Source organism: Balaenoptera ricei, chromosome 6 (genome assembly GCF_028023285.1).
Source record: "Balaenoptera ricei isolate mBalRic1 chromosome 6, mBalRic1.hap2, whole genome shotgun sequence".
Taxonomy (NCBI): Eukaryota; Metazoa; Chordata; class Mammalia; order Artiodactyla; family Balaenopteridae; genus Balaenoptera; species Balaenoptera ricei.
In genome coordinates this window covers 77,303,479-77,375,567 of record NC_082644.1, presented here as the reverse complement: position 1 = coordinate 77,375,567, position 72,089 = coordinate 77,303,479, and positions in this window count along the sequence as shown.

Genomic DNA, 72,089 nt, shown 5'->3' with positions numbered 1-72,089 from the left:
GCTTGCCCGCTGCTCATCTCCTGCTATGTGACCTGGTTCCTAACAGGCTTTGGACCGGTACCAGTCCGTGGCCTGGGATTTGGGGACCCCTGTTCTAAATTAGATTATAATGATGGTTGCACGACCCTATAAATGTGAAAAAAATTATACATTTTAAATGGGTGAATTGTATGGTATATGAATTATGTATCAATAAAGCTGTTAAAACAGACCCAAAACAAAATAAAACAAAGCCACCGATTGTTGAAGGCTTTAAGTCAAGAACTAACTGTACTATTTTGTAGAGAACTGCCTCTAGAGGAATGACAATTTTACACTTTTCTAGGGCCCATTAGAAAAAGTAGATGATCGCTCTTCACCCTTGTATAATGTTCTACATTTCTAAAATATGCTTGCTTGTATGCCATCTGAGTTAATTCTTGTAATAATATTGTAATGGAACATATCCATCATTATAGTCTGCCCTGGAAGGTGAGTAAACACGAGTCTAGAGAATTAAATGGTTTTCCTAAAGTCATATCTCTAGCAGAAGGAAAATCTAAGTCCAATGTTCTTCCACCATTTCTGGCTGACTTGGATTTCTCCCAAAATGATTGCCAGCCAAGACATTTCCTTGCTGTACCCACCAAGGTCAAAACCCCCAGTCTGAGCATGTTTGAAATCTTTACTTGGTTCAATTTTTTTTCTTTCTGTTGAGAGGAATGTCTTTCTTTTCTACACTCAGATTTGCTTATTGGGTATTTTGTTGTTGTTTCCTTTAATTTGACTTAATACCAGAAAAAATATCACAAACTAACTTAAAATACAAAGAAAAGATACTTGCATTCATCTCACTCTCAAAAAATTTAGAATAAAATATATAGATTCCTACTAATCAATGAGTGATAAACAATGATAATGAGCAACTATATGAGTAGGCAATTAACAAAAATAATGCATGAATAGAGAAAAATGTACGAAAAGATTCACAATAGGGCTTCCCTGGTGGCGCAGTGGTTAAGAATCTGCCTGCCAATGCAGGGGACACGGGTTCGAGCCCTGGTCTGGGAAGATCCCACATGCCGCCAAGCAACTAAGCCCGTGAGGCACAACTACTGAGCCTGCGCGTCTAGAGCCTGTCCTCCGCAACAAGAGAAGCCACGACAATGAGAAGCCCGCGCACCGCGATGAAGAGTAGCCCCTGCTCACTGCAACTAGAGAAAGCACACGCACAGAAACGAAAACCCAACACAGCCAAAAATAAATAAATTTATTAAAAAAAAAAAAAAAAGATTCACAATAATCACAGATATGTAGATTTTGGTAGTTTTAAAGTATGACTGCAATGTTTTGAACATTCTTTGAATCCAGAATTTGGTTCTGTGTTCCCTTAACTTGAATCTGGGTGGGCCTGTGATGGCGTCAACCAATAAAAAATATGACAGAGTTGACATTCTATTATATCTGAGCCTAGATCATAAAAAGCCATACATATTCACCTTTGATCACTTGAATTCTTGCTCTTGAAGCCCTGAGTTCCGGGTTTGACTCCTTGAGGCTGCTGTGTTGTTGGAACCTTGTATAGGTCACATGTAAGTGCTCTGGTCTTCAAGCCTCACTTGTTCATCTTCCCAAACTGTTTAAGTCTTCCTATTTGAAGTCATAGATGGTAAGGTGGAAACACAATCCATCCCTTTTGTTGCCGGTCTGAATTCCTCATCCATGGGAATAGTGAACATACTAAACTGGTTGTTTTCTTATTACCATTAAGTTTTGGGGTAGTTGGTTACACAGCAAAAAAAAAATTGGGAACATAGTTTTCATTGGATATTAAACCTATGTTTAGTGAACACGAATTTGATTCATGCAAGTAAAATGTAATAAGTAGAATTAGGTGAGTATAGAATCTAACATTCCATGGGAAATAAAATCTAGAAGAGGGTCTCAGAAAAGAGTCATTAGAAACCTAGGCATCAGGTACAAGCAAAAGAAGAATCTTTCTTGTGAACTCATATGAATCCCCAGCACAGGATCCCGTACTCTGTGAGGCTGGAAACCTGTCTCCGTGCTCAATAACGTGGCATATTTTGGCAGTGATGGGTGTGACCATCTGACTGAGTTGGAATGTGATAGGGCAGAAGGGTTAGCAGTTCCAAACATTTGTTTCTCTCAGGGGCTCCAATTTTTCAGTCTATGAAACTTGGCAAGGTTCCCATTTTTTGATTTTTTTCTTTTTTTAAAAAGCTCCCCTTCTCCCTTGCCAACTTGCATTGCATGGCAACTGGGAAAATGCCTGATCACATAAGGAAAATTCTGATTGAGGCCAAGCAGTGTACGAAGCCATAGTTCAACTTTGAGCTTTGCCTCTGACCCAGATACATACAACCTAGGGACTTAAAAACCACATGTGGCAGTTATATGTGGGAACAAGATGGAACTGACTTTCTGCCTCTGTGTAGAAAGAGAGGAGAGATGAAGGTGCCGACAAAGAAGAGTACACTTCTTAGGTTTCAGACTATTCAGCCAGCTGAACTCCATTAAAATTGGTGCCACAGCGTAAAGTAATGGCCACATATTGGCATTTCAGAGATCCCTTACGTATATGGCTTTGTGTACCACAGAAATCTTTTGAATTGTAGCAAAATCCAAATCCATCGAATAGTAAGGCTCATCATAAGAGCACTATATATGAACAACTCTCTTTGCATTCAGAATTTATTCTAAAATTACCAGGTTGTCATATGTGTGTTACTCTCGCTCATTTCATTTGACTCGAGGAAAAGAATTAAAAACAAACCATTATTCTGAAATTACCAGGTTGTCATATGTGTGTTACCCTAGCTCATGCCATTTGACTAGACGTAAAGAATTAAAAGCAAACCATGGAGATACTATTTTATTCCAACTCTAACTGCTGAACACTGTTCTCACAGAAAATAAAAAGCACAGGTAGCAAAACTTCATCTCCCCCAAATACACATCAATACGTTTTAAATGTAAAACCCTGATTTAAAATAATGTCAGCATCTTTGGGCTGTAGAATATGAGGCTCAGCATCTTTAAATTATTTAAGAGGTCCACAGAGAACCAGTTATGCTTATAATGTCAGATTTACTCAAAGAAAGGGGAGAGCAAAGCAAAGTGTTGAATAAGGGTTTCCTCTGCAGTTTCATTGAGTTATTTCTACATTCAGTAATTGCAATAGTAGTCCTACCAAATGTTAAAACAAAACAAGATATGCATGTACATAACGTTATGAGATCTATTTAGTGTATTAGTTTTGTGGTTTTAAAACAAATATTTGTGTTCTAGTGCTACTACTTCTCTTTTTGGCTTTTATTTACTAACAATAAGATCTTTCAAAAACACACTAAAAAAAAATAATGCTTCTGCCCCTATAAAACTTGTCATTATTTCCTTTAAATAAGAGACGGGTAATCTCTAAATATATATGGTATATAGCTAGCTGCTTTGGTTTCCTCTTTTCCAGTGGTCTGGTATGGAAAACACAAGCCTCTTTTTTCCTTAAGGCAAAGCATACTATATAAATAATTTTAGCAGCATATTAATCTATAAAAGTTTGTTTATCATACAAAAGAAAAATCAGTAAAATATATAGGGTAATGCTCAGAGGACTCTTTGGCTGTCTGGAGTGTTAAGAAAAGACACAGAATTTTTGAAACTAGACTCTCTATCCAAAATGAATATGGTAACATGGTGAGAGTTTATTGTCAATACATTAATTATTAGAGTTTTCCGTAAAGGCTTCATAGTATTTTAGAGTTCATTATCAGGAGTTCAGTAGATGTGAGCACTGCATATCTGTCATCTTCTAATGGTGACTCAATCTCTTTTGAGAAATACAGTTTACTAACACTAATTAATGGACACATTTCTATGTTAAGGCCAGAGGTACATATTTGCAGACAGACAGCCTTCACTGGGGTTGGTCAGAGAGATCTGCCAAATTCACAGAACTATTAGGCTAACCCAAAAGAATGGTCATATCAATACCTTTTGTAGTTTGCCTGATAATGATATAAATTTACAGTTATTCTAGGAGCTAAGAAAGAGCAGACAGGTCTCTGATAACACAGAAATGCATTTGCTTCTTTTCTATACATTTCTGAGTTCTTTAAACAGACTTTCACAAAGGTATTTTCTACCAGACTAATGGCTTGGTATTATTCAACAAAGAGGTAACTTGTATTTGAGTGGTCTGCATTCTAAGGTTGTAGGTGATATAGGACATGTTCCTTTTTATACTGGATAAACTTCCTTATCCTCCAGGGAGCTCTGCCTGGAACATGACAAGCTTCAGGGGAAAACCACACAGGCTTTGCTAAAATTATTTTTCTCTTTGGGAAAATTTCAGACTTCCTTTCTGAACTTACGATCCCCTTTCATTCTCTACTTTCATTCATTGTTTGTCAGGAATTATGGAGTTGCCTAGGTTGCTGTGTGAAAACTTATCCTGTAACTCTCACCTCTTATCTCCAGTGCTGACCTTCTCTCCTATTCCTCATCCTCATTGAAAAAAGAGGTCCAGTGCTCATCCCTGCCTCATTCCTTGAGTGACCCCTGATCCACTGTTGCCCTGATCTGAGCTCTGTTTTTTCCCCTTACTTCACTTATTTCACTGGGATTTTTCTGGGCCACAATTTTTCCTTTATTTTTATTTATAATTTATACTTCTTATACTTTAAAATTCTCTTTAAAATGCTGTAATAGTAATTAGCTAAATGAAAGTTAAAAGATTAAAAATTATGTAAAAGATTTAAGGGAAAACAAATATAGAGAGGAAAAGGAATATGAGACATTTCTGTAATTAAGCCTGAAATTTAATCTGTTTCCTGGAAGCCAAAGTAAAGAGGGAAAGATGACAGATTACCTAGTTATCAATGTCTGATAAATGGAAGAAGACTGACTCTTCAGTAGAGAGAAACTTCTTTGGCATTAAATTCTACGGGGAAAAATCTAACATTTGGACTTTTATAATAAAGGGCATTTAATAAAGTCATGGAAGTATATTTAGCAGTTTTATAGCAGATGCAGAAATATCCCTATATGGCTGTTTATTAGAGCAAACACTGATATAAAATGAAATCATAGTAGTAAAGACACTTCTACAGGGACTGAGATAATACTGTTCAATCATGTTTCTTTCTGATGACCTAATTTGATAGAATAATAAAATGTAGATAATCTACAGAGAGAAGTGATTCATAGTCTGGGTGGGTAGGGGGGATGAGGCATATATCAGTATTATCTTGTAATCATTTTAAAACTACACACACTGCCCTTAAGCCGAGAATTTGTTCTTAGTTTTTTTCTATATATAATCATAATTTATATAAGCCAGTGACACCCATGTTTTTATGTCTAACCCATACCTTTCTCCAAAAGTTATATATCCAACTACCAGTTCCGCATCTCTACTTGTATATTTAATCAACATTTCTCAATAGATGACAAGTCCATCCACCTAATTCTTCAGGGCAAAAACCTTGGAATAGCCAGACTCCTGTCTCTCATGACCCCCAACTTCTTTATATAATCCATCAGTAAATTCTATTGGTTTTACCTATCATCAAAATATATCTAGAATCTGAACCAACTACTGATGTGAAACTCCTGGTCAGATCCACCATTATCTCTTGCATAGATTAGTGTCATAGCCTTTTAACAAGTCCCCTGTTTCTATCCTCACCATAGTTTGTAACCAAGTAAGATGTAGATATTTGCTGCAAACAGAATTTTAGGAATCTTGGAAGAGTCCCCATATGTAATGTGATCAAAATGTATTCATTACTTTTCATGTGTTAGTTAAGAGAAGAAGCATTCTATATTATAGCTGAAATAAGCTTTTACTGTGTCTTCATTTCTATGGCTGGCCAAATAAAGCATAAATTTAAAAATTATGAAGGTAATTCAATTCTGCTTTATAAGACACTTTCAGATAAGTATTCAGTTAATTCAAAGTTCAAACTCTCCATAAGGAGTGTTTTTTTTTTCACACACTCTTTGAAGTCTGCATCTCCCTCCTCCTTGCAAAGAGCTTCTTTACTGTCAGGGTTACAAAAGGGGCTCCAGAACTTCATTTGCTTCTAGTGAGTTCCTCATAGTTCTTCCTTCCCACCAACACTCCCTGACTTGCTGCTATCTCCTGAAACCAAGATAGATGTCCTTGCTTGCACCAGTCAACATAAGACCATGTCACTGAAGACCATTCTTACATGCCAAACTGATGTCCATATAAGGCTCATATACTCTTTTCTGATAGCGTTTCTCACTCCTCTTCAATTTCTGAAACACTTCTGTGTCCCTAGAACTGATACCTCCTATCATCAAAATCCTTTAGATACTCAATCTCTTCTCTGCATTTTGCTTTGTTTATCTCTCTTTTCCTCTAAGTGAAATTAACTCTTGTTTAGAGGAGAGTGTTCTCTTGCAGTGTTCTCTACCATGCCTTGTTGCAGTTGTTGATACTCATGTTATTTCTTATCACTGTTGAACATATTGGTAGTTTCATGGTCAGTATTTCCAGTACTACTCTTGTTATAATTTTTGCTAATTTTAATGTCCATGTATACTCTCTCCATACCTTACTCTTTCAATTTGTTTACCCGTCCTTCAGCAATAGTCTTGTGCTATACCCCATCTCATTCACTAATCACTCCCACGACAGACTCTAGACCTTGTCATTACTAATAACAACAAATCTTCCATAATGTCAACTTCAAATATGCTACTGTGTAAGGGCTATACCCTATCTTTCTGGCTCACTCTCTCTATAGGTCTTCCACCTTATCAAGATATATAACCTAATGTATTATTTCATTTTCATTCTCCTTACTATCCCTTGTTTACTGCCCAGTTTTCAGTTACTTTCTTTCCACTTTTAATTCCATGATCTTTCATTTTAATCCCTTACGTGGATACACCCTTAAGTGTTTGCTCTATCATGGTTCGTGGTACTTATTTGGCAAAACATCAAACCCTATTTAATAAACCTTCTGACCACTCTATGTATACATCTGCACAGCCAAATTTTGCTAGGGAAAAACACACAACCATGCTGTCAAGGCTTTAATTCATGGCCACAAATCTCACTTAGCCTGTGAATTGCCCTGAAATCATGATGCATTGCCCTGGTTTGCTCATGTCTGCAAATGATGATGTCATACTGTTTTCTCTTCTTAAACCTTGAACACCTCCTCTTATTTCTCACTCTCAGCTAAAGACACTGCTGCTTATTTTTCTGAAAGAAAATAGAGGTATTCACAAGAAAGCCTCCACAAATGCTCACTACCACATTTGTCATCTACTTGCCTCTCTGCCCATCTATTCCACCTTTCTTCTGACTATCGTGTGTGAATTCACTGTGTTCCTCCCTAAGATTAATCCCTCTTCTTGTCCACTAGATATCATCTCCCTTCACCTACTCTAAATACATCACTTTTGAAATTCTCTCTGTCTTTCCTTCGTTATCATGTTTTTCACTTACTGGATCATTTTCATCAATACCAAATATATATTACTCCATTTTGAAAAGAAAATTTTTTTTTTGCCTCACATTAATCTCTGGCTAGCTCCTCATTTCTTTATTCTGCTTTGCATCAAATACCAAAAGAAAAGTCATCAATACTTTATTTTCAACTCCTCCCCATTCATTGTTTTTAATTCACATCAGTCGCAATATTTGCCCTACCTCACCTTAAAAAATGCTCTTAATGGTGGCTTCTTCTTTGCTAAATGTAGTAGTCACTTATTTGTCTTCATCTAACTCCATCTGACTCTCTTCTATTTGAAGCATTTTCTTTTATTGGATTTTAGGACATTCTCATGGTTTTTCTTGCCCTCCTTGACCATACCTTTGGATGTCTTTCACTCTTTTCTCATTTTCTCAAACTCTAAATAAAAGAATTTTCAGTTTTCATACTTCTGTTCTTTAAGTTCACTCATTTCCTTGGGGATGCTATTCAGTCTCATCACTTCCAAATTTATATCTTCTGTTGTGGCCTCAGACCTGAATTCTGGACTTGAGTATACTGTCCCCTTTGAGACAATTCACTTGGTTGTTTGGGAGATATCTCTAACATAGCATGTCCCTGTGACATTATGATATAATCCGAAATATAGATTTGGGGCTTTGTCCCTGGCTCCTGTCCAGAGCTCCTAAAGCCTTTGTAATTTCCTGAGCAATTAAGGTACTAGGAGCATCTTTTGTTCTAATATTTTGTCTTTGACCCTGGCCCTTGATACATAGCTCTTAAACTCCTTAGCATTTCTTGGGTGACAGGAGCATCTTTTGCTCTAATATGGTGACTCTTGGTGGGCTCCTGGATGGGGGCTGCTCACCAGAAAGACCAAGCCATGATTAGAAGCTTGGAACATACAGCCTTGCCCCCCAGTAACGAAATTGAATCAGTAATAAGAAAACTCCTAAAGAACAAAAGTTCAGGACCACATGATTTCACAGATGAATTCTGCCAAACATTTGGAGAAGAGTTAACACCTATTCTTCTCAATCTATTCCAAAAAATTGAAGAGGAAGGAATGCTTCCAAATTCGTTCTACAGGGCCAGCATCACCCTCATGCCAAAGCCAGACAAAGTATCACTGATCAACTTAGATGCAAAAATCCTCAACAAAATATTAGCAAAATGAATTCAACATGTTAAAAGTATCATACACCATGATCAAGTGGCATTTATCCCAGAGATGCAGGGAAGGTTTAATATCTGCAAATCAATCAGTGTGATATACCACATAAACATATTGAAGAATAAAAATCATATGATAGTCTTAATAGAAGCAGAAAAAGCTTTTGACAAAATTGGACATCCATTTATGATTAAAAAAAAACTCTCAAAAAAGTAGGTATAGAGGAGGTGCACTTCAACATAATAAAGACCATATATGACAAACCTACAGCCAACACTATACTCAGTGGTGAAAAGCTGAAAGCATTTCCTCTAAGATCAGGAACAAGACAAGGATGCTCACTCCCACCACTTTTATTCAACATAGTATTGGCAGGCCTAGCCACAGCAATCAAGACAATGAAAAGAAATAAAAGGAATCCAAATTGGAAAGGAAGAAGTAAAACTGTCACTGTTCACAGATGACATGATATTATATAAAGGAGATCCTAAACATGCTACTCCAAAACTCTTAGAACTAATAAATGAATTCAGTAAAGCTGCAGGATACAAAATTAATATATAGAAATCTGTTGCATTTCTATACAGTAACAATGAACTATCAGAAAGTGAAATTAAGAAAACAATCCCTTTTAAAATTGTATCAAAAAGGATAAAATACCTAGGACTAAATCTAACCAAGGAGGTAAAATACCTGTACTTGGGAAAGTCTAAGACACTGATGAAAGAAATTGAAGATGACACAAACAAATGGAAATATAGACTGTGCTTATGGATTGGAATAATTAATATTGTTAAAATGACCATACTCCCCAAAGTAGTCTACAGAGTTGATGCAATCTCTATCAAAATACCAATGGCATTTTTCACAGAATTGGAACAAATAATTCTAAAATTTGTATAGACAGACAAAAGGCCCCACATAGCCAAAACAATCTTGAGAAAGAAGAACAAAGCTGGTTGTATCACACTCCCTGATCCAACCATACTACAAAACTGCAGTAATAAAAGCAGTATGGTACTGGCACAAAAATAGACACATAGATCAATGGAACAGAATAGAGAGCCCAGAAATAAACTCACAGTTCTATGGTCAATAATCTATGACACAGGAGATAAGAATATACAATGGGGATGTCTCTTCAGGCAAGGGAAACGAAAGCAATAATAAACAAATGGGGCTACATCAAACTAAAATGTTTTTGCACAGTGAAGGAAACTATCAGCAAAATGAAAAGGCTGCCTACTAAATGTGAGAAGATATTTGGAAACGATGCATCTGACAAGAGGTTAATATCCAAAATATACAAAGAACTCATATAATTCACCACCCCCCCCCCAAAAAAAAAACAAACCATCAAACAACCCTCTTAAAAAACGGGCAGAGTATCTGCATAGACATTTTTCCAGAGAAGACATACAGATGGCCAATAGGCATATGAGAAGATGCTCAACATCACTAATCATCAGGGAAATGCAAATCAAAAACACAATGAGATATCCCCTCACACCTGCCAGAACGACTGTTATCAAAAAGACAACAACTAGTAAGTGTTGGTGAGGATGTGGAGAAAAGGGACCCCTTGTGCACTGTTGGTGGGAATGTAAATTGATATAGCCACTGTGGAAAACAGTATGGAGGTTCCTCAAAAAATTAAAAATAGAACTACCATATGATCCAGCAATTCTACTACTGGGTATTTTTCTGAAGAAAACAAAAACATTAAGTCGAAAAGATATATGCGCCCCTATGTTCATTGCAGCATTATTTACAATAGCTAAGATATGGAAGAAACCTAAGTGTCCATTGATAGATGAATGGATAAAGAAGATATGATATAAGTATGATGGAATATCAGCCATAAGTAAGAACGAAATCTTGCCATTTGTGACATGGATGGACCTAGAGGGTATTATGCTAAGTGAAATAAGTCAGAGGAAGACAAATACCATATGATTTCACCTGTATGTGCAACTTAAAAAACAAAACATACATAACAAAACAGAATCAGATTCATAGATACAGAGAATAAACTGGTAGTTGCCAGAGGGGAGGAGAGTGGGAGGATGAGTGAAATAGGTGAGGGAGATTAAGAGGTACAAACTTCCAGTTGTAAAATAAATAAGTCACGGGAAGTAATGTACGGTATAGGGAATATAGTCAATAATATTGTTATAATTTTATTTGGTGACAGATGGTAACTAGACTTATTGTGGTGATCATTTTGTGATGTATAAAACTATTGAATCACTATGTTGTGTACCTAAAACATATCATATTATAGGTCAATTATATTTCAATAGAAAAATTAAAAAGGGAAGAAAAGGAATTATTTTTTTATTACTGAGCATCATTCTTTTGTATTAAGTCATTCTCAATCCCTTTCTTTTGCACACTCCGTATTTAGTCCATCAGTAAATCCTCTTACTCTTACCTTCAAGTTATATGCTCATAAAAGAGCCCTCAATTTCCCTCAGAAGTAGATACTGTGGTGCACTGACCCATTTCTCGCTTGAGGACAGTGGCAAGCATTGCTTTACTGCTGGGAATTCTGGCTGCTGATGGTTTGTAAGAATTGCCCTTGATTGAAGGGAGTTACCTCATCCAAGTATACCAGCTTTTGGGGACAGCCAGCCTTCAGTGATTGGTTGATGTGGAAGGAGAGAGACAGACAGAGGGAAAGAGCGAGAGAGAAAGATAAAGAGAAAGAAAGGGGGATTGATTTATTATAAGGGGGATTGAGCTGAGGACGCTGGACTCAATTCAAGACAACTCTTAAGAACCATTCGTGGTCCCCGAGCTCCACATAATATTGAATAAGGTCACTATTGCTGCTGTGTCAGTTTTGGGCTTCTCCCTCTGTCCAGTTCTGCTTCCCTCAGTCCCTTACGCGTGATCCAGAGAGCACTGCTTGACATATCTCTGGCACACAAACCTGTACTTCAGAGTCTGTATTTCTAAGAACTCATGAGACAGAGGTGGACTTCTATGACATCCTAACCTACTAAAAAGTCTAACTTTTTTTTCTCAACCATTTCAAAGTAGGTTGCCAACCTGATGCTTATTATCCACAAAAACTTCATTGTTTATATCTGACAAACAAGGCTATTTTCCCACATAACCACAATATATAATCATAAAAATCAAGAAGTTCACATTAACTGTAATTTTTAGATGCCATTCAAGTTTCACAATTATCTCAATAATGTCCTGTGTAACAAAAGGGTTCTGTTCTTTTCACAAGCTGCACTTCGTAGTCCTGACTCTATATTCTCTTTTATCTGAGAATAGTTCCTCATGTCATTTCCTGATTTTTGTATTAGTTTACTATTGCTGCTGTAACAAATCATCACACACTGAGTAGCTTAAAGCAACATGAATTTACTCTCTTACAGTTCTGGAAGTCAGAATCCTGAAATCAAAATGTCAGCAGGGCTGGAGACTTCCAGGAGAGAATCTGTTTCCTTGACTTTTTCAGCCTCTCGTGGCTACCTGTATTCCTTGGCTTATGGCCCCTTCCTCTATCTTTAACATGCATCACCCCTATCTCTGCTGCTGTCATCATATCACCTTCTTCTCTGAGTCCAATTCCTCATAGTTCCTTCTTAGAAGGATTGTTGTGATTACACTGGGCCCATAGGATAATCCAGGACAATATTCCCATTTCAAGATCCTTAACTTAAATCACTTTTGCCGTGTAAGGTGACATCCACAGGATCCAGGGATTAGGATGTGGACATATTTGAGGGACATTATTCAGCCTACTACAGCTTTCTTATGTTGAGACTTTTAAAGGGTATAGGCCAGTTATTTTTGTAGAATGACCTCAATTTGGATTTGTTTGATATTTCCTCATTGCATCCTGTCAGGTATATACATTATTTTGATTTGTTCTAGTGATCTATTACGTTTAATCTCTAATTTAAGGTGGTGTCTGTCAGGCTTCTTCACTGTATAGTTGCATATTTTCCCTTTGTGATTAATATTTTTTTGGCAAGGCACTTTGAGACTATGTAAGTATCCTATTTTTCACCTAACTTTATTATATAGATAGGTAAATATAAATAGGGATATTGATCTATCTATCCATCTATCTAGATCTATCTTTCTCTCTATTTATATCAGCATGGACTCATAGATTCCTGTTTTATGAAATGTGTTATAAACTGTTATTATAATTATTTTAATTTCATGCTTTTCAAGTCATTTCCAAATTCTGGGAGCTGTTTCAAGCTGGCTTTTGCTTTTATTCATTTTGTTGATGAATTATTTTTATTATTTGATTACTTACTGTCTGGCACAATAAGATATTCCAGACTTATGTTATATTTTCCTGCTCTAGACCTAGAAGCAGCCACTTCCAAGGAGTCCTGTTTCCTTTCAATGGAGATTGGCATTTAGAACCTAAGACCGGGCACTAGCCATGCTCATGTGTTGGAATTTCACTCTTCCTACGCCTTCTCAGTAGATAAAGATAGGAAATATGTGTACACACACATTCACATTTATACTTATTTTGAATTTATCTATTTGTATTGAAATCAGTGGTTCACACAGACATTTCTATTTCAAGTCCAATTCTATAGAGTTCTATCTAGCTGCTTCTTTTCCATCTTTGTAACTTTTTTTCTGCAAGAAACCTGGCTGCCACTGTTCTCAATATATTTATTTATTTGTTCAGGTCCCCTATGATAGTGAATTTTTCTATTAACAGCTTGTGCACATTTTTCTGCTTTTTTAAAAATTGTTATACACAAATTCTTCATATGTTTGAGGTACTAATTTTCTGGATTATGTGCATGGCAAATATTTTCTCCGAATCTCTCTGGCTTTTCTTGGGTTTGGTGTCTTTTACTTATATATTTTTTTTTAATTCAGTGAAATAAAATTTACCAGTCCCTTTTTAAAACAAACAAAACAAAACTAGCACCTTTTTTCTTTTTCTTTTTTTTATTGGGATAAAATAGTACATAACATAAAATTTACCATTTTAATCATTTTAAGTGTACAGTTCAGTGGCATTCAGTATATTCACATTGTTATGTAACCATCACCGCTCTCCATCCACAGAACTTTTTCATCTTGCCAAATCTAAACCCATTAAACATTAACTCCCCATTCCCTCTTCTCCAATACTCTGGTCCTCACTATTCTACTTTCTGTCTTTATGAATTTGACTGCTCTAGGTACCTCCTCTAAGTGGACTAATGCAATGTTTGTCCTTTTGTGACTGGCTTATTTCACTTAACAAAATGTCTTTAAGTTTCATCCATTTTGTAGCATGTATCAAAATCTTATTCCTTTTTATTAAGGCTGAATAATATTCCATTGTATGTACAGTTGACTCTTGAAAAACATGGGTTTGAACTGCATGGTTCCACTTACAAGCAGATTTTTTTTTTCAGTAAATATAGTACCTGTATTTTCATTTTATAGATCTTTAAGTATGGGGAAAAGTTTATGTTTGATTAGAGATCACAATATATGATATCAAAAGAACTAGGGTTTGAGTCCTGAATCTATCCAAACTGATCCAGCTTCCTTCCCTTGGGTGAGTCGTTTATCAATTCCTTTGTTATTGGGGCAGAGATAGCAGTACACAGATTTTTGACTCCACAGGGGTCAGCGCCCCTATCCCCCACGTTGTTCAAGGGTTAACTGTATACATTACATTTTTAAAACCCATTTATCTGTCAATGGACATTTGGATTGTTTCCACCTTTTGGCTATTGTGGATAATTCTGCTATGAACATTGGTCATTGGTACACAAATGTTTGTTTGAGTCCCTGCTTTCAATTCTTTGAATTTATACCTAGAGGTGAAATTCACTGGATCATATGGTAATTTTATTTGAAATTTTTTGGGGAACCACCATACTGTTTTCCACACTGGCTGTATCGTTTTACCTTCTTACCAGCAATGCACAAGAGTTATAATTTCTCCATATCCTCCCCAGCACTTGTTATTTTCTGTTTTTAAAATAATAGCCCTCCTAATGGATGTAAAGTGGTATTTCATTGTGGTTTTGACTTGCATTTCCCTAATGATTAGTGATGTTGAGCATTTTTTCATGTGCTGATTGGCCATTTGTATATCTTTGAAGAAATTTCTGTTCAAATCCTTTGCCCATGAAAAAAATTGTGTTGTTTGCAAGATTAGCTTCTTAACATAGAATCACTGGGACTCTTTATTCTAGTCTATTTTAATCATCTCCATCACTTGGACAGTAGTATATCTGGCTTGCTACTAATAGCAGAGGGGTTAGAGAGGAAGGAAAAAAAAAAGACATATACTGAAATAAAAAATATTTCAAAATGTGTTTTTAAAATATGAAACTCGGGCTTCCCTGGTGACGCAGTGGTTAAGAATCCGCCTACCAATGCAGGGGACATGGGTTTGAGCCCTGGTCCTGGAAGTTCCCATATGCCGCAGAGCAGCTAAGCCGGTGTGCCACAACTACTGAGCCTGTGCTCTAGAGCCCACGAGCCACAACTACTGAAGCCCGCGTACCTAGAGCCCATGCTCCGCAACAAGAGAAACCACCTCAGTGAGGCCCACGCACTGCAACAAAGAGTAGCCCCCGCTTGCTGCAACTAGAGAAAGCCCGCGCACAGCGATGAAGACCCAACGCAGCCAAAAATAATAAATAAAAATAAAATAAATTAATTAAAAATAAATAAAATATTTGACTCTTTGGAAAAGCAAAAGAGCAATTCTGTTTGGGAAGAAATGCCATTTTAGTTAACAAGTGTATATTTAACAACTTCCATGTGTTAGGCATTATTCTAGACACTGGAAGGAGTATTTGACCATAAACAAAAAATGTTTAGGTGAAAACATGATCAGCTATTTGGTAGCAGGAGACAGAAGCACACTTTTAAAATAATGTATGTTTATCTTCTATGCAGTTGCATAATGTGATATATATACACATTGGTGTAAATAATATACCCCAAGGCATTGTTCCCAGTCAAAACTTCAATGACTACTTAATGACCTTTTTTATTTAGAGTGCATGAGTGAAGTACTTACTTGGTTTAGGAGAAATAAAAAGTAAATTGGTGCTAAAATTTGAAGTATGACATTGTTCTAGAACAGAAAAATTTCAGGGATTTCTCATAGAAACTGGCTCTTTGAGTTTTCCAAATACTTCTATGCTGGGGCATTCAGAATGAATGAAGATATGTTCAGGAAGGAGTTCATTTTTTCACCTCTAATATTTGTGAATACTATCAGCATATCAGAGAGAAAATCCAGAGAGTTGAGTAAAACAACAGAAAAAAATTAATGAAAAATTCACATATGGACAGTTATTTTCATGCACTCATATTTTTCTATATCCATTTCAATATTTCCACTATGTTTTCTTCCTTGCTAGTGTTCTGTGTCTGTAAGGTTATAGATTAGAATACAACTAGAGACTTATTTTGCTAATGATGGCAGTTTTTCATTTGGGAGAAACACAAAAAAAAGATATTTAAAAAATACTTGTGTCTTTGTACTCTGGGCTCCTTACGATATAATCAATATGGAGGCACAAAAAGTCTCAGTAAGGTAAAGTTAAAAAAAAAATTGTCCATCTTGGCCAAGAAGCACATGAAATACTGCTCAACATCACTAATTATTAGAGAAATGCAAATCAGTACTACAATGAAGTATCACCTGACACCAGTTAGAATGGGCATCATCAGAAAATCTACAAACAACAAATGCTGGAGAGGGTGTGGAGAAAAGGGAACCCTCTTGCACTGTTGGTGGGAATGTAAATTGATACAGCCACTATGGAGAACAGTATGGAGGTTCCTTAAAAAACTAAAAATAGAATTACCATATGACCCAGCAGTCCCACTACTGGGCATACACCCAGAGAAAACCATAATTCAAAAAGACACATGCACCCCAATGTTCATTGCAGCACTATTTACAGTAGCCAGGTCATGGAAGCAAACTAAATGTCCATCGACAGACGAATGGATAAAGAAGATGTGGTACAATTATACAATGCAATATTACTCAGCCATAAAAAGGAACAAAATTGGGTCATTTGTGGATGGATCTAGAGACTGTCATACATAGAGAAGTAATTCAGAAAGAGAAAAACAAATACCGTATATTAGCGCTTATATGTGGAACCCAGAAAAACGGTACAGATGAACCGGTTTGCAGGGCAGAAATTGAGACACAGATGTAGAGAACAAACATATGGACACCAAGGGGGGAAAGTGGCAAGGGGGGTGGTGGTGGTGGGATGAATTGGGAGATTGGGATTGACATATATACACTAATATGTATAAAATAGATAACTAATAAGAACCTGCTGTGTAAAAAATAAATAAAATTAAATTTAAAAAAATTGTCCATCTTGTCCGATTATCTACATGCAATAGATGAATGTCACTCTTGATATTAAATATGACAATGTCTAGAGACTACAAATGCATCAAGCACATGAGACAGATCATGCCTAATGGTCATCTCAGATACCTGTCCTTCTTCCTTTTGTAATATTTTTTTAGGGCACTTTTAGTTTGGTTAAAGAAGACCAAGCTTGGGTTTATTCCTAGTTCCTCAAGCTTGAGTTCATTCCTAGTTTCTGCATCCTCTTTATCAAAAGTTATTTAACTCCTTTCCAACTATCTCCTTATTTTGGCACCTTAATTGTTTAAGTGTGGGGCTCATAGCAAAAACTAGGAGAATGAGTGTGTCTATGTTTCATCAAGTACTTACTATGTTGATGGAATTTCACATTAAATGAGTGTAAAAATTAATCATTTTGGTGTATGGTGCTAAATAACTATTCATATTCATTTTGTAGACAATCCAGTACTAAAGGGGTATGTTATTCAGTCAGAGTGTAATTAAGAAAACTTTATAATAAAACACCTTACTGAGTAAGAAAAAGGCCACATCATTGCAACTGCTGCTACAAAATCAGCTGGTACCAAACAAAGAGCTTTGCTGCAGGGCATTTCTACCTCAAGTTCTCTTAAGAGCTTGATAGGATTTAGTTCCTCTCTTCCAAGAATTTGCTCTTCGCAGAATTAGCTTCAGAGGGAAGGATAGATGGTGTCTGAGTTGAAAGAAAGGTAGGTTTTTGGAATTGGTAAGCCTATTTTTGAGAGTATGATTGGTCCATTTTAGTAGTTACTGTTTTTTAACGTCAGCAAGCATTTGGCTTCAGTGAAGTCAGAGAACTTTCTTTCCCTCATATGGCAGAGCTCTCTACTACAAGGGCAAACTGTGTTTCTTTCAGTATCTAGCACAAGAGCTTCAGAAAAACTTTTGATTTGATCTGATTACATTTATTTACTTTATTATTTCTGAAGACTTGTAAGGTATTCTAATCTTTTTCTTAGTATGTATCTGAACAGTAGTCACTAAGCATGGAAAGAGGATCAGTGATCTAAAATAACTACCGGTTCTGTATGTACATCAGATTCAAATCTATTGTGAATTAAATTTTCCAAATTGGTCACCATGCTCTTAGGTAAGAGGCAATACAAGAATCACCATTAGTCTCTTGCAAATTGAATAAATGTGAAACATTCAAATAATACTTTACCTTTTTAACTTTTTCAAGGTTCCCATATAATTCCACACCTCTTGGTCAATATAGTGACTCATTCAGTTGTTCATTATTCCCTCAAAAATATTTACTCAACATTTACTCTGTAATAGGCATTGCCCTAGAAGTGAACCAAAGGAAATACAGCACCTGACTTCATGGAGCTTAAATTTATGTTACTCTAAATATAACAGAAATAGTTTCTCAATGCTCTCCTAAAACCTGGAAGTCAGCCACAGTTTATTATACGACTGTAACCCAATTAACACAAGTTAATGACTTCACCAGACAATAAAGACTCTGATTTAGGAGGAGATGGTCCCTGGACACAGTGTTTTAATTATCAAGCCGTAACTGTGCAGAAAATTTATTTTTATTTTATTTATTTTTTGAATTTTTGAATTTAATTTTACTTATTTTTTTATACAGCAGGTTCTTATTAGTTATCCATTTTATACATATCAGTGTATAGATGTCAATCCCAATCTCCCAATTCATCCCCCCCCCACCCCCGCTTCCCCCCTTGGTGTCCATACGTTTGTTCTCTACATCTGTCTCTATTTCTGCCCTGCAAACCGGTTCATCTGTACCATTTTTCTAGGTTCCACATATATGCATTAATATATGATATTTGTTTTTCTCTTTCTGACTTCACTCTATATGACAGTCTCTAGATTCATCCACGTCTCTACAAATGACGCAATTTCATTCCTTTTTATGGCTGAGTAATATTCCATTGTATATATGTACCACATCTTCTTTATCCATTCATCTGTCAATGGGCATTTAGGTTGCTTCCATGACCTGGCTATTGTAAATAGTGCTGCAATGAACATTGGGGTGCATGTGTCTTTTTGAATTATGGTTTTCTCTGGCTATATGCCCAGTAGTGGGATTGCTGGGTCATATGGTAATTCTATTTTTAGTTTTTTAAATAACCTCCATACTGTTCTCCATAGTGGCTGTATCAATTTACATCCCCACCAACAGTGCAAGAGGGTTCCCTTTTCTCCACACCCTCTCCAGCATTTGTTGTTTGTAGATTTTCTGATGATGCCCATTCTAACTGGTGTCAGGTGATACCTCATTGTAGGTTTGATTTGCATTTCTCTAATAGTGATGTGGAGCAGCTTTTCATGTGCTTTTTGGCCATCTATATGTCTTCTTTGGAGAAATTTCTGTTTAGGTCTTCTGCCCATTTTTGGATTGGGTTGTTTGTTTTTTTAATATTGAGCTGCATGAGCTGTTTATATATTTTGGAGATTAATCCTTTGTCTGTTGATTCATTTGCAAATATTTTCTCCCATTCTGAGGGTTGTCTTTTGGTCTTGTTTATGGTTTACTTTGCTGTGCAAAAGCTTTTAAGTCTCATTAGGTCCCCTTTGTTTATTTTTGTTTTTATTTCCATTTCTCTAGGAGGTAGATCAAAAAAGATCTAGCTGTGATTTATGTCAAAGTGTGTTCTTCCTATGTATTCCTCTAAGAGATTTATAGTGTCCGGTCTTACATTTAGGTCTCTAATCCATTTTGGGTTTATTTTAGTGTATGGTGTTAGGGAGGGTTCAAACTTCATTCTTCTACATGTAGCTGTCCAGTTTTCCCAGCACCACTTATTGAAGAGGCTGTCTTTTCTCCATTGTATATTTTTGCCTCCTTTATCAAAGATAAGGTGACCATATGTGCATGGGTTTATCTCTGGACTTTCTATCCTGTTCCATTGATCTATATTTCTGTTTTTGTGCCAATACCATACTGTCTTGATTACTGTAGCTTTGTAGTATAGTCTGAAGTCAGGGACTCTGGTTCCTCCACCTCCGTTTTTTTTCCCCTCAAGGCTGCTTTGGCTATTTGGAGTCTTTTGTGTCTACATGCAAATTTTAAGATTTTTTTGTTCTAGTTCTGTAAAAAAATGCCATTGGTAATTGGATAGGGATTACATTGAATCTGTAGATTGCTTTGGGTAGTACAGTCATTTTCACAATATTCTCTTCCAATCCAAAAGCATGGTATATCTCTCCATCTGTTTCTGTCATCTTTTGTTTTTATTATTTTTTTAACATCTTTATTGGAGTATAATTGCTTTACAATGGTGTGTTAGTTTCTGCTTTATAACAAAGTGAATCACCTATATATATACATATATCCCCATATCTCTTCCCTCTTGCATCTCTCTCCCTCCCACCCTTCATATTCCACCCCTCTAGGTGGTCACAAAGCACTGAGCTGATCTCCCTGTGCTATGCGGTTGCTTCCAACTAGCTACAGGTTTTACATTTGGTAGTGTATATATGTCCATGCCACTCTCACTCTGTCTCAGCTTACCCTTCCCCCTCCCCACGTCCTCAAGTCCATTCTCTAGTAGGTCTGAATCTTTATTCCTGTCCTGTCCCTAGGTTTTTCATGACCATTTTTTTTTTTTTTTTTAGATTCCATATATATGTGTTAGCATGAGGTATTTGTTTTTCTCTTTCTGACTTTCTTCGCTCTGTATGACAGACTTTAGGTCCATCCACCTCACTACAAATACCTCAGTTTTGTTTCTTTTAATGGCTGAGTAATATTCCATTGTATATATGTGCCACATCTTCTTTATCCATTCATCTGTCGATGGACAGTTGGGTTGCTTCCATGCCCTGGCTATTGTAAATAGAGCTGCAGTGAACATTGTGGTACATGACTCTTTTTGAATTATGGTTTTCTCAGGGTATATGCCCAGTAGTGGGCTTGCTGGGTGGTATGGTGGTTCTATTTTTAGTTTTTGAAGAAACCTCCATACTGTTCTCCGTAGTGTCTGTATCAATTTACATTCCCACCAACAGTGCAAGAGTGTTCCCTTTTCTCCACAGCCTCTCTAGCATTTATTGTTTGTAGATTTTTTGATGATGGCCATTCTGACTGGTGTGATATGATATCTCATTGAAGTTTTGATTTGCACTTCTCTAATGATTAATGATGTTGAGCATTCTTTCATGTGTTTATTGGCAATCTGTATATCTTCTTTGGACATATGTCTATTTAGGTCCTCTGCCCATTTTTGGATTGGGTTGTTTGTTTTTTTGATCTTGAGCTGCATGAGCTGCTTGTAAATTTTGGAGATTAATCCTTTGTCAGTTGCTTCATTTGCAAATATTCTCTCCCATTCTCATGGTTGTCTTTTCGTCTTGTTTACGGTTTCCTTTGCTGTGCAAAAGCTTTTAAGCTTCATTAGGTCCCATTTGTTTATTTTTGTTTTTATTTCCATTTCTCTAGGAGGTGGGTCAAAAAGGATCTTGCTGTGATTTATGTCATTGAGTGCTCTGCCTAAGTTTTCCTTTAAGAGTTTTATGGTGTCTGGCCTTACATTTAGGTCTTTAATCCCTTTTGAGTTTATTTTTGTATATGGTGTCAGGGAGTGTTCTAATTTCATTCTTTTACATGTAGCTGTCCAGTTTTCCCAGCACCACTTATTGAAGAGGCTGTCTTTTCTCCATTGTATATTCTTGCCTCCTTTATCAAAAATAAGGTGACTATATGTGTGTGGGTTTATTTCTGGGCTTCCTATCCAGTTCCATTGATCTATATTTCTGTTTTTGTGCCAGTACCATACTGTCTTGATTACTATAGCTTTGTAGTATAGTCTAAAGTCAGGGACTCTGATTCCTCCAGCTCTGTTTTTCTTTCTCAAGATTGCTTTTGCTATTCGGGCTCATTTGTGTCTCCATACAAATTTTAAGATTTTTTGTTCTAGTTCTGTAAAAATGCCATTGGTAATTTGATAGGGATTGTATTGAATCTGTAGATTGCTTTGGGTAGTATAGTCATTTTCACAATATTGATTCCTCGAATCCAAGAACATGATATATCTCTCCATCTGTTGGTATCATCTTTAATTTCTTTCAACAGTGTCTTATAGTTTTCTGCATACAGATCTTTTGTCTCCCTAAGTAGGTTTATTCCTCGGTATTTTATTTTTTTTGTTGCAATGGTAAATGGGAGTGTTTCCTTAATTTCACTTTCAGATTTTTCATCATTAGTGTATGGGAATGCAAGAGATTTATGTGCATTAATTTTGATCCTGCTACTTTACCAAATTCATTGATTAGCTCTACTAGTTTTCTGGTAGCATCTTTAGGATTCTCTATGTATACTATCTTGTCATCTGCAAACAGTGACAGCTTTACTTCTTCTTTTCCGATTTGGATTCCTTTTATTTCTTTTTCTTCTCTGATTGCTGTGGCTAAAACTTCCAAAACTATGTTGAATAATAGTCGTGGGAATGAGCAACCTTATCTTGTTCCTGATCTTAGTGGAAATGATTTCAGTTTTTCACCATTGAGGATGATGTTGTCTGTGGGTTTGTCATATATGGCCTTTATTCTGTTGAGGTAAGTTCCCTTTACGTGTACTTTCTGTAGCGTTTTTATCATAAATGGGTGTTGAGTTTTGTGGAATGCTTTTTCTGCATCTATTGAGATGATCATATGGTTTTTATTCTTCAGTTTGTTAATATGGTGTATCACATTGATTGATTTGCATATATTGAAGAATCCTTGCATTCCTGTGATAAACCGTACTTGATCACGGTGTATGATCCTTTTAATGTGCTCTTGGATTCTGATTTTTAGTATTTTGTTGAGGTTTTTTGCGTCTATGTTTATCAGTGATATTGGCCTGTAGTTTTCTTTCTTTGTGACATCTTTGTCTGGTTTTGTGTCAGGGTGATGGTGGTTTTGTCGAATTAGTTTGGGATTGCTCCTCCGTCTGCTATACTTTGGAAGAGTTTAAGAAGGATAGGTGTTAGCTCTTCTCTAAATGTTTGATAGAATTCGCCTGTGAAGCCATCTGGTCCTGGGCTTTTGTTTTTTGGAAGATTTTTAATGACAGTTTCATTTTCAGTGCTTGTGATTGGTCTGTTTATATTTTCTATTTCTTCCTGGTTCAGTCCCTGAAGGTGGTGCTTTTCTAAGAAATTGTCCCTTTCTTCCAGGTTGTCCATTTTATTGGCATAGAGTTGCTTGTAGTAATCTCTCATGATCCTTTGAGTTTCTGCAGTGTCAGTTGTTACTTCTCCTTTTCCATTTCTAATTCTGTTGATTCGGGTCTTCTCCCTTTTTTTCTTGATGAGTCTGGCTAATGGTTTATCAATTTTGTTTATCTTTTCAAAGAACCAGCTTTTAGTTTTATTGATCTTTGCTATTGTTTCCTTCATTTCTTTTTCACTTATTTGTGATCTGAGCTTTATGATTTCTTTCCTTCTGCTAACTTTGAGGGGTTTTTTTTGTTCTTCTTTCTCTAATTGCTTTAGGTGTAAGGTTAGGTTGCTTATTTGAGATGTTTCTTATTTCTTAAGCTAGGATTGTATTGCTATAAACTTCCCGCTTAGAACTGCTTTTGCGCATCCCATAGGTTTTGGGTCATGGTGTTTTCTTTGTCATTTGTTTCTAGGTATTTTTTGATTTCCTCTAGGATCTCTTGGTTATTAAGTAGTGTATTATTTAGCCGCCATGTGTTTTTATTTTTACAGATTTTTTCCTGTAACTGATATTTAGTCTCATAGCATTGTGTTTGGAAAAGATACTTGATATGATTTCAATTTTCTTAAATTTACCAAGACTTTATTTGTGACCCAAGGTATAATCTATCCTGGAGAATATTCCATGAGCACTTGAGAAAAAAGTGTATTCTGTTTTTTTTGGATGGAATGTCCTATAAATATCAATTAAGTCCATTTTGTTTAATGTATCATTTAAAGCTTGTGTTTCCTTATATATTTTCATTTTGGATGATCTGTCCATTGGTGAAAGTGGTGTGTTAAGGTCCCCTACTATGATTGTGTTACTGTCAATTTCCCCTTTTATGGCTGTTAGTATTTGCCTTATGTATTGAGGTGCTCCTATGTTGGGTGCATAAATATTTACTCTTGTTATATCTCCTTCTTGGATTGATCCCTTGATCATTATGTAGTGTCCTTCTTTGTGTCTTCTAATAGTCTTTGTTTTAAAGTCTATTTTGTCTGTATGAGAATTGCTAGTCCAGGTTTCTTTTGATTTCCATTTACATGGAATATCTTTTTCCATCCCCTCACTTTCAGTCTGTATGTGTCCCTAGGTCTGAGGTGGGTCTCTTGTTGACAGCATATATACAGGTCTTGTTTTTGTATCCATTCAGCCAGTGTATGTCTTTTGGTTGGAGCATTTAATCCATTTACATTTAAGGTAATTATCGATATGTATGTTCCTGTTACCATTTTCTTAATTGTTTTGCGTTTGTTATTGTAGGTTTTTTCCTTCTCTTGTGTTTCCTGCCTAGAGAAGTTCCTTTAGCATTTGTTGTATAGCTGGTTTGGTGGTGCTGAATTCTCTCAGCTCTTGCTTGTCTTTAAATATTTTAAGTTCTCTGTCGAATCTGAATGAGATCCTTGCTGGGTAGAGTAATCTTGGTTGTAGGTTTTTCCCTTTCATCACTTTAAATATGTCCCGCCACTCCCTTCTGGCTTGCAGAGTTTCTGCTGAAAGATCAGTTATTAACATTATGGGTATTCCCTTGTATGTTATTTGTTGTTTTTCCCTTGCTCCTTTTAATATTTTTTCTTTGTATTTAATTTTTGATAGTTTGATTAATATGTGTCTCAGCATGTTTCTCTTTGGGTTTATCCTGTATGGGACTCTCTGCACTTCCTGGACTTGAGTAACTATATCCTGTCCCATATTAGGGAAGTTTTCAACTATAATCTCTTCAAATATTTTCTCAGTCCCCTTTTTTTTTTTCTCTTCTTCTTCTGGGTCCCGTATAATTTGAATGTTGGTGCGTTTAATGTTGTCCCAGAGGTCTCTGAGACTGTCCTCAGTTCTTTTCATTCTTTTTTCTTTATTCTGCTCTGCAGTAGTTATTTCCACTATTTTATCTTCCAGGTCACTTATCCGTTCTTCTGCCTCGGTTATTCTGCTCTTGATTCCTTCTAGAGAATTTTTAATTTCATTGTATCATCTTTAATTTCTTTCATCAGTGTCTTATAGTTTTCTGCATACAGGTGTTTTGTCTCCCTAGGTAGGTATATTCCTAGGTATTTTATTCTTTTTGTTGCAGTGGTAAATGGGAGTGTTTCCTTAATTTCTCTTTCAGATTTTTCATCATTAGTGTATAGGAATGCAAGAAATTTCTGTACATCAATTTTGTATCCTGCAACTTTACCATATTCATTGATTAGCACTAGTAGTTTTCTGGTAGCATCTTTAGGATTCTCTATGTATAGTATCATGTCATTTGCAAACAGTGAAAGTTTTACTTCCTCTTTTCCAATTTGTATTCCTTTTATATCTTTTTCCTCTCTGATTGCCGTGGCTCGGACTTCCAAAACTATGGTGAATAATAGTGGTGAGAGTGGTCATCCTTGTCTTGTTCCTGATCTTAGAGGAAATGCTTTCAGTTTTTCACCATTAAGAATGACGTTTACTGTGTGTTTGTCATATATGGCCTTTATTATGTTGAGGTAGGTTCCCTCTATGCCCACTGTCTGGGGAGTTTTTCTCATAAATCAGTGTTGAATTATGTCAAAAACTTTTTCTGCATCTATTGAGATGATCATATGGTCTTTATTCTTCAATTTGTTAATATGGTGTATCACATTGATTGATTTGCGTATATTGAAGAATCCTTGCTTCCCTGGGATAAATCCCACTTGATCACGGTATATGAACCTTTTAACGTGTTGTTGGACGCTGTTTGCTAGTATTTTGTTGAGGATTTTTGCAGCTATATTTATGAGTGATATTCATCTGTATGTTTCTTTTTTTGTGGTATCTTTGTCTGGTTTTGGTAACAGGGTGATGCTGGCCTCATAGAATGAGTTTGGGAGTGTTCCTTCCTCTGCAAATTTTTGGAAGAGTTTGAGAAGGATGGGTGTTAGCTCTTCTCTTAATGCTTGATAGAATTCACCTGTGAAGCTGTTTGATCCTGGACTTCTGCTTGTTGGAAGATTTTTAATCACAGTTTCAGTTTCATTACTTGTGATTGGTCTTCATATTTTCTATTTCTTCCTGGCTCAGTCTTGGAAGGTTATACCTTTCTAAGAATTTGTCCATATCTTCCAGGTTGTCCATTTAATTAGCATAGAGTTGCTTGTAGTAGTCTCTTAGTATGCTTTGTATTTTTGTGGTGTCTGTTGTAACTTCTCCTTTTTCATTTCAGATTTTATTGATTTGAGTCCTCTCCCTCTTTTTCTTTTTGAGTCCTGCTAATGGTTTATCAATTTTGTTTATCTTCTCAAAGAACCAGCTTTTAGTTTTATTGATCTTTGCTATTGTTTTCTTTGTTTCTATTTCATTTATTTCTGCTCTGATCTTTATGATTTCTTTCCTGCTGCTAACTTTAGATTTTCTTTGTTCTTCTTTCTCTGGTTCCTTTAGGTGTAAAGTTAGATTGTTTATTTGACATTTTTCTTGTTTCTTGAGGTAGACTTTTATTGCTAATAACTTCCCTCTTTGAACTGCTTTTGGTGCATCCCATAGGTTTTGGATCGTCGTGTTTTCATTGTCCTTTCTCTCTGGGTATTTTTTATTTCCTCTTTGATTTCTTCAGTCATCTCCTGTTTATTTAGTAACACATTGTTTAGCCTCCATGTGTTTGTGTTTTTTACGTTTTTTTCCCTATAATTGATTTCTAATATCCTAGCGTTGTGGTCAGAAAAGATGCTTGATATAATTTCAATTTTCTTCAATTTACTGAGGCTTGATTTGTAACCCAAGGTATGATCTATCCTGGAGAATGTTCCTTATGCACTTGAGAAGAAACTGTAATCTGCTGTTTTTGGATGGAGTGTCCTATAAATATCAATTAAATCTACCTGGTCTATTGTGTCATTTAAAGCTTGTGTTTCCTTATTAATTTTCTGTTTGGATGATCTGTCTATTGGTGTAAGTGTGGTGTTTAAGTCCCCCACTATTACTGTGTTACTGTTGAATTACTCTTTTATAGCTGTTAGCAGTTGCCTTATGTATTGAGGTGCTCCTATGTTGGGTGCATATATTTTTATAATTGTTATATCTTCTTCTTGGATTGATCCCTTGATCATTCTGTAGTGTCCTTCCTTGTCTCTTGAAATATTCTTTATTTTAAAGTCTATTTTATCTGATATGAGTATTGCTACTGCAGCTTTGTTTTGATTTCCATTTGCATGGAGTATCTTTTTCCATCTCCTCACTTTCAGTCTGTATGTTTCCCTAGGTCTGAAGTGGGTCTCTTGTAAACAGCATATATATGGGTCTTGTGTTTGTATCCACTCATCGAGCCTGTGTCTTTTGGTTGGAGCATTTAATCCACTCATGTTTAAGGTAATTATCGATATGTATTTTCCTATTACCATTTTCTTAATTGTTTTGGTTTTTTGTAGGTCCTTTTCTTCTCTTGTGTTTCCCGGTTAGAGAAGTTCCTTTAGCATTTGTTGTAGAGTTGGTTTTGTGGTGCTGAATTCTCTTAGATTTTGCTTGTCTGTAAAGCTTTTGATTTCTCTGTCGAATCTGAATGAGATCCTTGCTGGGTAGAGTAATCTTGGTTGTAGGTTTTTCCCTTTCATCACTTTAAATATGTCATGCTGCTGCCTTCTGGCTTATAGAGTTTCTGCTGAGAAATCAGCTGTTAACCTTATGGGAGTTCCCTTGTATGTTGTCGTTTTTCCCTTGCTGCTTTCAATAATTTTTCTTTGTCTTTAATTTTTGCCAATTTGATTACTATGTGTCTTGGTGTGTTTCTCTTTGGGTTTATCCTGTATGGGACTCTCATGCAGAAAATTTTTTTTTAAATGAAGACAAATTGATTTTGATTGTATTACAGACTGTTTTATTAGTAGTTAAGAAGCAGTATTAATTAGGATATATAGTTAATGCTGTAATTTTGGTATTTTTTTATTTAAATATGTTCTTGGTTCCAACTACCATATAGAAACACAAATTTTTTTTTTCTATTTTTCCCAGTTAAAGGAACTAATACTCTACAGACAACTCTGCTGAAAAGAAAATTTAGAGGACCTTTTCTATCAGCATATATTTATATAGTAATTTTATAACATATGGTAGGCAGAATAATGACTCTCACAGATGTCCATGAATTAATCCATGGCATCTGAGTATGTTACTTTATATGGCAAAAGAGACTTTGCAGATGTGGTTAAGATTAAGAACCTCTAGATGGGTTATTATCTTCGATTATCTGGGTGGGCTTAGTCTAATCATTTGAGTCCTTAAAAGTGGAGCACCTTTTCCAACTGTGGTCAGAGAGAATGTGAGCCTAGAAGAAGGGACAGAAAGATGTTACAGTGCTGACACTGAAGATGGATGAAGGGGCCACAAGCCAAGGAATGCAGGCAGCTCTAGGAACTGGAAAAGGCAAGGAAACAGAGGCTATCCTAGAGCCTACAGAAGTGAATACAGGCCTGCCAACATCTTGATTTTAGCCCAGTGAGAACGATGTCAGGCTTCTAACTTAGAGAACTATATGATAGACTATTTATATTGTTTTAAGTTACTAAGTTTGTTTTAATTTGGCATATCAGAAATAGAAAACTAATACACATCACGTTGCAAGTTTTTTACTTATTCAGTTGTACTACTCTGCATTGAAACATACACAGTGGGAATGTTGTAATTTTTTTATAAAGATAGCAAATGTCATTCATGTCATTTTCTTCCCAGGAGAACACACACACGTGCGCACACACACACACACAAAGTCATCTTAAATTTTTTTTTTTTAGTTGGAAGTTAAAGATATGTTTGTTTACCAATGAGAAAATTAATAAAAGGAAACCTCAAGTAAAATTGGAGTTGGGAAGCCCTACCACTTCCCCAAACAGGAGAATGTCAATTACAGACCGCATCCGGAGCAAATGCACCTTAACACTTTTAAACAGGAAGTACAACTTCTTTACTGTTCCAGCAGCAGGAAGGAAGATTTTCTTCCTGCTCAGCAATAAGACCAGCCAGTGGAAATGCTGCAGCTCAGCCAATGAGAAGCTATTGTCACCTGAACTCTTCCTTTTCTCCAGTGAACTTTCTTTTTTCTCTTGCTGATGAGTTCTTTGTCCCATCCTCCTTTCTATAAAAGCCTTCTGTTTTGTACAGTCCCTTGGAGTATCTCTCTGGTTGTTAGACGAGATGCTGCCCAATTCATGAATCATTTAATAAAGCCAATTAGATCTTCAAATTTACTGAGTTCAATTTTGTTTTTTAACACTAAATATGGCAATTTTATTCATGCAATTCACAAAATAGTAACACAGTTGTTAGAATCTCAGAATTAGGTTTTCAATGTAGTAGTCAATAAGAGCAACTTTGGTTAAATTATTGCTTTTCAAATGATATTTAATGAAGTTTTTATTGGAATATCTAGTAAGAATCATTAAATTTATATAACAAAACAAGTCTTCCAATTAATACTTTTACATGGACAGATAATCATGGGTTAGAGAGAAAATTCTTACTAATAAACTAGGAAGAATTCCTGTAATCCAGAGAAAACAATGTATATATTTGGCTAAATATGGGTGATAAAATGTGAATTCTGGGTGTGTTGCCTAATGGCCCTAAGAACATTTGAAATAAACTTAAAGGATTATGGTGGAGAGGGTGGTACAGAGGAGGCATTGGTGCAGGATCCACAGTTATAGTCTGCAACGTTCAGGGCAAAGGAGGACAGATGCAACCCAAAGACCAACCCAACCGTCACTCCAGTGGAGGCCTTTTGTACTGGGCTGTGTAGGCTTATCCATCCATTTGGCCTCTAATGTTACTACTGGGATACAGTTAATTAGATCTTGAATCACCTTGATTGATTGACACAGATCCTACTCTACTTGGAGTATTAGGCACAAGTCTACCAAGGAGTTTTTGATTTAATATGGGATTTCCCATCCTCTATGAGCTCTGGTGGTATGATGATTAATCTTATATGTCAATTTGACTGGGCCACCAGGTGTCCAGATATTTGGTAAACATTATTCTATGTCCGAGAGGGTGTTTCTGAATGAGATTAACATTTGAATCAGTAAACTGAGTAAAGCAGATTGGTGGGCTTTATCCAATCCCTTAGAAACCTGAATAGAATAAAAAGACTGACCCTCCCAAAAATAAGAGGGAAGTCCTCCTGCCTGACTGTTTTAAGCTGGGACATTGGTCTTTTCTGGCCTTCAGACTCGAACTGAAACATCGTTTCTTCTTGCATCTTGAGTTAGCTGGCTTTCAGAGTGTTATTTACACCATTGGCTCTCCTGGGTCTCCAGCTTGCTCACTGCAGATCTTAGGAATTGTCAGCCTCCATACTCAAGCACGTGAGCCAAGTCCTTAATAATAAATTTCATTCTCTCTCTTTTTCTCCCTATGTGTGTATATGTGTATACACATTCAACACACACACACACACCTTATTGGTTCTGTTTCTCCAGAGAACCCTGACTAATACAGATGGGTGAAAAATCGTGATGACCGTTCCTTGTTCTCAGTTGCTAATAGTTATTTGGTCTCTTGGTCATGAAAGCCCTTCTCCTCATGGGCCCACTCAACACCTAGAGCTAGGCAAGGCTTATGCCAGTGGGAATTATGATACATTTCCAGTGGATAAATGAATTCTTCAATAAAAAAATATTTCAGAGTCCATTCACAGTGATGTCAGTAAATAGTTTATTTCAATATAGCGCTTTCAGAAAGAGGAATAACTTGATGTAGTCAGGCATGAAAATTTTGATCATGACACCCTTTTCCTCTCTTAATGTCATGTCCAAAAGGACATTTAAAAAGAAAAAGTTTTAATAATGGTAATATATAGATCAGTTTCACAATTGACAGATAATTTCAAAGCAAAATAGCTATGTTTATAAACTAACATTTTGAAATGTCAAGTATGATTTAATAAATAACCCTGATTTCACATATCTTATATCCTCAATACTTTTATAACAATTTGTAGTAGATAAAACAGATATTGTTAGTAATTATAGAAATGAGGAGAATGCGGTCAGCAAGGTTTAAAGTTTGGCCAAGTGTATACTACTACTAAAGGTCATGGCTGGGTTTAGAAACAAGAACTTTCTGATTTCTATTTCAGGGCTCATTTCTTATATTACTATGATGCTCTATGCAATAAATGATAGAAGTTTCAAGAGCAGCACTCTACATCCAAGGAAGGGGACTGAAGTTCAAATGTAACCCATTTTCATAACAAATGAGCCTCTTCTATTAGTGTCTCCATTTTACAAGCATAATTCTACCTCAGAGTCTTAAGGCAATGGATTGGCCCCTGAGATAGCTTTCATTACATACCTGCCAAGCATAAGAGCTAACTAACCCTCTGTGAAAAGTAACTCCTCTTAGAATATGAGATCTATTGTCCTCAAACATCCATGAAAGAAAAAAGAAGCCCTTTTCCTATTGTCTCAGTGATTTTGAAGACACAGATCAGGACCATACATCATGTGAAGCCTGCCTCCAAAGCAGCCCAATAGTGGAGTTCATGGGTATTAATACTCCATTTGTTTCCAAATACGGAACATTTAGCAGTGTGATGGGATGGTGTTACATATGTACACAAACCTGTGGCAGCAAATCAACTATGCACAGCTAGTCTGGTCTAATTTTAGAGCTCTGGAGTCTTATCCATGGCCTTCTAGAAAAATTCCCCATATCGGGATACAATGTGAGTGGAAAAAACAACAACAACAACATGTGATACAGTGTTTTAACTTCTAAAAAAATTGTAAACTGTAGCCATGAATATATGAACTGAGACGGATTCACTATGGAATAGCATTCTGGACAGGTTAGATTTTTCCTCTCCTTTCCCAATTTTAAATTGCTTTGTCCTTAGGGAATAAATAATTCTGTAGCAGAAACTTCACTGATCATTCTATAACCAAAGGAATCTTTTATTTTCTTTGCTATTAAGTCATATCACAAGGTCAAGCCAACCTACTTTAGCTTCATTTCTTTAGGTTTTCTAACTAAGTTTCCCTAAACAAGGGATCTATGTTATACACTTAGGTTGTCATATATATTTTGAAATTGTGAACAACACTGTTAATATTTCAAGTAAGTAGTTTAGTAATACAGAAATTTATGCTGACGTTAAAAGCCATCCTGAATTGCTGCTTGGGATATTTTAAGAATCTCTCTATTACTAATGTGACAAATGATGACTTTAATGGCATCATAAACCAGAAATATGAAAGCATTATTAAAAAACTGCTTCATAAAAGAGTTATCAAGTAACTATCAGTTAAGTTGTTTAGACATGATGAAATTTCAGTCTTAACACACTGGACCACTTCAGATACACTGAACTAGCAATATTATAAAATGTGGAGGTAATGAATATTATTGCTTCAGAAATTGTCTTTGCTAATCTTACTCTGAATAAATTGTGTTGGTTAGGGAAATCCTTATACCTTATGAGACCAATTCACATTTAAAAGCTATTTTATTATTATGAAGCATTTGTTCAATCCATTGCCCAGACATATAGTTCACATGCAGAAACTACATCACTTACTTTGGCTTAAATATTGAAATAGTGCACTTATATTCTCCTATATTTTAAAGATATGGGGCTCTGCCCTAAAGGGAATCATTCCATTAATTATTCAAGCTCTATGTGGTGGTTAAACATTTATGTCCCGTACACATTTTATCTTCTACCCTTTTTTCCTCTTATAATTAATGGGTCTATAAGACACTTGGTGTGATATGAGCTGATTTTTTAAGTTCTAGTAGGATATATTTTATTGCAATAGCCTTCATCTTTGCAGAAATATAGCAACAAATCTGTGCGAATGTACAAGTGAAAATGAAATGTCTTTAGAAGCCCCATGCTATCTACGCATGGGTTTACTTAAGAGAAGGATTGTCATTATTCTCTCAAAAGCCACTTGCTTGCACCTATATGTCAATAAAATGACCGAGACATTCATGTGATCACAAGGATCATCAGATATTCTGGATCTTCAAATTATTAAATTGTATTATTACATTATTGACTTTTGCAAAAATACCACTTTGTATTCTAAATAGGTTTACTCTATAACATTTTCACATCTACATTCTTGAGAGAAAACCCACGGGAAAATAGAATATTGTAAGGAATGAATCGTGTGTAACATAGAATGAGCATACAAAGATTGTGATAGAGACAGACAACGTTTCCATGGCCCTAGTGGGATGTGACCCAAGGCAGGCATTGAAGTTATAGCAATGATAGGGTCCTCTCTAGCAGCAGTTGTCAAATTTGATCATGCATCAAGATCACCTGGTGGGCTTACTAAAACACACATTTCTGGGCCTACCCTTAGAGTTTCTGATTCAGAGGTCTGGGGTAGAACGTAAGCGTTTGCATTTCCAAGTTCCCGGGTGATGTTGATGCTGCTAGTCTGGGGACCACACTTTGATAATCACCTCTTTATAGGTTCTGTATGAATATATTATCAGAATTATGTCAATTTTGTTTTCTGCTAATGATTTCAATAGAGTATAGGAAAATTGATAATTAATTATTAAGACTCAGTTACTAAACTTGAAATTCAGAGGCTAATTTGATGTCCGTGCACAATTATAAGGCACATGTAATTATCAGTGAGCAGCCTTTGGTTTGTTCTTAGCCCACCTATAAAGCAGCACTCAGTACTTCATTGTATCCTCAGAAAAGCAACTCAACTCTACCATAATTAAACAATGTAGATTTTTATAAAACAACATTTGTCATACTTTCTGATTATAAAGTTAATGCATTTTCACTGGAGAGAATTTACGCAGAAAAGAATAAATATGAAAATAAATGCAGCCATATTATCAATATCCAGAGATAATCACTGATAATTTGTTGTGGCAATGGAGGTAGATTCTACTTAACATTTAATGGAGAAGTAGAAAAGAGAATTTAACTTGATTAACACCTTCAAACAAAAATTCCTATTTGGCAATAACCATTGATCCCAATCATTGCTTCCCATTTTGTCTTCCAGCTGCTGATCTTCCCCTCTTTCAACTCTTCTCTAAACTGTTCCCCACCCAAACAGACTCAAGAAGCTTTCCTCTGCCTCTCTGTATTTCCCTTTCTTTCTCTTATGCAAAGCAATTCTCCTCTTTCCCTGACCTTCAAGTCCTGAACTCTCGTACCCATGACATCTTCCTGAAAAGGACTCTTTAGTTACAAGGATCTGCTCTCTTAGAAATAGTGGGGGTTATAAATAGATCCTTTAGTTTCTGCTGCAAATAACATTCTTTTTAGTCATACAATTATCCATTTGTGTGTGCAGTGAAAATCTAGAATCTTGAAAAGTTCAGGTGTTGTATTATTACTTTTTTTTATTGCTGTGTAATATGTTACCACAAAATTAACAGACTAAGCTGCACAATTGGATTATCTCACAGTTTCTTTAGGGTAGATCTGGACACAGTCTGGCTGGATTCTCTGCTCAGGGTCTCTACAGGTGTTATGTGTGGAATCATATCCTCTAAAGACATACGTTGACATCCTATTACCTGGTACCTGTGTATGCATTTCTTATTTGGAAATAGGGTCTTTGCAGATGTAATCAAGTTAAGATGAGGTCATTAGGATGGGCCCTAAACCGACATGACTGATGTCCTTATAAGAAAGGGAAAATGCCATATTAAGACAGAAACACACAGAGAGAATGACATGTAATGACAGAAGCAGAACTTGGAGTGATGCAGCTGCAAGCCAAGGAATGCCAAGGGTCAATAGCTATCACCAGAGGGCATGAAGAAACAAGGCAGGATTTTATCCAGACTCTTAGAAGGAGCATGGCCCTGATGACACCTTGATTTCAAACTCTTAGCCTCTAGAACTGTAAGAGAATACATTCTTTTGGCTTTAGCCACACAGTTGGGGGTACTTTAGCAGCCCTAGGAAACGAATTCAGCAGGCTAAAATCAAGGTGTTGGTGGACCTATGGTTCTCATCTAGAGCTCAGAGTTCTCTTCCAAGATCCTCTTCCAAGAACTGGCAGAATTCAGTTCCTTGCAGCCATAAGGACTGAGATCTCTGTTGTCTTGCTGGCCATCACCTGAGCTCCTAGATGGCTCTAGCAGTTCCTTGTCACTTGGTCACCATGGGCAGTTGAAACCATGTATATTGGCTTTCTTTCAGGCCTGCCTGAGTGAAAATATTTGGCTTCCTCTTCTGCCCACAGCCAGAGAAAACTCTGCTTTTAAAGGGCTCCTGTGTTTAGGCCAGGCTGGTCTACCTGAACAGGATAATCTCTTTATTATAAGATCAACTGATTTTAGACCTTAATTATAGCTACAAAATGCCTTCAGAGAAGTACCTAGATTAACAATTGAATGAATACCTGGGAGAAAGTATGCTTACCTCTGGAGCTGAGAGTCTTGGTGGGAAAGGCCAGCTTAGAAATCTTTCTACTACAGGTGCATTCTGATTTATCAGTGTTTCTCATATATTCTGAAAGATGTAACTGGACATTACTCAAATAGTCATTTTATTTTAGTTCCCCATATCCACAGTGGAAATTGTCTCTGGTGTGAATAAATGTAACCCATTTAATAAAAAGAATCACCCTAGCTATATTCCAATGAGCATGAAATAAATGGTCTTTATTTTTCTATAGGGATTTACTGTACGATATTAATTAGTAATCAAATTATAACTTAGTTTCCCCATGTGAATAAAGCAAATACTTTTGAGGCAGGGGCGAGTTAAGCCCTGACTCACCTTTTCTACTATAACTAGTTTATATTACATAAGCTTTTGTTATATGCTGGGATATTATAATATGTATAAAGTTTTATCTCTGGAATTGTGACTATAACAATGTAGTGTATGCTCTCTTAATTAACTTCCAGGTAACTAATCTACTGGATTGAGCAATGCTTTCTCATCCTCCTGTGATATATAGATTATGGTCTATGACTCACTGAGTTCTTGCATCTTGTAGGCACTTTCTAGGACATCTCCATACATCTAAAGTTTAATTGTATGCTTACCAAGAGCCAGTGGTTTAGCCTCACTCTTTTTCAGTGGTTGTACTTATTGTTGTGCTTATATTATTTAATTTACTATTTCATAAATGGATCAAATAGAAGTGTAGAGAGAAAGAGAGTTGCTTCTTTGAAAACAGGTGACTATTTTGAAAAGATTTGATAAAGGTAAGTTGCTAAAAATGCAGTTAATTTAACTGTGGATGAAACAAGTATAAAATAATTGAGAAAAAAATCTTACAAATCTAGAATTGTTTACTCACATTGCTTTACAAGCAAAGACAGTGTTCAAAATATTTAACCAGCAGGGCATTAGTAATAATCATTTAGAATAGTTCTACTTATTTTAGAGGCTGTTCACAGCTTTTGAATACTCATTCTACTTCAAAAAAAGCTGATCCTGGATCCTGAAAATCATGGAAGATATATTGTGGGTGGGCCCTTATTATAAAAGAAGAAGAAAAAAGCTTTGGCACTACATCTAAAGGGTGGCAATCACATGTACATTTTTTATGTTTTAAGTTGAAATGTTTAAGATATTTGGGTATACATGAACTACTTTTATGAGTCCTTAGTTTAAACAACTTTCTAATTATACCTAGACTAGCCCTAATTTTCCTAGTAAGAGTGTTCTTGTCTGTGTTGTTGTTCTAGTTTATCCCATTTTTACCATAAGAATGAGATATTTTATAAAGAAATATGTATTTCAAGAGAAAAGTGATGTGATAAAAAATTGGGCCGTATTTTCAGGCCAGTTTCTCTAATAGGCCCTTAGATTTCCTATGAAGTGGTACAGAAATAAAAGGGAGGTGTTGGACCTCTGTCTTACTTGAAATTAATGCTTAGTTAGCTGAGCTTTGGTAATGAGTGTGGAGGAGTAGTGTTGATGCTGATTTCCCTCTCTGCCACATCCTTTGTCTCTGTCATTGTTGCCTAATTCATTTGAAGTTGTTTACTTCGTGTACTGACAGACTGCCAGACTGATGGCAACAGTTTAAAATTCTCTCTTATCTATTTGAAATTTCTTGTTAGCATTCCTACCTGGTTTCTATCGGTGTATGAAAACAAAAAAGAATCAGATACAAACAGAGCATTAAACAGTGCCTTCTGCCTCCCAGGTTCATTTAATATCTCCCATACACCCGAGTTAATAATTCACACTCTGCAGAACCCCAGCACGTCTCTATTAGACTTGATGTCCTCTATTAATGTGACAGCACACATCCAGTACAGAGCCATGATGTTGGGGATAGTAGGAAGGGCAGGGGCATGTGCTAAAAGTGCCCCTCTAGACAAGTTTGCCCATTCAAAACAGGTCTCAATAAAGCTAAATTCTATTAAATAGTATTTGTCTTAAACAGGCCTAACTATAGAATTCCAACAAAACTGGAGAATTGCAGAGCCCACCATTCTTTTCTTGCATAAACAATTCTCCCTTTCCAGAAGGGAATGGAAGCAAATCTTTTTTTCTGCTTCTCATCACTCCTTCTCAGCTGGCCATTAACAAAGGAGCTGACACTATATATTGTAAAAGGAATAGTATACAAATGGGAGTAATCGGCTTGGGGCCTATAGGTCAGGCAAGAGGCAATCTGATGTTTTATTTAAATGTTTTTATAAAAGGAGTGTAAGAAGAACCTGGAGAGTGTAATGTATTATAGAGTTTGAAGTGGTAAAGTAAGGAAAAAGAAGGCCATATCCAAGAGAAAACCTGGAGCTTTTTTTTAAATCTCTCATTTTCTATTTCTGATTTTTGATATATTTTATAATCACCATCAAAGCTAGTCTTGAGAACTGTATGTCTGGAGAAATAGGTAAGCCTCTATAAATATGTTTCAGCTATATTTCTAGATGTAAAAACTGTTACACAAACCAAAATTTCATGTATGTACACAGGTTAATTATCTGGGTTGTTCATGTATAAATTTGTCCTCACAAAGGGAAAAGTAGTATAGAATTCGTGACAACAGTTATCAGAATTATTTTTAAGGGGCTTTCAACAAATTATCAGCCCTCATGGTATAGCCAGTTTTCCTAATTATTAGGTGAAATTTGCTCACAAAAAAATTTTGTGCATATCATACAACCCTAAGAATTGTGGACATACATTAAAATAACTGTAACTTGGAACCATGATTCACAAGAAAACATGAAATCTCATTAAGGAAAGTAAAAGGAAAAAAGAAAAGAGCGTTCTTTGTCAAAGCTAAATCCTAGCTGAGAGAACAACATGGGGAAACCAAACCAAATTGGATAAAATAAGTTTTATCTGTGGAAATCAGGAAATCCATTACAGGACTAGAGAATAGGGTTTATTAAAAGATCTTTAAAATTGTATATTTTTAAGCTCAAGTTTCCTGACATTGAATAAAGGAGGGGATGGAAGAGAATATAGAAAAGATCACTTTTGGTAACAGTGGCTATCAACCTAATGATTTCAGCAAGAGGTCAAATATGGTAAACATAACTGTATTAAAACATTCCCCTCTTCCCACCCAGATTCTTTGTGTAATGCCTATTTTGGATTTCAGATACTGGTAGTGTGGCATAACCCAGGACTGAAAAGGAAATACCCATTTTCATGTATCTCCTATGCTGGAAAACAGTAGACAGTTAAGAGAACAAACTCAATATGTGATCAGCAGTAAATTGTATTACTTGTTAGCTTCCTTAGAGAGAATAGTTAGAAAAGTGTGAAGTTAAGTTTTGGTGTTATTGCCTTTGTGGGAAAATTAGTAGTGACAATTACTATTATTTGTATTACAAATGACAATCTCTTGTTAAGCAAAGTAATTAACCATGACTTTGGCCCTTAACACAATCATGATTTAATCAACTAAATGTGTTTTATGTTTACCAATCTACTTAACAGTGAAGTGATTGTTAATATTTATTTGGGAGCTTACTGTTTGCCAAGCATCTTCTATTGCTATATATGTATTAACTTATTTAATTCATAAAAAATCACCCCCATTTTACAGATGAAGAAAATGAGGCCTTGAAAGATGAAAGATGAAGTACATTTCCCAGCTAGTAAAGGGTGAAAACAAAAGCTGAGCCCTAGTAGTACCACTGTAGCGCTCAATTATCATTCTAGAGCTCATATAACCAGTGCTTTTATTCTGGTTTTTGAAATATATGATAGTTGAAATATTATCATAAATTTGTGACATTATGGAATTACCTAAAACAGAAATGTGAAACTGTAAAATGAATCTTGTATTCATTTGTTTAATCATTCATTTTTTTTTCCAACCAAAAAAAATCAATTTATGTTTCATACTAGGTGCTGGGAATATAAAGATGAATAAGACATAATCCCTTCTCTTAGAAAAGTTCTTGTATTAATGGAGAAAATAGGATCAAAATGAATACTTGCCACATAAATATATGTTTTAGTGTGATGCTGGATATATTCACAGAATTCTTGAAAATACAACTTTGGATACCTATTCCATTCTGAGGGGCCAGGAAGGGAAAGATATTAGAAAAATGTTTCTCAGGGTGAGTGATGCTTGAGTCAAATTTTAAAGGATGAAATGTGAAGGGATGGCATTGTGGGAGTGGTTGATTTGGTTTAGATGTCACTTTTTAGGAAATGGGGAGCTGGTGGTGTTGGCTTTCTTAGGGAAAGGTAACATTATTAAAGAGAAGAGAATCTCAGGCTTCCCTGGTGGCTCAGTGGTTGAGAATCCGCCTGCCACTGCAGGGGACATGGGTTCGAGCCCTGGTCCAGGAAGATCCTACATGCCGCGGAGCAGCTAAGCCCGTGCACCACAACTACAGAGCCTGTGCTCTAGAGTCCTCAAGCCCCAACTACTGAGCCTGTGTGCCACAACTACTGAAGCCCATGCGCCTAGAGCCCATGCTCCACAACAAGAGAAGCCACCGCAGTGAGAAGCCTGTGCAACGCAACGAAGTAGCCCCTGCTCGCCACAACTAGAGAAAGCCTGCGTGCAGCAATGAAGACTCAACACAGCCAAAAATAAATAAATAAATAAATTTAATTAAATAAATAAATAAAGAGAATAAAATCTCAACTTAAGTCCATAGAATGGTGCAAAATGAGCCTATGCTATTTAGTGGAAATCAGGTGAATTAATAACAGTGCTACCCTTCTTCAATAAATAATTACACAGTGATGAAAAATTTATACAGTGAGTAAATAGTGGGCACTTTTGGTATTTTGAATTTCAGGTTAAAGTAATTCATTCAGCATAATGGAAAGACAATACAGTAAGTCCCCTACATACGAAGCTTCAAGTTGCGAACTTTCAAAGCTGCAAACTTGCATTCACATGTCCAATCACGTAAGTTAGTTTATGTGTGTGGCGTACATTGTCACGTGTGTGCATCCTCTACAAGTGGTTGTGCTTTTGTGTACTTTACAGTACTGTATAGAGTACAGTAGTACAGTATCTTTATGTCAAGCACAGGATGTCCAGAAGCAAGTGTAAAAGCAGCAGTGATGTAGCTGGTACTGCTAAGAAGCACCAGCTGTTCTACTGTACTACTGTACTTTTCAAGGTACTGTACAGGAAGATTACAAATGTTTTCTTTATTTTTTTTGTTTTTTTTGTTTTTTATGTATTTTTTGTGTGAAAAGTATTATAAACTTATTACAGTACAGTACTATATAGCCGACTGTGTTAGTTGGGTACCTAGGCTAACTTTGTTGGACTTACGAACAAACTGGACTTACAAACGTGCTCTGTGAACGGAACTCGTTCATATGTAGAGGGCTTACTGTAATCAGTTTGCAGTTTGAATCATGACTCTACCACTAATTACTGAACTTGGACAATTTTTTCCTTCATGAGCATCAGTGCATGCATTTATAATATGGAAAAACGTGATGACTTTCTGTGTAATTTTAAGATTTTTGAGGAAATGATAGATAAGGGATGAGTTATATACTTGGCACATAATAGGTACTTAGAAACTGATAGTTATTGTCATTAGTTTGTTAAATATTTGTTTAACATCTACTGTAAAAGTCGTGTTTGGTGTTTGCTCTGTGGAATATAAACAATAGCATGCTGGAACTGTATTATACGTTGTCTCAGGCCTAACTGTTAAAACTTGAAAAGTGAGTTGTTAAGCACAACTATCTTGGACATCAGTCATGAGGGGAGGACTTATATCATGGAAATTGTGCATGCTGCCATTCAGGGCTTTCTTTCCCCAGAGAGCCAGTTGATAATGCCCGAGCTGAATTTTTTTCTTTTAACATCTTTATTGGAGTATAATTGCTTTACAATGTTGTGTTAGTTTCTGCTGTATAACACAGTGAATTAACTATATGTATACGTATACCCCCATATCCCCTCCCTCTTGTGTCTCCCTCCCACCCTCCTTATCCCACCCCTCTAGGTGGTTGCAAAGCACCAAGCTGATCTCCCTGTGCCATGCAGCTGCTTCCCACCAGCTATCCATTTTACATTTGGTAGTGTGTGTATGTCAGTGTTACACTCTCATGTCATCCCAGCTCACACTTCCCCCTCCCCATGTCCTCAAGTCCGTTCTTTATGTCTGTGTCTTTATTCCTGTCCTGCCCCTAGGTTCATCAGAACCATTTTTTTAGATTCCATATATATGTGTTAGCATACAGTATTTGTTTTACTCTTTCTGACTTCACTCTGTATGACTGACTCTAGGTCCATCCACGTCACTACAAATAACTCAATTTTGTTTCTTTTTATGGCTAAGTAATATTCCATTGTATATATGTGCCACATCTTCTTTATCCATTCCTCTGTCGATGGACACTTAGGTTGCTTCCATGTCCTGGCTATTGTAAATAGTACTGCAATGAACATTGGGGTGCATATGTCTTTCTGAATTATGGTTTTCTTTGGGTATATGCCCAGTAGTGGGATTGCTGGGTCATATGGTAATTCTGTTTTTAGGTTTTTAAGGAACCTCCATACTGTTCTCCATAGTGGCTGTATGAATTTACATTCCCACAAAAAGTGCAAGAGGGTTCCCTTTTCTCCACACCGTCTCCAGCATTTGCTGTTTGTAGATTTTCTGATGATGCCCATTCTAAGTGGTGTGAGATGATAACCTCACTGTAGTTTTGATTTGCATTTCTCTAATAATTAGTGATGTTGAGCAGGTTTTCATGTGCCTCTTGGCTATCTGTATGTCTTCTTTAGAGAAATGTCTATTTAGGTCTTCTGCCCATTTTTTGATTGAGTTGTTTCTTTTTTTTAATATTGAGCTGCATGAGCTGTTTATATATTTTGGAGATTAATCCTTTGTCCATTGATTCATTTGCAAATATTTTCTCCCATTCTGAGGGTTGTCGTTTCGTCTTGTTTGTAGTTTCCTTTGCTATGCAAAAGCTTTTAAGTTTCATTAGGTCCCATTTGCTTATTTTTGTTTTTATTTCCATTACTCTAGGAGGTAGATCAAAAAAGATCTTGCTATGATTTATGTCAAAGAGTGTTCTTCCTATGTTTTCCCCTAAGGGTTTTATAGTGTCCGGTCTTACATTTAGGTCTTTAATCCATTTTCAGTTTATTTTTGTGTACAGTGTTAGGGAATGTTCTAATTTAGTTCTTTTACATGTAGCTGTCCAGTTTTCCCAGCACCACTTATTGAAAAGACTGTCTTTTCTCCATTGTATACCCTTGCCTCCTTTGTCATAGATGAGTTGACAATAGGTGCGTGGTTTTATCTCTGGGCTTTCTATCCTATTCTGTTTATCTATATTTCTGTTTTTGTGCCAGTACCATATTGTCTTGATTACTGTAGCTTTGTAGTATAGTCTGAAGTCAGGGAGTCTGATTCCTCCAGCTCTGTTTTTTTCCCTCAAGACTATTTTGGCTCTTCGGGCTCTTTTGTGTCTCCATACAAATTTTAAGATTTTTTGTTCTAGTTCTGTAAAAAATGCCATTGGTAATTTGATAGGGATTGTATTGAATCTGTAGATTGCTTTGGGTAGTATAGTCATTCACAATATTGATTCTTCCAATCCAAGAACATGGTATATCTCTCCATCTGTTGGTATCATCTTTAATTTCTTTCAACAGTGTCTTATAGTTTTCTGCATACAGGTCTTTTGTCTCCCTAAGTAGGTTTATTCCTAGGTATTTTATTCTTTTTGTTGCAGTGGTAAATGGGAGTGTTTCCTTAATTTCTCTTTCAGATTTTTCATCATTAGTCTATAGGAATGCAAGAGATTTCTGTACATTAATTTTTTATCCTGCTACTTTAACAAATTCATTGATTAGCTCTAGTCGTTTTCTGGTAACATCTTTAGGATTCTCTATGTATAGTAACATGTCATCTGCAAACAGTGGAAGCTTTACTTCTTTTCTGATTTGGATTCCTTTTATTTCTTTTTCTTCTCTGATTGCTGTGGCTAAAACTTCCAAAACAATGTTGAATAATAGTGGTCAGAGTGGGCACCCTTGTCTTGTTCCTGATCTTAGTGGAAATGGTTTCAGTTTTTCATATTTGAGGACGATGTTGGCTGTGAGTTTGTCATATATGGCCTTCATTATATTGAGGTAAGTTCCCTCTATGCCTACTTTCTGGGGGGTTTTATCATAAAGGGATGTTGAATTTTGTGGAAAGCTTTTTCTGCATCTATTGAGATGATCATATGGTTTTTATTCTTCAATTTGTTAATATGGTGTATCACATTGATTGATTTGTTGAACAATCCTTGCATTCCTAGGATAAACCCCACTTGATCATGGTGTATGATCCTTTTAATGTGCTCTTGGATTCTGCTTGCTAGTATTTTGTTGAGGATTTTTGCGTGTATGTTCATCAGTGATATTGGCCTGTAGTTTTCTTTTCTTGTGTCATGTTTTTCTGGTTTTGGTATCAGGGTGATGGTGGCCTCGTAGAATGGGTTTGGGAGTGCTCCTCCCTCTGCTATATTTTGGAAGAGTTTGAGAAGAATAGGTGTTAGCTCTTCTCTAAATGTTTGATAGAATTCACCTCTGAAGCCATCTTGTCCTGGGCTTTTGTTTGTTGGAAGACTTTAAATCACAGTTTCAATTTTAGTGCTCATTATTGGTCTGTTTATATTTTCTATTTATTCCTGGTTCAGTCTTGGAAGGTTGTGCATTTCTAAGAATTTGTCCGTTTCTTCCAGGTTGTCCATTTTATTGGCATAGAGTTGCTTGTAGTAATCTCTCATGATCCTTGGTATTTATGCTGTGTCACTTTTTACTCTCCTTTTTCATTTCTAATTCTATTGATTTGAGTCTTCTCCCTTTTTTTCTTGATGAGCCTGGCTAATGGTTTACCAATTTTGTTTATCTCTCAAAGAACCAGCTTTTTGTTTTATTTATCTTTGCTATTGTTTCCTTCATTTCTTTTTCATTTATTTCTGATCTCATCCTTATCATTTCTTTCCTTCTGCTAACTTTGAGGGTTTTTTTGTTCCTCTTTCTCTAATTGCTTTAGGTGTAAGGTTAGGTTTTTTATTTGAAATGTTTGTTTCTTAAGGTAGGATTGTATTGCTATAAACTTCCCTGTTAGAACTGCTTTTGCTGCATCCCATAGGTTTTGTGTTGTTGTGTTTTCATTGTCATTTGTTTCTAAGTATTTTTTGATTTCCTCTTTGGTTTCTTCAATGATCTATTGGTTATTAAGTAGTTAATTGTTTAGCCACCATGTGTTTGTATTTTTAACAGTATTTTTCCCGTAATTGATATCTAGTCTCATAGCATTGTGGTTAGAAAAGATACTTGATATGATTTCAATTTTCTTAAATTTACCAAGGCTTTAATTGTGACCCAAGATATAATCTATCCTGGAGAATATTCCATGAGCACTTGAGAAAAAAGTGTATTCTGTTTTTTTTGGATGGAATGTCCTATAAATATCAATTAAGTCCATTTTGTTTAATGTATCATTTAAAGCTTGTGTTTCCTTATATATTTTCATTTTGGATGATCTGTCCATTGGTGAAAGTGGGGTGTTAAAGTCCCCTACTATGATTGTGTTACTGTCGATTTCCCCTTTTATGGTTGTTAGTATTTGCCTTATGTATTGAGGTGCTCCTATGTTGGGTGCATAAACATTTACAATTGTTATATCTTCTTCTTGGATTGATCCCTTGATCATTATGTAGTGTCCTTCTTTGTGTCTTGTAATAGTCTTTGTTTTAAAGTCTATTTTGTCTGTATGAGAATTGCTAGTCCAGGTTTCTTTTGATTTCCATTTGCATGGAATATGTTTTTCCATCACCTCACTTTCAGTCTGTATGTGTCCCTAGGTCTGAAGTGGGTCTCTTGTAGACAGCATATATACGGGTCTTGTTTTTGTATCAATTCAGCCAGTGTGTGTCTTTGGTTGGAGCATTTAATCCATTTACATTTAAGGGAATTATCTATATGTATGTTCCTATTACCATGTTCCTAATTGTTTTGTGTTTGTTATTGTAAATCTTTTCCTTCTCTTGTGTTTCCTGCCTCGAGAAGTTCCTTTAGCATTTGTTGTCAAGCTGGTTTTGTGGTGCTGAATTCTCTTAGCTTTTGCTTGTTTGTAAAGGTTTTAATTTCTCCATCAAATCTGAATGAGATCCTTGCTGGGTAGAATAATCTTGGTTGTAGGTTTTTCCCTTTCATCATTTTAAATATGTCTTCCCACTCTCTCTGGCTTGCAGAATTTCTGCTGAAAGATCAGTTATTAACCTTATGGGTATTCCCTTGTATGTTATTTGTTGTTTTTCCCTTGCTCCTTTTAATATTTTTTCTTTGTATTTAATTTTTGATAGTTTGATTCATATGTGTCTTGGCATGTTTCTCTTTGGCTTTATCCTGTATGGTACTCTCTATGCTTCCGGGACTTGATTGGCTATATACTTTCCCATGTTACGGAAGTTTTCGACTATAATCTCTTCAAATATTTTCTCAGACCCTTTCTTTTGCTCTTCTTCTCCTGGTAACTGTATAATTTGAATGTTGGTGCATTTAACATTGTCCCATAGGCCTCTGAAACTGTCCTCAAATCTTTTCATTCTTCTTTGTTTAGTCTGATCCCAGGCAGTTATTTCCACCATTTTCTTTTCCAGCTTACTTATCTGTTCTTCTGCCTCAGTTATTCTACTATTGATTCCTTGTAGAGTATTTTTAATTTCAGTAATTGTGTTGTTCATCATTGTTTGTTTACTCTTTAGTTCTAGATCCTTGTTAAATGTTTCTTGTATTTTCTCCATTCTGTTTCTGAGATTTTCATCATCTTTACTATCATTACTCTGAGTTCTTTTTCAGGTAGTTTGCCTATATTTCATTTATTTGTTCTTGTAGGTTTTTACCCTGCTCCTTCGTCTGTAACATTTTTTTTTTTGTCATTTCATTGGTTTTTTTTTTTTTTTTTTTTTGATTGATGGTGCTGTATTTCTGTCTTACTGGTTGTTTGGCCCGAGACCTCCAGCACTGGATAGAGCTGGGTCTAGGTGCTGAGAAGAGGACCTCCGGGAGGCATCAATCCAATTGATATTCCCTGGCATCTGAGTTTCTCTGTTAGTCCAGCAGTTTGGACTCAGAGCTCCCACCACAGGAGCTCAGACCTGACCTCCAGCCTGGGAACCAAGATCCTGCAAGTTTTGTGGTGTGGTAAAAAAAAAAAAAAAAGAAAGAGAGAAAGAAAGAAAGAAAGGAAGAAAATAAAGAAGCAGTACAATATCAAAGAATAAAAAACAAAGTAAAATTAGATTAAAAATGTATTAGGACAGAAGAAAGAAAAAAAACGATGGGGGAGCAAGCCAAAAGGAGAGAACAATAACAAAGTATAAAGAATAAAATAAAATTAGAAAAATAAAAGTTTTATTAGGAAAAATAAAAATATAAAAGAATCAACAACAATGAATTAACAAGGTAAAACAGAACCCCAATCTAAAAGAGGAAAAAAGAAAAAAAATAAGAAAAGCCTTGGCTATGGGGCCAGAGTTTCGGTGGTGGTGTAACTTAGGCAGGGATGAGGTTTAGGGTCGGGTGGGACCTAGGCACGTGGGGGGATGACATTCAGGCATGGGGTGGGGCCTCTGCTTAGGACCTCCTAAGGTCCTAGGTCTGTGTCTTTATTCCCGTCTTGCCACTAGGTTCTTCATGAACCTGTATGCTCCCCATCCCACCCCTCTAGGTGGTCACAAAGCACCGAGCTGATCTCCCTGTGCTATGTGGCTGCTTCCCACTAGCTATCTATTTTACATTTGGTAGTGTATATATGTCCATGACACTCTCTTATCCTGTCACATCTCACCCCACCCCCTCCCCATATCCTCAAGTCCATTCTCTAGTAGGTCTGTGTCTTTATTCCCGTCTTGCCACTAGGTTCTTCATGGCCTTTTTTTTTTTTTTTTTCCTTAGATTCCGTATATATGTGTTAGCATACTGTATTTGTTTTTCTCTTTCTGACTTACTTCACTCTGTATGACAGACTCTAACTCCATCTACCTCATTACAAATACCTCCATTTCATTTCTTTTTATGGCTGAGTAATATTCCATTGTATATATGTGCCACATCTTCTTTATCCATTCATCTGTTGATGGACATTTAGGTTGCTTCCATGTCCTGGCTATTGTAAATAGAGCTGCAATGAACATTTTGGTACATGACTCTTTTTGACCTATGGTTTTCTCAGGGTATATGCCCAGTAGTGGGATTGCTGGGTCATATGGTAGTTCTATTTGTAGTTTTTTAAGGAACCTCCATACTGTTCTCCATAGTGGCTGTATCAATTTACATTCCCACCAACGGTGCAAGAGTGTTCCCTTTTCTCCACACCCTCTCCAGCATTTATTGTTTCTAGATTTTTTGATGATGGCCATTCTGACCGGTGTGAGATGATATCTCATTGTAGTTTTGATTTGCATTTCTCTAATGATTAATGATGTTGAGCATTCTTTCATGTGGCTGTTGGCAATCTGTATATCTTCTTTGGAGAAATGTCTATTTAGGTCTTCTGCCCATTTTTGGATGGCGTTGTTTGTTTTTCTGTTATTGAGCTGCATGAGCTGCTTGTAAATCTTGGAGATTAATCCTTTGTCAGTTGCTTCATTTGCAAATATTTTCTCCCATTCTGAGGGTTGTCTTTTGGTCTTGTTTATGGTTTCCTTTGCTTTGCAAAAGCTTTTAAGTTTCATTAGGTCCCATTTGTTTATTTGTGTTTTTATTTCCATTTCTCTAGGAGCTGGGTCAAAAAGTATCTTGCTGTGATTTATGTCATAGAGTGTTCTGTCTATGTTTTCCTCTAAGAGTTTGATAGTGTCTGGCCTTACACTCAGGTCTTTGATCCATTTTGAGTTTATTTTTGTGTATGGTGTCAGGGAGTGTTCTAATTTCATACTTTTACATGTACCTGTCCAATTTTCCCAGCACCACTTATTGAAGAGGCTGTCTTTTCTCCACTGTATATGCTTGCCTCCTTATCAAAGATAAGGTGACCATATGTGCGTGGGTTTATCTCTGGGCTTTCTATCCTGTTCCATTGATCTATATTTCTGTTTTTGTGCCAGTACCAAACTGTCTTGATTACTGTAGCTTTGTAATATAGTCTGAAGTCAGGGAGCCTGATTCCTCCAGCTCCATTTTTCGTTCTCAAGATTGCTTTGGCTACTTGGGGTCTTTTGTGTTTCCATACAAATTGTGAATTTTTTTGTTCCAGTTCTGTGAAAAATACCAGTGGTAGTTTGATAGGGATTGCATTGAATCTGTAGATTGCTTTGGGTAGTAGAGTCATTTTCACAATGTTGGTTCTTCCAATCCAAGAACATGGTATATCTCTCCATCTATTTGTATCATCTTTAATTTCTTTCATCAGTGTCCTATAATTTTCTGCATACAGGTCTTTTGTCTCCTTAGGTAGGTTTATTCCTAGATATTTTATTCTTTTTGTTGCAATGGTAAATGGGAGTGTTTTCTTAATTTCACTTTCAGATTTTTCATCATTAGTATATAGGAATGCAAGAGATTTCTGTGCATTAATTTTGTATCCTGCTACTTTACCAAATTCATTGATTAGCCCTAGTAGTTTTCTGGTAGCATCTTTAGGATTCTCAATGTATAGTATCATGTCATCTGCAAACAGTGGCAGCTTTACTTCTTTTCCGATTTGGATTCCTTTTATTTCTTTTTCTTCTCTGATTGCTGTGGCTATCACTTCCAAAACTATGTTGAATAATAGTGGTGAGAGTGGGCAACCTTGTCTTGTTCCTGATTTTAGTGGAAATGATTTCAGTTTTTCACCATTGAGGACAATGTTGGCTGTGGGTTTGTCATATACGGCCTTTATTATGTTGAGGAAAGTTCCCTCTATGCCTACTTTCTGCAGGACTTTTATCATAAATGGGTGTTGTATTTTGTCTAAAGCTTTCTCTGCATCTATTGAGATGATCATATGGTTTTTCTCCTTCAGTTTGTTAATATGGTGTATCACGTTGATTGATTTGCGTATATTGAAGAATCCTTGCATTCCTGGAGTAAACCCCACTTGATCATGGTGTATAATCCTTTTAATGTACTGTTGGATTCTGTTTGCTAGTATTTTGTTGAGGATTTTTTCATCTATGTTCATCAGTGATATTGGCCTGTAGTTTTCTTTCTTTGTCACATCTTTCTGTGGTTTTGGTATCAGGGTGATGGTGGCCTCATAGAATGAATTTGGGAGTGTTCCTCCCTCTGTAATATTTTGGAAGAGTTTGAGAAGGATAGGTGTTAGTTCTTCTCTAAATGTTTGATAGAATTCGCCTGCGAAGCCATCTGGTCCTGGGCTTTTGTTTGTTGGAAGATATTTAATCACAGTTTCAATTTCAGTGCTTGTGATTGGTCTGTTCATATTTTCTATTTCTTCCTGGTTCAGTCTCGGCAGGTTGTGCATTTCTAAGAATCTGTTCATTTCTTCCAGGTTGTCCATTTTATTGGCATAGAGTTGCTTGTAGTAATCTCTCATGATCGTTTGTATTTCTGCAGTGTCAGTGGTTACTTCTCCTCTTTCATTTCTAATTCTATTGATTTGAGTCTTCTCCCTTTTTCTCTTGTTGAGTCTGGCTAATGGTTTATCTATTTTGTTTATCTTCTCAAAGTACCAGCTTTTAGTTTCATTGATTTTTGCTATTGTTTCCTTCATTTCTTTTTCATTTATTTCTTATCTGATCTTTATGATTTCTTTCCTTCTGCTAGCTTTGGGGTTTTTTTGTTCTTCTTTCTCTAATTGCTTTAGGTGCAAAGTTAGGTTGTTTATTCGAGTTGTTTCCTGTTTCTTAAGGCAGGATTGTATTGCTATAAACTTCCCACTTAGAACTGCTTTTGCTGCATCCCATAGGTTTTGGGTCATGGTGTTTTCTTTGTCATTTGTTTCTAGGTATTTTTTGATTTCCTCTTTGATCTCTTGGTTATTAAATAGTGTATTGTTTAGCCGCTATGTGTTTTTATTTTTACAGATATATTAATTTTTTATAAGAAAAAATTATTAAGTAAAAAATTTATTAAGAAAAAAAATTTAATTTTTTAAAATAAAAAATATGAAAAACTTATTAAAATTTTTTTTTAATTTTTAAAAATAGAAAATAAGGAAAAAATTATTAAGAAAACGTTTATTAGGAAAAAAACAATTTTTTAATTAAAAAAAACAAAAACAGATGGACCTAATCCTAGGACTAATGGTGAAAGCAAAGCTATATAGACAAAATCTCACCCAGAGGCATACACATATACACTCAGAAAAAAAGGAAAAGGGGAAAAATTAATACATCCTGCTCCCAAAGTCCACCTCCTGAATTTGGGATGATTCATTGTCTATTCAGGTATTCAACAGATGCAGGCACATCAAGTTGTTTGTGGAGCTTTAATCCGCTGCTTCTGAGGCTGCTGGGAGAGATTTCCCTTTCTCTTCTGTGTTCGTACAGCTCCTGGGGTTCAGCTTTGGATTTGGACCCGCCTCTGCATGTAGGTCGCCTGAGGGCGTCTGTTCCCCACCCAGACAGAACGGGGTTAAAGGAGCAGTTGCTTCGGGGGCTCTGTCTCACTCAAGCGGGGTGGAGGGAGGGGTACAGATGCGGGGTGAGCCTGCGGCGGCAGAGGCGTCGTGAAGTTGCAGCAGCCTGAGGCGCGCCGTGCATTCTCCCGGGGAAGTTGTCCCTGAATCTCGGGACCCTGGCAGTGGCGGGCTGCACGGGCTCCCGGGAGGGGCGGTGTGGAGAGTGACCTGTGCTCGCACACAGGCTTCTTGGTGGCAGCAGCAGCAGCCTTAGCGTCTCATGCCCGTCTCTGGGTTCCGCGCTAATAGGCGCGGCTTGCGCCTGTCTCTGGAGTTCGTTTAGGCGGTGCTGTGAATCCCCTCTCCTCGCGCACCGCGAAACAAAGAGGCAAGAAAAAGTCTCTTGCCTCTTCGGCAGCTGCAGACTTTTTCCCGGACTCCCTCCTGGCTAGCTGTGGTGCGGTAACCTCTTCAGGCTGTGTTCACGCCGCCAACCCCAGTCCTCTCCCTGCAATCCGGCCGAAACCCAAGCCTCAGCTCCCAGCCCCCGCCCACCATGGCGGGTGAGCAGACAAGCCTCTCGGGCTGGTGAGTGCAGGTCAGCACCGATCCTCTGTGTGGGAATCTCTCCGCTTTGCCCTCCACACCCCTGTGGCTGCGCTCTCCTCCATGGCTCCGAAGCTTCCCCCCTCTGCCACCCGCAGTCTCCGCCCACGAAGGGGCTTCCTAGTGTGTGGAAACCTTTCCTCCTTCACAGCTCCCTCCCACTGGTGCAGGTCCCGTCCCTATTCTTTTGTCTCTGTTATTTCTTTTTTCTTTTGCCCTACCCAAGTACGTGGGGAGTTTCTTGCCTTTTGGGAGGTCTGACGTCTTCTGCCAGCGTTCAGTGGGTGTTCTATAGGAGCAGTTCCACGTGTAGATGTATTTCTACTGTATCTGTGGGAAGGAAGGTGATCTCCGCGTCTTACTCTTCCGCCATCTTGCCCAGACCTCCTATGCTTACTTATATATAGATGATATCTTTATTTCTTTGTTGGGTTAATTTTTATCTACTCTGCTTTGCTCAAAACAAACTATGCACTGTCTCCGTATTTTACCCAGATTAAAGTCAACATTTTCAATGGCCTACAAGACTCTGAAAATGCATTCCCTTATCACCTCTATGATCTCATGTCCTACTACTCTCTATTGATTCTTATACCACTCCAGTCAAACAAATAGGATGTTTCCACTCAGGCCCTTTTGCTGGCTTATCCCTCTACTGGAAAACCCTTCCTTCAGGTATGTGCTTCGCTTCCTTTCTCACTTTCTTCAAGTCTTTCTTCAAATGTGACCTATTACAGCTGGCAGCTCCTTATCTCTTTGTATAAAAATTGCAACCCCCTCCCTTAGAATTTACAATCCCTTTTCCACTCTCCATTTTTTCATAACATTTATCATCTTCTAACATAATATATGATTTATTTATTTACTTGTGGTGTTTTTCTCCCCCATTAGGATGTAAATACAATGAGGGCAGGGATTTTTATGTGTTTATTCACTGGCTTACCAGAACTACCTATTGTATCCAATGAATATTTGTTGACTCAATGAATGTTGTCTCTCTCTCTCTCTCTCTCTCTCTCTATGTGTGTGTATATATATATATATATATATATATATATATATATATATATATGTATATATGTATATATATACACACACACATATAGTGCAGGACAAGAGTTTTGATGCTTAGGATGACTTTCAACCAAAAGATCTAGAATTGCCCAATCCTGTCCTTTAAATAACCTCCCATCATGGTAGCTATACACAAAAATGAGAATGAGAGTAGCTAGTATGGTTGAAACTGATTTAAAGCATATAGATTAACCTCAGACCTCAACCTCCTTTCTCTAAACCCACATCCAAACCCAGGCATTTTACCTTTTGTGGTTGAGCTGTATGGTAGGAACTTGAAGCATGAACAAGCACATACAGAGAGAGAGAGAGAGAGAGGGATAGAGAGAGAGAGTGCTCTCAGAACTGTGTAGTCAATCTTCAAGATAACTCTATTGATCCTTGCCTCCTAAAATTCATAACCTTGTCTACTTCCTTCCCACATTGTACCAAGCTTGGTTTGTGTGACCAATAAATATAGCAGAGGTGATGGTAAGGCACTTCCAAGATTAAGTTATAAAAGACACTGCAGCTTCCATCTTTGTCGCACTGTATCTTAGATCACTCACTTTGGGGAATCCAGGTGTTGCGTAGGCCTATGAAGAGACCTATATAATGAGGAACTGAGACCTCCTGATGATAGCCATGTGAGGGAGCTTGGAAGTGGATCCCCCCAGTGCAGTCAAGCCTTCAGATGACTGAAGCTCTGTCATAGTTCTTGACTGCACCCCCATGAGGGACTCTGAGCTATAAACTTTCACCTAAGCTGCAACCAGGCTCTCAGCTCTCAGAATCTGTATGAGATAAATATTTGCTATTTTAAGCTGTCAACTTTTGGGGAGATTTGTTACATCGCAATATACATCTAATGAAGGCGCCATCTTCATATCAACAAGAGGAGGCAGAAAAAAGGACCTGCTTGAGTGGTCCAGTGAATGTTATAAATTTTACCATCTCTTCCTATTGGAGAGACTATTAAATGAGGAAATGTAGGCATAGAAGGAGATATTTTCTTACCTCCTCCCTCCCTATATATATCAGGCATATGAATTTGTTAATCTTAACTCATTCCAGGTACTATGGACTATAATACCTTGGGTGTGAATGTCATGCCTCCCATCCTCTTTTTAATATGTTGTATAGTTTAAACAGTTTTGGTAAGATGAGCTCTTTAAATATCTTTTGAATGAATGAGGAATGAATGAAGCTGTCAGTTTCATGTTCAGTTAATCAGTCTTTTGGTTTTATTGAAGACTGAGGAGCTGAGGAGGGTGCATAAAATTAGAGACTTCTTGTTGACATATTACATGTAAAAGGACTACATTCTTGTAAACGAGAAGGCTAGGCAGTGAAGGTAGAGATAGCACCACAGAGTCAACTGCCAATTACCGAAAGTAAGAGAGGGGAGCATAAGCACAGATAATAGAGAATGTCGTATAATCTGCCTGGGAAGGTCTTTCGTGCTAGAGTTGCAGCTGAGTCTCTAAGTCAAAATTTTCAAATACTATGAGAGTCAGAGCACTAGAAAACAGTGTCTTAAGAGATGTCTAAGGTGAAGTTAATGAGTATGGATGGTTTCATCTACTTTGATGACTTTTTGCCTCTCTCTCTCTCTCTTTTTTTTTTTTTTTTTTGCATCACTGGACAAGAGTGGGCAACAGTGAGATTGCTGGCAATTAAGATAACATATTCCTGACTGAGCAGACACCAGAAATCTCGATGGACGAGGGAAAAAGTTCTATAGAAAAAAACAAAGTGAAGAAAATTAGGACATTGGACTGCAGAATGTTGCAGATGGCAAAGGCAGTGAACTTTTTCATTTTGAAATGTCTACCGCCCTTAAGAGTTTACTGATAATTTACAGTTGATCCCAGTCCCAATAAATTTGATAGCATCCAATTAAATGTGCAGAATTTTTACTTCCATTTTATTCCTCATCTGGGATTTAAATGTCAAGAAGGAATAAAAAGTACAAATACAAGGGTGACAGAGAAATATAGGTTAAGTGGGAAACAGCTGTTGAGTTTCTGTTTGCTAGAATCCATCTTATTATTTCATTAGATGTTTTATTGTAGAGGAATTTTCCTTAATTTTATTATTCAAACTTCTTGGATAATAAAATATTTTTATTTTATTTTAAGAAAAATATTCTTAAAATGTTTTTCCTATATCTGTCAATCAGTTTAAATTGTGCCTCAATATGGAATGTGAAGCAACATGAAGATAGAGGAGTTTACACTCTGACCCAAACTGTTCCTCAGATAAGCCACATTCCAGGGTCTAATACTCCATCTATGACAGCCTGTATTTTGGTGGCAATAATGTCTGCTGTCCCAGAGCAACAATTCTCATAAGTTGGTATAAAATTATCCTTTTATGCTGAGTCTTCCAAGTGGCCATCACTCCTTGTGGCAGTCTGTTATGTTTGACAGCAGTGGTACGTCCGTCTTTTGCAAACAGCAATTGTAACCATGTCAAAAACCTAGGATCAGTTTAATGAAGATTCTCCTACCTTGGGCATTTCTTCTCTGCATCCCTGGGTATTGTAGTATAGGAGAATTAAATATAGTGTTTATTATTTTCCCTTGAAATGCTGACACCATGCTTATGTAGGCCATTGACCATTATGAAGGGGACCAGAAGGGTGGTCAGGTTTTATCTGAACCCACCAGATAATCTTGCTTCAAGGTCCAGTAGTGCCCAGAGATCATGGTGTTACCGTAACAGTGATCATATTATCAGAGAAGAGATAAGGCACACCTCAATCAGTCTAGCATAAGACATTTTACAGATTCTCAAAGACTAGCACCATTTCTTGATTTATCCAAGTTGATAGTTCACTTTTGGGATTGTCATTGGGAGTAGACATGACAGGAGAATCGCTGTTATTCTGATGTGGAGCCAGGAAATATACCAAAGTTGAGAGTAAAATACAGGCAATAAAGATAGTACATTGTTAACATGGGAAGCCTACAAAAAGAGGAAAGAAAGACAGTATTAAAGAAAGCATGCATCATACACATTTGTGTAAAAACATGTTGATGTTTGTGCATATGCAAAAAACTACAATTCTTATGAATAGTAACTACATACATGCCATATTCAGTGTCAACTTTAGCAAAACAGGCTGAATTTTTTCCTGTTCATTGAATACTTTTGTGTTCATTGGTTGAATGATCATTTGAAAATTTTATGCTTAGCTGAATCATAGGAAAACATGTCACATCTATGAATTTTATAAGCTAGAAGATAAGATATGGCCCATGGTGACATCTAGGAATCTCAGTTTAGTTCTCTTCATGTAAACCCTGAAGTGTTAAAGTTCTCTAGTGTACCTCTAAGGGCAGTCTATATGGGTCTCTGGAGGTTGGTTGATGTTTCAAGAATGGTCAATGTGTCCAGACTGGTTGGTATTTATGAAGTAGACACTATATTGCACCTCTCAGTGTATCCAGAATTGCCAGTGTGTCCAGAATGATCACAGTGTTTGGGCAATCAGCGTGTTTTTTGACTGTCTTATTAGAGGGTTTAGTATTTCTCAAACAGGTCAATGTTGTCTAGAGTGAGGGGTAATGTCCATATATGTATCTAGGTTGACCTTAGGATGACTCAGGTTGTGTGGCTGGAGTTCAAACTCTTCCTAAGCTGATATTGGCCATATCTGTGACTGTTTTTATTGTCTCCTCATGACCTGGATAAAGTCTTGCTTCTCAAGTTAAGCTTGAGGCCTGAGGGTAGCTATCTTGATACTGGGGCTGTGATGGATGTTGGGGGGAAGGGATGAGACCCATGCTGACTTGTTCTGGGATTTGAGTCCCATTGCCCAGCAACATCAGCTCTGGTCCCTTAAAGGAATTACCTCCACCACAATTTTGAGTTGTCGTAGCAGTGAATAATTTCAGTGCAGAGATACTTGTTACTCAGAACCTGAAGAAGAATCTTGGCCTATATTGATCTAATAAAGTTAGGGGCTTACTCTCTTCCTACCTGGGAAGCCAAAAAGCTCTACAGTGTTTCATCTTTCTTTAACTTCACCAAAGCCACATTTTTGTCAGTTCAATTTGGTAGTAAATATTTACAAAAAATTCAGAGTGAAAGGATATGATTTTATAATTCACTAAATCTTTTTATCAACTTTGAGGCAATAGTATCCCTATCAAAACCCATTTTTTGGTTGTTTCTGTTGTTGTTGTTTATTTGAAAATCTTATTTCTTTTTTTTTTAAACATCTTTATTGAAGTATAATTGCTTTACAATGGTGTGTTAGTTTCTGCTTTATAACAAAGTGAATCAGTTATACATATACATATGTTCCCATATGTCTTCCCTCTTGCATCTGCCTCCCTCCCACCCTCCCTATCCCACCCCTCTAGGTGGTCACAAAGCACTGAGCTGATCTCCCTGTGCTATGTGGCTGCTTCCCACCAGCTATCTATTTTACATTTGGTAGTGTATATATGTCCATGCCACTCTCTCACCCTGTCACATCTCACCCCTCCCCCTCTCCATATCCTCAAGTCCATTCTCTAGTAGGTCTGTGTCTTTATTCCCGTCTTGCCACTAGGTTGTTCATGACCTTTTTTTTTTTTCCTTAGATTCCATATATATGTGTTAGCATACTGTATTTGTTTTTCTCTTTCTGACTTACTTCACTCTGTATGACAGACTCTAACTCCATCCACCTCACTACAAATACCTCCATTTCATTTCTTTTTATGGCTGAGTAATATTCCATTGTATATATGTGCCACATCTTTATCCATTCATCCAATGATGGACACTTAGGTTGCTTCCATGTCCTGGCTATTGTAAATAGAGCTGCAATGAACATTTTGGTACATGACTCTTTTTGACCTATGGTTTTCTCAGGGTATATGCCCAGTAGTGGGATTGCTGGGTCGTATGGTAGTTCTATTTTTAGTTTTTTAAGGAACCTCCATACTGTTCTCCATAGTGGTTGTATCAATTTACATTCCCACCAACAGTGCAAGAGTGTTCCCTTTTCTCTACACCCTCTCCAGCATTTATTGTTTGTAGATTTTTTGATGATGGCCATTCTGACCGGTGTGAGATGATATCTCATTGTAGTTTTGATTTGCATTTCTCTAATGATTAATGATGTTGAGCATTCTCTCATGTGTCTGTTGGCAATCTGTATGTCTTCTTTGGAGAAATGTCTATTTAGGTCTTCTGCCCATTTTTGGATTGGGTTGTTTGTTTTTTTGTTATTGAGCTGCATGAGCTGCTTGTAAATCTTGGAGATTAATCCTTTGTCAGTTGCTTCATTTGCAAATATTTTCTCCCATTCTGAGGGTTGTCTTTTGGTCTTGTTTATGGTTTCCTTTGCTGTGCAAAAGCTTTTAAGTTTCATTAGGTCTCATTTGTTTATTTGTGTTTTTATTTCCATTTCTCTAGGAGCTGGGTCAAAAAGGATCTTGCTGTGATTTATGTCATAGAGTGTTCTGCCTATGTTTTCCTCTAAGAGTTTGATAGTGTCTGGCCTTACAATCAGGTCTTTGATCCATTTTGAGTTTATTTTTGTGTATGGTGTCAGGGAGTGTTCTAATTTCATACTTTTACATGTACCTGTCCAATTTTCCCAGCACCACTTATTGAAGAGGCTGTCTTTTCTCCACTGTATATGCTTGCCTCCTTTATCAAAGATAAGGTGACCATATGTGCGTGGGTTTATCTCTGGGCTTTCTATCCTGTTCCATTGATCTATATTACTGTTTTTGTGCCAGTACCAAACTGTCTTGTTTACTGTAGCTTTGTAATATAGTCTGAAGTCAGGGAGCCTGATTCCTCCAGCTCCATTTTTCGTTCTCAAGATTGCTTTGGTTATTCGGGGTCTTTTGTGTTTCCATACAAATTGTGAAATTTTTTGTTCTAGTTCTGTGGAAAATGCCAGTGGTAGTTTGATAGGGACTGCATTGAATCTGTAGATTGCTTTGGGTAGTAGAGTCATTTTCACAGTGTTGATTCTTCCAATCCAAGAACATTGTATATCTCTCCATTTCTTTGTATCATCTTTAATTTCTTTCATCAGTATCCTATAATTTTCTGCATACAGGTCTTTTGTCTCCTTAGGTAGGTTTATTCCTAGATATTTTATTCTTTTTGTTGCAATGGTAAACAGGAGTGTTTTCTTAATTTCACTTTCAGATTTTTCATCATTAGTATATAGGAATGCAAGAGATTTCTGTGCATTAATTTTGTATCCTGCTACCTTACCAAATTCATTGATTAGCTCTAGTAGTTTTCTGGTAGCATCTTTAGGATTCTCTATGTATAGTATCATGTCGTCTTGGTTGTTTTTTGAAAAATAAAAATCAGACCCATCATCATAAACATTACCACCTATATGGCTTCAGAGATGCTATCTAGAAATCACTGAAGAAATACATTACTATGTCATGTAATTTGGCTCATTTTCCATTGCAGAAGTTTGTCTAAACTAATGGTTTTTAAATTGTGGCTTGTGAGTTTTAGAAATATTGCAAAAAACCAACTGAGGCTGCTGTAGAGGAGGGAAGTGTTATGAGTTAAGTTTTTTACTACATTTGTTTGCATATCCATCCTGACTTTAAACTCCTTTCTTCAGTCAGAACACCTACACTTTTATACAAGACTTTTGTAAGTTTTTATTAAATAAAAGATTCGTGGCTTTAAACACACATTCACATCATAGTCCCATAGGACTTATGAGGATACTGAATCACATGCAAATACTGTGTGCTTTACACACACAATACAACCACACACACTCTTGTCACTCTTGTAAAGTGCACACCAGTGCCTGCTAATTAGAGATCTAAGAACTTTATGGGTCTCTCTATTTTAACACTCACTACTCTGTGGCCAAAAGGAAGCATAACATTTCAAAATATTTGGGAATCACACATATTTAAAATTACTTTACATTTCTTTACCACAGTATTCTTTCATTTAATTTTAAAATATGCCATGTTTCTTTCCTTTCTTCAATTTTTAAAAATTTTTGGTGGTTAAATAATATCTTAAAATAGAAACTATGGGAATTTAGAGCAAAATTACTATTCCCTTTTCCCATTTCCACTACTTCAATAAAACGAGAGGAATGCCGGTGATTGCAGTAGTCTGATTGGGAATTTAAATGCAAAGAAAATCAGAAAATTCTAAATTGTGGTTCCCACAGCAGTTATAAAAAGACACTCAACTGACTGCATATTTATATTAAGATATAAAACTTAACAACTTCCCCAGTTATACAAATGCTATATAAAAACAAAGGGGTGGAATTATGGTTGCTATGGGAATCACAACTCTGAACCTACTGACTTTTGGAAGTTTAAATATACTGACATAGAATTTCACACTGAATATTACATAGGTACAGCAACATGCACGGGATTAGAGGCAAACATGTGGCAAATGACATGAAATGCAATAATGAAAGAAAATGTCACTCTAGTGCCTAAATGTCTCCTATTTATGGATCAGTCCCTCTCATTTCGATAATACATTGCCTCTAAAGACAGAGTAAAATATCTCTAGGTTATGCTTTGTGAAGTGATGGTATATAATGCTTATCTTTCCTCTTTATTGATGGCTTAGCTCCTCTTAAATGTAATGGAGAGAGTATGGGCATTGGAAACAGAGAGAGACTTCAGTATGAATATTAAGTTGGCAACTTACTAGCCAAATAACTTTTCATTCTCTTTTCCAAAAATCAGGGTCATAATTCTTATTTTATAAACTTTTTATGAAACAAAAATGGAATAAGATAAACGAAATCGCTAGCCAAGACAGGCAATTAATATGTGGAATCCTAGTTTTTAAGACTCAACACGTTTCACTAGAAGGCATTTGTTATTTCAGGAATTTATTTAAAATTTTTGAGAATTGCTAGCTGCTGCAGGAGATTTAAAAAAGGATAATACTCATCTTCGACCTTATGGAAATAATTTTCTAGTTAGGTGGTAAAATAAATAAGATTTGCATACAGGTTATAATTTACAGAATACTTAAATGTATATGATTTTTTAAAAATCATGCAAAAAGAACTGATTCTCTTCTTTGAGCTATACCTAATTTTCATTCTTTTACATATTATAAGCAACAGGTAAGAAATTTCAGGAAAACAGATGACAATGACAATCATGCAGTTCTTTACATCTTTTTATCCAAAACAATATTAAACAACAGTCATGTGCTACTTGCACTGGTTTCAGCCTTCTGCTTGGTGATTTCGTTTTTTCCCCTAAAGGCCTCAGCAGTTCTCAGATTTTCTCTTTTTTGGTGGTGGAGGTAGATAGAAAAGGCTTTTCCCCAGAACCGGGAGTCTGCTTAAAAGAGGAGAGCTAATTTAATCATTCATTAACAGTGATATTATCTCATTCTCGGTGTAGAAATGCAGTGTTGTGATCCAGTCATAGCTTCAGTAATGCATCTGAGGTAGTCTCATGGGTAGTGTCTTCTTTTCAATTACTACTAGGGCCACAATGATTTGGACACAGCTCTCTTTCAGTAATTTAAAAAATCTTACATGTTCATTATAACGTCTATAACACCTCTTCTGAAAAGAAAAATTAGATCATGGTGTTACTTGACTAATTCTATAGTTCATTAATTTAAATTATTTCCCCCAGTGTTTTAACTCTATTAGAAAAGCTTCAATCCTATAAAGTGAAATTTAACTAAATGTCTTGTAGAATACCTGTTACACTTTGTTGAAAACTACATACCCATGATAAGGGTCCTATAAAACCTTTGAAGAAACTAAGGGTCAGAGGCTATTAAGATAAAATGCCCTAGATCAGAGTTTCTCAAATTTTGACATCAAACCACAGTAGGAAATACATTTTACATTATGACACAGAGCACATCCCTCCATACTTACACAACTGAAAAGGTTTCACAAAACAACTCACATTTGCTACACGTGTACTCTGATCTATTTTATTTTTTCCAAAAATTTCTAGTTGCAATCCACAAATTGATTTCATGACCTACTAAATTAGGCCTTCTATTCATAGTTTGAAAAAACCTACAACACATTATCAAATAAAGTGGCAGAACCTGGATAGTAAACCAAGTTCTCTGAATAACTGTCTGTCTATCTATCTATCTATCTATCTATCTATCTATCTATCTATCTATCTTCTATCTATCTGATAGATATATGACCTTGAGTAAGTTATCTTCCTCTGTGTCTCAGTTTATTTTTAATTTGGAAAATAGGAAAAATAATAGTACCTTCTCGTAAACTGCAAGTGAATGTATGTAAAATTGTTTGAGCAGTGCCTGGCACATGGTAAATGCTATACAGAGTGGTTATTAGCTCTTACTATTATTAACAAATACAAAATGCTCACAGTGTGCCATGTGAATGCCATGGGAGCTAAGATAAAAGATAATAAAAAATATAAATAAAATAAAAGATATTTTTCGGGCTTCCCTGGTGGCGCAGTGGTTGAGAATCTGCCTGCCAATGCAGGGGACATGGGTTCGAGCCCTGGTCTGGGAAGATCCCACATGCCGTGGAGCAACTAGGTCCGTGAGCCACAATTACTGAGCCTGTGCGTCTGGAGCCTGTGCTCCGCAACAAGAGAGGCCGAGATAATGAGAGGCCCACGCACCGCGATGAAGAGTGGCCCCCGCTTGCCGCAACTAGAGAAAGCCCTCGCACAGAAACAAAGACCCAACACAGCCATAAATAAAAATAAATAAATAGATAAATAAAAACCCAAAGTTTAAAAAAAAAAAAAAAAAAAAAAAAAGATATTTTTCCCTAAAGTGCTGACAGTATATTATGGTGTAAAGTTAGGAAAGTAAGTAATTTTGTCATATGGTATGAGTTTTACCATAGGCAGAAGAACAATTTACTGTGGTGACAGCTACCTCTCCAGAGCCACACACATATACTGCGGTTGCTTAGATTCTCTTTGGAGATTTCCCAACTCTCAAGTATCTCAGAGTCTCCAAGAAGGAGTACTCTGAATTCACACATCAGTTAAAGTTTCCCCTTCTCTCAGCTGTTTCTCCAGTGCTACACTGATGCTCTGGCTTCTACTTATGCAGGTGACCCCATTCTCCACCAGACCGTCCTATTTGTCATTTCATTCTGAGCGGTCTCCGCCTGCCACTACTGCCGCCCTGATGCTCGGCTCAGTAACTCTTCAGTGCAAGCTGAGGGGCAGCCTGTACTACCATGCTTCTGGTCCCTCCACTTCATCCCAGCTCTTGCTGCTCTTGCAGTGCTAGGCAGTCTTTCTGAAGTGACTCCCCTTTGTATCTTAAAAAGGACCCATATCAGGATTACTTGAGCATTGATTTATTCCAGAAGTTTGTGTCTAGCACTGTTTAGTTTTCTCCAAAGCTGTTTTCTTCCAAGGTGCTGGTGTGCCTTTGAGTTTTACCCATAATGCTTGATTCTTCCTGATTCTCAACTTTTGTTGCTGAGGGGGATCATCATGCCAGATTCTGTACTCCCTTATGACACATCCTTTCTCAGAGACTTGATAGTGCCCACATGCAATTTGGCTTCTGAATGACTCCTTCAATTTTCTAGACATTCATGAATATATCTGAATCTCAAGTATGATACTGTGTGAGTTACTTTCCAAAAGGACTTTTAAAACTAGTTGTATACTGGCAAATGTTTAACAACCAGCAGTCTGGGGTGGGGGAGCCCTGATTTGTAGCATTTGCTGATTTCCCTGGTGTAAATGCTCCCAGCATGGCCAGTTTCTGGGTTCTAATGTGTATGTGGAATTGGGAAGTGATGCTGACAGTCAGCTCTCTTGAACTATATATGAGCTAACTCCAGCACACCATTCCTTGTACTCTGTGATGAACCATGAATATAAACAGATATCTGGGTGATTGAAGTATTATAATACTCCATGGACCAAATATATCTGAATCTAAACCAGGTCACTATGTTACATACATATGCACATACATATGCACATACACTGATGGTCACACACGTAGTGACACATGGCAGTAAATAAGAACTGAATCAGTGGCACAGAAAATATAAGTTAGATTTTCCTCTGCTGTACTACTAGAGCACCTTGTGTGTAGGTCTGTTACAATCCTTTGTTCTATATCACACTCATTTGTTTCCATACATGCCTGCCCAGCTGGAGTTTTAATTTTTTTAAATAGTTTTAGTGAGCTATAATTCACATACTATATAGTTCTCCCATTTAAGGTGTATAATTTAATGGCTTTTGTATATTCACGGACTTGTGCAACTATCACTACAGTCAATTTAAGAACACTTCTATCACCTCAGAAAGAAACCCCATACCCATTAGTAGTTACTCCACATACCCACTCTCCCTTCTCCCCCCGCCCATCTTAATCAATCAATGATCTATTTTCTGTCTCTATAGATTTGCCTATTCTGGACATTTCATATAAATGGAATCATGTGGTCTTGCGTGACGGGGGCTTCTTTCACTTTAGCATAATATTTTTAAGATTCACCCATGTTTTAGCATGTTTCAGTACTTCATTTTCTTTTAGTGCTGAATAAGATTGTACTGTATGGATAGATAGATCACATTTTATTTATCATTCACCAGTTGATGACAATTGAGTTATTCCCACTTTTTGCTATTATGAATAATGCTGCTGTGAACATTTGTGTTAATTTTTGTGTGGACATGTATTTTATTTCTTTTGGGAATTTACCCAGGAGTGGAATTTCTGGGTCATATGATAACTCGAAGTTTAACATTTTGAGAAACTGTCAAACAATATTTTAAAGCAGCTGCAACATCCATTCCCTCCTGCAGTGTATGACGGTTCCAATTTCTCATATTCTCACCATTACTTATTATTATCTTTTTGTGGTTATAGCCAGCCTAGTGGGTATGAAGTAGTATTTCCCTAATGGGTAGTAATGCTGAACATCTTTTCATGTGCCTGTTTGTATGTCTCCCTTGGAGAAATGTCTATTTGGATCTTTTGCTCATTTAAAAAATTGATGTATTTATCATTTCATTAAGTTTGAGTTCTTTATACATCCTGGAAACAAATCCCCTATCAGATCTATAATTTGCACACATTTTCTTGATTCTGTAGGTTTTCTTTTCACTTTCTTAATAGTGTCACTTTCAAGCAAAAACATTTTTAATTTTGATGAATTATAATTTATGTTTTTTTTTCTTTTGTTGCTTGTGCTTTTGGTGTCATGTTTAAAAAGGCTTTACCAAACCCAAGATCATAAAGATTTACTTCTCTGTTTCTTATAAGAGTTTTATAGTTTTACTTCTTACATTTAGTTCTGTGATCCATTTTGTGTGTGTCCAATTTTTGTGTATCATGTAAGGAAGGGAGTATTTTCTTAAAACCATGGATTCTGTGATAAAATTCCAGGATAAAGAGTTTGGCCTTAATCTTAAAGAAAATGAAACACAATCTCCCCTCTCTATGCAAATTAACCACTGATTTTCCATTAAAAAATTAAAAGAAAAAAGACATCAACCATTGTGGAATTTATTTTGGCGATTACACGTTTTCTTTATTTGAGTATCTATCAATTAAAATTCTGATTTCATCAAAGCTTCATTTTTTTTTAATGTCTCACTAGCAGACCTTACTTGCTTAATGGACCCAGAACTGTAGAAGTATTTTTATTTTTTTGACAAGTAATTAAATTTCTAACAATGTTCTGGATCAAACAGTTTACACTGAATGAATAATCTGATTTTTAGCTGCAATTATTTGTGTAAACAGTTTCCTTTTCTCCCCAAGGTTGTAAATATCTTTATAAAAATAGATAGAAGGAAAGTGGAAAGGGGAGGGTAACCCCCCACAACTCCAGAAAAAAGAGAAATCTACTGAAGTTAAAATTAAAAGAAGGTGTTTGATATGATAAATAATGATGTGATAATGGGTTTCTGTGGGATAGAGAAATAGAATCCACAATGAGGAGGACCTCAGTTGAGAGCTGGTAGGTGGATCGACTATGAACTGAAAGTTTGACTTACCTTCTCTACTTTTTCACAAACATTACTAGCATTTGGCAAGAGTATCTATAAGTCTTCTTGTATGTGTGGATTTCTCAGAAGTGACAGGTCATCTGGGAGCCTAAAGGTAATATTGTAGAGTCTAAATTATAGGCTAATTATACTTCTATATTTTTCTCAGTAGTTCATTGTGAATCTTCTATGCAGGTGATGATGAAATGCTATCAGGAAAAGACTCTCCTCTATGTAAAACATAGACATGGCTGCCAGGCAGGGGCTTTTTAAAAAGGGCTGTGCTGAGCATAGCAGGTTGTTCATGATGGAAAGGAAGGAGGCTTACCACACATGTATAGCTCATAAGTTTATTAAATATCACAGCATTGCTGTATTGTACGTTTCTAAGGGGCAATGGCCCAGAGACCCTTGTCATCACTAATGAGGATTCCAACCTGAGTGATTTGACCTAATCATTAGGAGAAAATAATAGATCTGTCTCTTAAATTACTGGATAACTTTGATGATTGCTCAGCAGCATACAGACTAAAGCAGAGCCCAGCATGGGTTTTATCATTTACCTAATCCATTTTAGACCAAAATATGTCAGAGAGAATATAGACAGCATTAAACTATTTACAGTTACCAAGCTATAAATATTTGTTAAATATGATTTTTCTAACTTTAAGCTACCCTTTCCTTTTAACGTCTAAAATTATTTTTATAATATTTTTTCTCATATATTGTAACTTTAACACACAGTGTTTAAGAAAAACAGGTTAAGAACCATCAATTTACTAAGTTTCTACCTTGGAATACTCTATAATTAAATCAGACCACTACTTCAGAGTAGATAACTAAATCTTTAAAAGGGGGAAATACATAGATTTTTAAATTTAGGAAATGTGTTAATCTACTGCATTGATTTTAGGCTCATCACAATTAAATTAATTCTCTGTGTCACCATTTATCGTCTCAGAAGTTTTCCCCTGTACTATAACCATATGAGTTATTCCTACAAAAGCATGTCAGAATAATTCACACTTGCTTCTTCTTTAATAATATCCTCTACAAGTTATCAAGTCTCATAAGAAAAGTTCCAATCTATTATGTTTTATTTGCATGGAGTATTAACACAGTGTATTAAATACAATGTAGAAATTAAGTTGCGTGAACTTTTACCTTAGCTTTTTAAAAGATTTGTTTAATGAAATATGATATACATAATAAAAGTGCATAAATCACAAGCTTAATAAATTATCACAAAGTGAATTCAGTACTAAAATCACTCCCTGGTCAAAAAATGAGATTATTACTGGAACCTAGGAGTCATTGTGGTGATCCCATTCAATCACAATCTCTTCTATCATTGCCCAAGGTAACCGCTGTCTCAACTTCTAGAACTATAGTTTAGTTTTGTCTTCTCCTGAATTTTATACAAATGAAATCATACAGTAGTCTGCATCCTTTTGTATTGGATTTCTTTCATTCAACAATATATTTGTAAAACTAGTCCATGGTTTTATGTGTGGATATAGTTAGCTCATTTTGATTGCCGTGGACTATTCCATTGCATGAATATGAATATAGTACATTTTATTTATAGTTCATACTTTGATGAATATGTGAGATGTTTCCAGTTCTGAGTATTCTTGAATATTTTGGTACACATGTACACACATTTCTTTGGGTATATATCTAGGAATGGGATTGTTGGGCCATGGTATGTGCATATATTCAGTTTTACCAGATACTACCAAACTGATTTTCAATTATACTAATTCTTCCTGGAGTGGCTTTTTTAATAGATTTAATATGTAACAGCAGTTTGAAATTAAAATGTTATTAACTCTTCTTTAGGATTAAACTTCTATTTTCATAAGAAGCCTTTAGGTGGGAAATAATTATAGGTTAAAAATAGTTAGAATTTTGGGGCTTCCCTGGTGGTGCAGTGGTTGAGAATCTGCCTGCCAATGCAGGGGACACGGGTTCGAGCCCTGGTCTGGGAAGATCCCACATGCAGCAGACCAACTGGGCCCGTGAGCCACAACTGCTGAGCCTGCGCGTCTGGAGCCTGTGCTCCGCAACAAGAGAGGCCGCGACAGTGAGAGGCCCGTGCATCGTGATGAAGAGTGGCCCCCGCACTGCAATGGAGAGTGGCCCCCGCTTGCCACAACTGGAGAAAGCCCTCGCACAGAAACGAAGACCCAACACAGCCAAAAATAAATAAATAAATTTATTAAAAAAAAAAATAGTTAAAATTTTGAAATAACATGCACTTGAGAATCTGAACAAGTATGTGAATAATAAGATGAATTTATGATTCTTTCCCTCTAATCTTGTAAGCCATTTGAGGCCTAATATGCTGGGAATCTATAGATCCTTTTAATATGTTTATACTTCAATTCTATTACTTGAAAGTTTATTAACAATAATCATTGTCTCATAGGGTTATTAAGACAAATAAATGAGGTAATGCATCATAAACTTGACACATAGTAAATGCACAGTAATTAACAGTTATTATTTAGCAATACATTTGAACTTAGGTCTTTACATTTAGTTTTAATACCTAAACTATATTTTCTAGAATAACCAATTTAAGTTATGTGATGGTGGAAAAATGAAAAAGAGAAACATTCCCTGAACTCCTGGGTTTGGGGGACATTTAATATTGTTACATGGGAAGTATCACAATGCAGTTCATCTCATACATTAACCAGGAAGTGATTCTATTCATAGAAGGCAGTAGATTCTTTTTCTCCCTCTCTTTCTTTGTCTTTTTCAGGGCTGTATTAGGTTTTTATGTGAGACTTAGACACTTTTGCCTTCAAAGATCTCTTTCTCCATTAAAAAATAACTAATAACCATACGACCCAGCAGTCCGACTACTGGGCATATACCCTGAGGAAACCATAATTCAAAAAGAGTCATGTACCACAATGTTCATTGCAGCTCTATTTACAATAACAAGGACATAGAAGCAACCTAAGTGTCCATCGACACATGAATGGATAAAGAAGATGTGGCACATATATACAATGGAATATTACTCAGCCATAAAAAGGAAAGAAATTGAGTTATTTGTAGTGAGGTGGATGGACCTAGAGTCAGTCATGCAGAGTGAAGTAAGTCAGAAAGAGAAAAACAAATACCTCATGCTGACACACATATATGGAATCAAAAAAAAAAAAAAAAAAGGTCATGAAGAACCTAGGGGCAGGACAGGAATAAAGACGCAGACCTACTAGAGAATGGACTTGAGGACATGGGGAGGGGGAAGGGTAAGCTGGGACAAAGTGAGAGAGTGGCATGGACATATATACACTACCAAATGTTAAACCTGTAGCTAGTTGGAAGCAGGGAGATCAGCTCAGTGCTTTGTGACCACCTAGAGGGGTGGGATAGGGAAGGTGAGAGGGAGGGAGACGCAAGAGGGAAGAGGTATGAGGATATATGTATATGTATAGCTGATGCACTTTGTTAAAAAGCAGAAACTAACACACCATTGTAAAGCAATTATAATCCAATAAAGATGTTAAAAAAAAAGAATATGACAGTGCCAGTATAAAGATAAATAATATTATATAGTACAACATTTTCTTTAAAGCAGAAGTTCATTTTTTCCCAATTTTAAAGGAAATTAAAACATTTTCTTGGACTTCTAAATGTATCCTGGATACTAGGCTCTGTGTCTACTGTGCCTAATATCTGATCTTTTCCTCTTCCTCTTCCTTTCTCTGTATTTCTCTCTCTTGCTTCAGATTCATATCATAGTATCTTCTCAGGTTAGAAGGTAATAAGACTTCACAGACATTCTGCTTTAAAGTAAAGTAGGCAGCCAGCATTTTGCAGTGCACATTAGACAGGGAAAAAACTCGCTTAAAAAACTAAATACACACAATGGAACACAGAGAAGGGGCTCCTAATGGAAGGGCAAATTACTTGAGTTTTAGAGAGACTAGGAAACATTACACTGACTGGGCACATAAAATAAAGTAAATTCTCAAAAGATGAAACTAGATAAGCCATAAATGATAAATCTGTATCTATGCAAACACACATACCATTTTCTCTATCATATATTCTTCTGAGCCTCCATTATACTCACTGGTATTTTTTTAACCTTTTCTACTTGATACTTTAAAATCCAGTGAAATATCAATCAATGAACTCTGAATGGCTGCTCATATAATTTTGTCATTTCTTCACAATAATCAAGAATAGTGAACTCCCATGGTTCCTGTTTAAACTAACCCTGAGCCACTCCTATTTTCTCTAACCTTTTAAAATGGTTAGCCTAATGGGCCATTTGCACCATTTTGCCATGGTGGATATACTCCATACTCTTCCTTAATACTCATAAAGCTAATTCCAGTTAATACATCCTGACAGACTCCCTGAGAGGAAGGAACATGACATGATAATTCCAATTTTAAGTGCCCCTACATCTTGTAGTCCTGGACCATATTTCTATAGAAGGCTTTTGCTTATTTAAATATTTTTCTTATAATTATTTTTTGTGTTAGCAAGGTTTCTGATCCACATTGCTTCATTAAAATAAATGATTTGATGAGCAAGGCAGCTTAAGATTCATATTCTGTGCTAATTAACAGATTCTTCTAATTGTTAGAAGGCTCCTGATGTCTTTCTAATTCTTTCAACTCATTACTGTTTTTTTACTGAAGTTACAGCTCTTAAAGGAATAGTAACAGATACCATGAAACTTCCTTTCTACATATACACACTGCCTCAAAATACATTAATTTGTGAAAGCAGGCCAATAATTTAAAATCTGTTAATTGATGTGCTTTCCTTCCAGAACGAAGTGAAATATCTTTCCTATTTTCCATTTCTACTTTCCCATCTGGGATACTAAAATGCATTTTTAAAAGATTACTTTTAGTTGAAAGTAATGTAGCAAAACATACTTTAAAATTACTATATGCTTCCACTTGAATATATTTTAGTTACATCAGTAGATCAGGTCTCAATTCTCTGGATTTATACTACTACAGAGAGGGTTAAGGGGGAGGGATATACTTTTATTATGAAAATATTCATTCTTTTATGTGATTACTAACAGAGTTCATAATGTGTCAGTTTATGCTTGAATCATTATGAAGTGATGTTTTTGCCAATTGTGTGGATAGATTCTCTGCCTGCAAGGACTGGTGATTGAAGACAGACAACTTTGATATTAGACAAAGGTGATGAACATTTGAAAAATACAATAGTAACTATATACATAAAAAACAAAGTACATATCAAAAATACCATCCAAAGTAAATATAGTTTGATAAGAGAAGAGTAAAAGGAAAGTAAATGAATGAAGTTGATAGATATTTATTCATAGCTTTTTGAGGCTGACCAGATAGCACAGCCCATGTAAAGGCTGTTTTATTTATTTAATTGATAGCCATTAAGTAACTTATGGGATTTACTTAAACCATATATGCTAATTTCAAGAAGAAGACATTTAAGTCTCAACATGTTCCCACTAATATTAAATTCCAATTAATCCTGAATATGAATTGCCAAAAAGTTAGCTTTGCTGTGCTGTATTATATGAGGAAGAATAATAACAATTTAGACTATCACTTAACAGTTTATAAAATGGTTTCACATATGCTGTCTCATTGAATATGCTCAACAATCCTGAGAAATAGACATCTTTGCCTCTATATTACAAATGGAAAAACAGTAGAAATTAAGTGACTGGCTTAATAACACACAGAGAATAAATTCTAAATGAGAAGTAATGCATAATATCTTTTTTTTAACTCCAAACCTCAAATACTCAGAAAAAAGTAATTTGACAAATAAGTGATTATCGAGAATTAGTCAAGCAAGTAATTTTGATATCCCTAGGAAAAATGTACAAATAGGTATGTAAAAATGATTCATTTATAAGAAGAGAGTTAACATTACAATAAAACATAAAAGTTCTATGGTACACAAATTAATACAAGATTTGGGGGTTATTTTTTTGGTTTGTTTTTGTTTTTTTGTATTGTTGACAAATCAGTCAATGAAGGGAGAGGGGAGGATAAAAAAAAAAAGATTCCAATCCATGTTTCTTAAAAACCTACTGCAATTTCATAAAACAAATAAGCTCTAAGCTTTCCAACAACCATGGGAGAGAGGAAAAACCAAAGGTTTGGGAATTAGTAGAATGAAGCATGTCACCTTGTCTCTAGAAACAGTTATTTTCTTGGTCTTGAGATCTGAAATTTACTATATAGTATTTGTATAAGGAGCACTGTGTGGTCAAATATATTATATTCTTGATTGAAGAAGAAAAAATAATTCAGGGAAATTTTTTACATAATGAATTC